Below are 72,089 nucleotides of genomic sequence, written 5' to 3'. Positions count from 1 at the left end.
TCCTTCCCAGTTAGGCGACCACTTCCCAAGCTCACGGTCTTTCATCCCAATTGGTAGGATTAACTTCCACACTAGTTCGCCTTCTTTGAAGCTTTTCTTTTTGACTCTCCTGTTGTACACGTCTTCCACTTTCTTCTTTTGGATTATCATACAATCGAGCGCTTTCTGCCTTTCGTAGTCCAAATCTTATAGTTCCATGGTCATGGCCTGTACGTAATTGTCTGGCTCCAAGTCATTCTGATGCATTACTCGTAAGGAAGGCACAATGACTTCTAATGGTATTACTGCATCATGACCAAATGTTAGAAAAAATGGACTGACTCCGGTCGCTCGTGTCTTAGACGTTCGCATGGCCCACAGTGTCTCTGACAGAACTTTGTGCCATTCTCTAGGATTGTCTTCTAACATCTTTTCCAAGATTTGGATCAAGATTTTGTTGGACGCCTCAGCTTGACCATTCGCTTGTGCATAAAATGGGGTAGAGTGAATCAACTTAATCCCGTATTCTTCTACGAACTCGTTCATATCTTCGCCTGTGAACATGGTCCCCTGATCCGTGGTGATGGATTCTGGGATTCCGAATCTATGAATCAAGTTCTCTTTGATGAACCGTATCACTTGTGTTTGGCCGACTTGTTTCATTGGTGCTGCTTCCACCCATTTGGAAACGTAATCTGTGGCAACTATGATGAAACAATGACCTTTTGATGAAGCTGGGAATAGTTTCCCTATTAGATCAATAGCCCATCCTCTAAATGGCCACGGCTTCACTACTGAGTGTAATTCTTCTGACGGGACTCGTTGGATTTGGCCATACATTTGACACTTTTTGCAACCCTTCGCGTAAGTGATGCAATCGCGCAGGATCGTTGGCCAGAAGTATCCATGGCGATTGATAAGCCATCGCATTCTCCTTCCGGATTGGTGTGCTCCGCATATGCCTTCATGGACTTGCTTCATGACTTCCATTGCTTTCGGGAAGCCGAGACATTTGAGTAGCATTCCATCGTAGCTCTTACGGTATAAATCACCTGCCATCAACATGTAATTTCGAGATTGAATGCTCAATGAATATTTTACTTTTTTGGATGGGTCATTGAGGTAGTCGGTAAAGGGTTTCCTCCAATCTTGAGCTAAGTTGACGTCGATGTCGAATGATTCAAACTGGACACCTCTGTCTACCACGGATGGATGACCTTGTCTTCTAATGATGACGACCTTGTACGCTGTTTCTTTGGAGATCTTCATTCCAGAAGCGATTTGGGCTAATTCATCAGCTTCCCAATTGTCATTTCTTGGAATATGCTCCAAACTAACCTCATCGAACATTTCCAGAAGTTGAATTGCATACGCAAAATAAGGTAGCAAGGATAAACTTGAGCATTTATATTCTCCTGTCATGTGCCGTATGACCAACTGTGAATCGCCGAAAATCTTGACCTCTTTTGCTCCTAGGTCTCTCAAGATTTCTAAGCCGATGATTAGAGCTTCATACTCAGCCTGGTTGTTCGTGCACTCAAAATCCAAGTTTACCGCTAATATTGTCTTAGTTCCGAATGGGGCTGTGATGATTACTCCTGCTCCGTTGGAACTGTCTGTGCTTGAACCATCGAACTTCAACTACCATGGTTCTTTGTGCGTCAGATAAATTGGCAGTTCTGCTTCTTCGGGATATTGGAAGTTGGTTGGGTGGTCAGCCACAAAATCTGCGATTGCTTTTCCTTTTATCGAGGATTACGGGAGGTACACCAAAGTGAACTCGGCCAATGCTAGTGACCATTTTCCTATTCTTCCTGAGAGGATAGGCTGGTTCAGCATGTACTTGATCAAGTCGGTGCTGGCAATCACGTAAACCCTCGCTTTGAGCAAGTAATGCCTCAACTTTGTGCAAGCGAAGTAGAGGGCCAAACATGTCTTCTCGACTGGGCTGTATCTTGTCTTCGCCGATAGCAAGGTTCGACTTAGATAGTAGATGGCTTGTTCATGACGGTTTGCATTGTCTTGGGCAAGCAAGCATCCAATTGACTCGTCGGTCGCTGATATATAGAGCTTGAGTGGAGTATCCTCCCTTGGTGGCATCAACACAGGTGGATTACTCAAGTAAGTTTTGATCTCTTCGAACGCCGCTTGATGCTTGTCGTCCCACTTGAAGCTTTCTTCGTTTTTGAGTCTCAACGGATCTGAGAATGCCCTAGACTTTCCAGCCAAGTTTGATATGAATCGTCTCAAGTAGTTTACTTGGCCCAAGAACCGTTGGAACTCCTTCTTGTTCTTCGGAGGTTGAGCTTCTTTGATTGCTTTCGCCTTATTATCGTCAATCTCGATCCCTCTTTGATGGACCAAAAATCCGAGAAAGTTTCTGTTGGAAATAGGGCTAAGGTATAGCAGCGGAAATATAAAAATTTTAGCCTACTTCCTTTTAACCATAGGATCCGTTAATCGTTATTTCATATAAAGAGGGATAAGAAGATATACCTTTCGATGATCAATCTACCGTTGCAAACGAAGTGCCCACAACTTCAAAGGAGATGTAAACTGTTTACCAATCTGCCCCTATTCGAAATAGACCTTCCAGACCTCCGAACGACGATCCCTTCGGTGGAAACATGGAAGAATGTGTCTAGAAGCTACTATCCAAAAATCGCGACGATCCGACGGTTCAATCTCCGGGAATCCTCGAAATAGTGAACTGGCCTGATGTAGGCGAAGAAAAACGAATTTCTCCCTTTTGATTGTTTTTCTTCTTTCGTGAACACGGTGAGATTAAGTTAGAATCAACCCTTATGAGATGCAACCAAAATAGATTGCCTCTAACAAATCAACACAAGATCAAAGAGAAAAGAGATGGAAGAGATTAATCGATTGACGGAAGCCGTATGAATTCTTGTCCACGAACTTGGGGATGGAATTCACTTTCTCTCTCTAGCTAGTAGATTTCGAAAATCACAAGGGGTGGGGCTAGTGTGTGTGTCGAAATTCACTAGGTAAGGGGTATATATATTATCTTGTCTCTAAACCCTAGTTAGATAGGATTAGGTTACTTAATAGCAATCCAATTCGGAATAGGATTTCTAATTATTATCTTACTATATATCTAATATAATTAGGATAATAATAAGTAACCTAGTTAGATAATAATAGGAGGACATTAATCCAATTAATAACTCCTAACTTGATTATCTCTTAATTAATTTAATTTCACAATCCTAATCCAATTAGGAAGAGTGGAATAAATTAATTCCCTTCCTTTAATACATATAATTTCGACCCCCCCTTATCCATGGGCCTTATTGGGCTCAACTGGGCTTCCATCTATTAATCAGATTCATCTCTCTTTTGTTTTCAAGTCTTATGTGTTATCCATTAGGTCCTTACTACTTCTGGCCGTATGCAACTATTAAATTAATTTCTCCAAGAATTATATTTAATCCTTGCATAACGGAATGATGAACAGAGCATGTTATCGGCATGTCCGTAATCATTCCCCCAGAGTCCGTTAAGAAGACAGGTTGATTCTGCCGTTAACCCTTCCGTATTAGTTACAGTATAATTCGATCCTTTATCAACTACATCCTTGAACTGAATCTTATGACTATGGATGATGTCAAGTCATATATAGCGAGACGTTCGTTTTACTTGTACAGGCCGAGTCAACTCAAATAGATAGGTTAAGTGAAATCTGTATTTCTACTCTTAAGCTATCACCTTGCAAGGATTTAGAGTCGAGTCTTCCACAAGCGATCCTTGGACGTATCTCCCATTCGTCGGGAGTGATAAATGCTCAATCCAATGTATAACTACACTGACATTACATCCTGTGACACCCAACCTTTGCAGTTCACACCCCAGAGTCATCTCTGTTAAGGATCGTGGGACCACGCGATCAAAGTCTCACATTCAGTAATTCAGGATGACCAATTAACATTCCTTTGAGTCTGAGGATTATTTATACCTATTAATACCAATGAGATGAACAGGTGACAAGGACGAATCTACCCATCCTGTTATCTCAAATCGGATCCCCAATCCTAATGAACGACGTTTCATCGGATCTATGTAACTGTCCAGATATCTATATATATGAAGCTTGTGAGATAAGCTTTCTGTCGGACAGAAGACATTGTTACATACAAGTCTCAACAGTGATATATCAATCGTAAACATATCACTTGACTTGGGGTGGTTTTAAGTTTATTAGTTTATTATAAAGTTTTGTCTCACTTCATGCTTGTATGAACACTTTATAATCACTTTAAACAAACTTACGGATTTCCTTTTATTAGACTTTATTTAGTGCTGTAAAAGGGTTTGCCTTTATATAGTTATCAAACATATATCTTATTAAAACAAATGATATAAAGAACAATTCATTTACAATAAGTTTGCATCCTACAACCATTGTCTTTAGGACACTAAACCCCAACAGTTTCCCGCTTTGACCCCGAAGGCGCACTTCAGAGGATTGAGTTTTAAATTGTATTTACGCATCCGCTCGAAACTCTTCCTCAAATGGCCGACGTGTTCTGTCTCTCGCTTGGATTTGACAACGATATCATCTACGTATACTTCCATGGAGGTGCCGAGTAAATCGTGAAAGATGGCATTCATTGCTCTTTGGTATGTGGCGCCGGTATTCTTTAAGTCGAATGGCATGATGACCCATTCAAACGTGCCGATTGACCCTGGGCATTGAAACGCAGTTTTTGCAATGTCTTCTTCGGCTATGGGGATTTGGTTATACCACGCATAGTAATCGCAAAGAGATATTAATTCATTTTTGGACACAGCGTCTACTAGCATATCGGCGATAGGCATCACATAGATGTCTTTTGGCGTAGCTAGATTTAGATCGCGGAAATCTACGCATATGCGTAATTTACCGTTCTTTTTTACTACGGGTACGACGTTCGATAGCCACACCGCGTATTTTGCCGGTCTAATGAACTGGGCTTTGAACAGCTTTTCTATTTCCTCCTTTACCTTACCTTCAACCTCTTTGCTCATTCTTCTTGTTGGTTGCTTGAAGGGTTTGAACTCCGGTTTGATTGGCAACCTATGTTCCACCACGTCTTTGCTTAATCCGGGCATTTCATCGTAATTCCAGGCGAAACAGTCTTTGAACTCTCGTAACAAAACGATGATAGCTTCCTTTAACGTTGGGCATAGCAGGCTGCTAATAAATGTAACCCGAGGTTCTTCTTCTGTCCCTAGGTTCACTTCGTCCAGAGGATCGACTGCCATGGAACCTTCATCTTCTAACTTCAGGTTCGCCCTTTTCAGATCTTGTAATTGGATTTCTTCTCCTTGAGGATCTAGTTCTGCTACTCCTTCGGGTGCTTCGATTTCTGAGACCCTCATGTCGTTCTCCTGGTATAGTTTCTCCGCTAGTTGTTGTGCATTCAGTTTTGATATAGCGGCTGAAGCCACCGCTTCTTTTTCGGATGTTGTCTTGATCATGGAATCTCTTCAATTATGGGTTCATCACGGAATGGCCTTCGGCGGGGCACGATTGTCGTTGGTCTTAGGATGTTCTTAATTTCTTCGCCACATGATTGCTCTTCGTACTTAGATCTCACTCGGATTGGGCCTACAGATTCCTCGTATAGTCTAGCTTCGACCACATCTGAGTAGGCTTCGAATGGCTTCTCGTTTGCCTGGATGACTTCTACCTCGTCTCCCTTCCAAAACAGAAGAAGTTGGTGCAAAGACGACGGGATGCATGAGTTGGAGTGAATCCAATCTCTCCCTAATAGTGCCTGATAACTCGCGGTTGAATTTACCACGAAGAAAGCGGCCATGGCGATATGAGAGCCAACGGTGAGTTCCAATGGTAGGACGCCGTATGTCTTTGCAATTTCTCCCGTGAAGGTTGAAACTGACACCTCTGATGAGATTATATCTTCCTCTGATTTCCCTAAGGCTAGGACCATCTTCATTGGCATGATGTTAACGGCTGATCCATTGTCGATGAGCACCCTGGAAATTGGTTTTCCATCTACATGAGCCTTGACGTATAGAGGTTTGATATGGCGAGTCATCCTTGGAGTGGGTTTGTCAAAGTAAACTCTCTTCATGCCCTCTTCACCTGATTCCTTTGGTGTTGCGTCTCCTTGTTCATTGTACTTAGGCTTGGGGATTTCATTCTTAATGTCGTCGCTTCTAAAGTCCGAAGGTAAGATTAAAGAGGTAGCTGCACAGTCTATCCGTATGATGAAATCTCCAACCCGGATCTGGAGGTTCTTATCTTGGTTTTTCCCTCCTCTTTTTGCATCGTTGGAGTTGACGCTGGATGACTCCTTTTGACTATTTCTCTTTTCTGCCTCTCTTTTCCTTAATCTTCTCTTTGCATTCCTGGAGAGAGGCCTTGGGAATTTCTTGTGGCAATTTAATTGCCATTGATTGATGGGTGACGTGCTCGAGGGTGTGACGAAACGTGGCCGTTGTTGTTGCACGTCTCTTTTCTTTGTGTTTTGTGACTGCTTTGAGCTGTTCTCCGACTTAGATGGCGTTGCTTTTGGTACCCATATTTGTCGAGTTTTCACGTCGCCCTGTTGCTTTCCTCTGCCCCCCCACACTAGTGAAGTGGCATTGACCATGTTAGCTACCAGGAATGGGTCCTCGTCGATCAGCATGCTTTCCTTCTTTTTCGGGAATTGGAGTATCCCGCGGTTGATCCTATCCTGCACGGCATTTCTAAAACCAAAACATGCTTGAGTGTTGTGGCTCCAGTTGTCATGATACTTACAGTAGTCTCGCCCGCGTATTTCCTCTTTGGATGGGATCACATGTCTAGGAGGTAGTGTGATGAATTGTTCCTTTAGCAGGTAGTCGAAGATCTCTTCTGTCTTCGAGACGTCAAACGTATATTGGGTGGTTGGGATCCTCTTGACCACCTCCGGTGCTTTGGGATTCTTTAACAACACAGGACATGTTCGAGATCCGGTGTTCGTTAAGTCAGCGATGGCTACCTCATGCGTTTGTACCTCCCCTTGGTAGCTTCCCACAGAGTTCTTCTTGCGTCGATGATCTTCCCTCATCAACTCCTCATACTCTGAGACCTTGGCCACCAACTCGTAGTAGTTGTGGAAATCTATCCCCTGAAATTTCTTCCGGTTTATCGAATTCCAACCCGCGTTGGGCAATCTTCACGAACTCGACCTCGGGGATGTTGATTCGACAACGATGTCGCATCTTTTTGAATCGGTTGATAAAATTTTCAACCGGTTCACCATGCCGTTGCGTCATTCGGGACAGCTTCGCAACACAGACCTCGGGCTCTGTCTGATAGAACTGGTTGTGGAACAATCTTTCCATTTGTTCCCACCCAGTAATGGATCCGGATGGTAAGGTGGTGTACCAAGAGAAAGCTGGTCCCGTTAGTGAACCTGGGAATAGCCGCAAGCGCAACATGTCGAAGTTCATGTCCATGCTTAAACCACTGCACTGAAAGGTGAAGCGTGCCATGTGCTCCATGGTGGATTGCCCTTCTTCCCCTGAAAATAAAGTGAAATCAGGCACTCTAAAATTGTGGGCAAATGGGTATAACTGATGTAGACACCGAGTCGGAGGACATGTGACGAAAACCTGAAACAAGGCGGTCGAAGCGATTGATTCCGGAAGTTTTGAAAAATATATAAAGAATAACAAGCTGAGGAAAATTAACGGCACAGCGCGGGCACACAACGGCATCCCGCACGCGGACGACGATGGTCGAACGCCCGTTTGACGACTCGAGACGTGCGCACGGCGTCCGTCGGACGCACCGCGAGTGGCACGCTCTCGACGCCCGAGCAATGCCTGGGACCGCTGGCGGTGCGCGCCCTCGTGGGCCGTTGAGCACACGTGCCTGGCAGCATGAGGCGCGTGTTCGGCGGCCGCGACGTGCGAGCGTCTAGCTGCGCGGAACGCGCGCTCGGCGGCCACGGAGTGCACGCGTCCGACGGCGCGGGGCATGCCCCGGGGGTCACCGGGCGGACACCCAACCACGTCGGGCGAATGCCTAATGCGTCGGGCGGACGCCCGACGAGGGTTGGGCGCGGGCGCCCAACCTCGCGTTGGGCGATCGCCCAACATTGTTGGGCGACCGCCCAACTATTGTTGGGCGGCCGCCCAACTCATGTTGGGCGGCCGCCCAACCACAATGGGCGACGCCCAATTTTTTTTGGACGTCGCCCATTGTTCCGGGATCCGTTTCCCTATATAAGGGCACGGATCCCAAGGTGAAGGAGGAGGCCTTTTTGGGGGGAGAGCTTTCTCACACTAGATATTTTTCTAGAGAGAGGAAGTGGATTTTTTGGGAAAAAAACATTTTTTTTTCCTAAAATTGAAAATCTCTAAATTTCCTAAGTTCAATTTTTACTAAATTTTTCATAAAAAACGGGAGCTCGCGGTTCGTGGAATCAATCGGCTTCGACTGTCAGATACCGAATTAAAGGTATTATGCGAGGACTAGACTCTTTATTTTATTTAATTTATTCTCTCCTTCTATTTATTTTTTCTTAGCCTATAGTTTTTATTCCTTTAGTTATTTATTTATTTTGTCACGTTTTATTTAATTAACGTATTTATTTAATTTTCGTTTCGTGTTAAATAAAATTCGGTTTTGTTTTACAATAAAAACCTCGTTTTGGATATCCCAATACGAACCGTGATCCGATAAAAAGGTAGTTCGGGTATCGAAAATGTTGTAATTATAAGTTTTTAATTTAAAAGAGGTTTCCAAATAACGTTTTAAAATAAAAACATCGTTTTAGGAACTTCCGTTTTCGACTATGATCCATCTTTGGTAGTTCGGAAGTCCAAAACGATTGAATTAGATTTAATTTAAAGCTTTTGAATAAATCTGGAAAATATTGGAGTGCTGCTGTAATTTGCCAATTCTGTCACTAAATACTGTTTACCGACGGATTTTCCGTCGGTAAATCTGCCAAAATGTAAAAAATGTCATTTCAGTCCTTTTTTCTTAACTTTTAGACTTTTAATCCTTAGTATATATATATATGATTATGTAATACATTCTTTTCAAATTGTTTTAAAACTTTAACATATATAATTATTTTAGGAGATTGGTATTCCATTTTTATTCTAATTTTTTTGTATATGTACATATTACTTTCTTTTTTATTATTATTCATTTAAATTACATTAAATTCTATTTTAAATGTTATTTACTTGGGCATTTTGGGAGATAATTAGTAGATATTGGGGGATGAACATATAGTCTTTTTGACATTAGGATTATATTAGTTACGTATATATATAGTTTTGGGGTATATTTGGGTTGTCTTAATTATTGTTAAATAAAATTATTTTGAGTAATAAATGCTATTTTCTTATTTATGAATTTCATTCACTATTTTCTTATGTTTAAAGTATAAATATATTATTTTCATTATTCTTTCTTATATATGTATTAGATAGTATATTTTCTTTTACTCTTATTTTATGTCTTTTGGGCTAAAATGTGTAAACATATATCTATATTATTTTCTTTATTTCTTTTGGTCATTTATAAGTCCATGTTTCAAATGGGCTTCACTTGGAAAAATTAATTTTTGGGCCTAAATGTGTTTATTGATGTAATTACAATAGTTAGAGAGTCCATTGAATAAGTGGGGAAAATAAGTCACAAAAAAGAGAGTTTTCAATTAAATTATTTAAGCTAATGAGCTTTCTTAGATCTCTAATGTAGATAAATAGAGTCATTTTGGTTGATATTTCAAATCGTCTTCAAAACATCACGTTTTAAAACCTTAGTCCGTTCCAACGACGGATTAAGCGAACATTGTAATCAAAATCGTTTTCTTCGTTAATAATGGAGATTTTGAATCGCTTTCTTAATGAATTTGTACAAAATAAAATTGACTTGTATGTTTAACCACGTTTTCTTATTAAAAGGCTTTTACTTTAACGTTTTCAATTACTCGAGTCGTTCCAACGGCGATTAAGGTGCGAACCATGTAATAAATATCGTTTTGGGGAAATAAGTTCATGTAGAATAGACACACAATATAACATTTAAATACGGTTGTAAATAAATCACTTCTTTCTTCCCCCTCTCTGTATGTATAAACATAAATGGGTGATTCTTTACTGATGTGGCTTTTCAATATCATATGCTCAAAATGGTTTCCAAAAAGAGAAAGAAAAGGGTTTCAAATGAATTTTAAACTTAAAGAAGTATACGATTAGTCCGTTATCGCCTAACATGCTGAGTAGGAGGCCGGTGGTTCATAACCGGGCGATGTCGGGGTGCCTAGTAGCCTTTCTCCGGAAAGGAGCTAGCCTTCTCGTCTCGTACCTAAGTTTTCCGAACCCACACCGGTCTCCCGCAAGGGATCGGTGTTCATTTTCCCATTCGTGGGTGGCGACTCTTCCATATCTCCGAGCTCCGGCCCTGCCGAGCAGCTTGATTCCACGATTGGTTGCTTTCGGCGCCAATCACCGCTTACGTCGCCATGAGGTTGTCCACCCCCCGGTCCGCCCGGGAGATTAGGCCGCGGCACCTCGTCTAACACTGATCATAGTGTCGTGGATAGGGTTTCTGGAATTTGGGTCGGTATACTTCCCTCACGACTGGCCCATAGATCTCTTGGACGATGTTTCTTATGCGTTGGGGGGCCTCTCCCAAGTTGTTGGCGGTGGTGGGCTCCATGCGTGTATTCATCGTCCGTTGTGGGTGAAAGTTGGTTTGTCTCACATTGCCCCCCACATTACGAGCATAGCTTTCCTCGTAATGTTCGGCATGGTTGCTAGGTCCTGTATGAGATCTAAATTGTTGTTGAGGTGGTGGGACTTGAATAGGTTCTGGGCTGATCCTATCACCGCGCTCAATGAACCTGAGATTCTCTTCTCGAGCTGGTGGTGGTGTATACCTTTCCCCAGCTCCTGATGTCAGTGTTTTCTTCCCACCGTCTCCTGATCCTTGAGACGTCGACCTTTGTGTGAACAGCTCGGCGCACTTTTCCGGGATCTTGCTGATCTCTCCGGTTAAATCAACGATCCTTTCCTCGATAGTCGATCCCTTATTGGAATTGTTCGCCACCTCGTTGTTGGCTTGCATTGCCTTGCATATGTCCTCATGACTTTCCTTCATGGATTGTGAAAATCCGCGTAGGAATTGGTCAATTTGGTTTTCTAGTTTCGTAAAAAAGGGTGTTAGGTCGAATGAGGGTGAGCCTTGAGGTGGTTGTTGGTTTGCACATCCGCTATTGTTCATGGTCTCAGCCGCACCGCCTTCGGGCATACCAGGTTCGTTGCTCTGGTCCCGGGTCTGATTTTGACTCTCTTCGGAGTCCGATGGGATTGGATCTTTTCCGATGTTCTTCCTAGGAGGCATCCTCCGTGAGTACTTATAAGTAAAAATGATGAAACAAAATTAGTAATCTAATATTGAACAAAGAAAGAACAAGAACATAAACAAATGGAATAAAAGCAAAGCATAAAGGATAAGTGGAAAATAAATAAAAAAAAATGTGAATCGGGTTATAAAGAAAAGTTTTAAATTTTTTGGCAAAGCCTAAATAAAAAGTAGTTGGTCCCACTGGGCGTGCCAAAAATTGTTAGCGTTAGCTAATAAATTTTGGTATGGTAAAGTGGAGCGAAAAGAATAAAATAAGTAAAAAAACAGTAATGAAATTTTTGGCAAAGCCTAAATAAAAAGTAGTTCGTTCCACTGGGCGTGCCAAAAATTGTTAGCGATATTTTGCGAATATGCTAATTTCAACCCGACGAAGGCATGTGTTCAGGAAATATGTTATGACGTAAGCATGTATTAGTATGAATCAGTTCGGTATTAAGGATAGTTATATTTCGATACAAAAGACTATATTAACGGTAGCCGTTATTCACATTCTTTAAATAAGTTAGGATAAAACGAGATCATGACGAAACGAAAATGAAGAACATTTCTGTTTCGAACGACCCTGTCGTAACGTGAAAAGTTTCGCACAAGTAGCCCGTCCCTTCTGAATAAAAGACGAGCTTTCACGTTACGCCTCGAGTTGTTCTTAAGAGAAATGGATGTATCCGCAAAGGTGACTAAGAAAATAAAAGAAAAGGAAAAAAATGAACTAAACGAACAAAAATCATTCCGAGTCTACGATATATGTTAAATCCCGCGAGTAGTTAAAGAAAATAAACCAATGTCGTTGAATACGTGCCTCGGACGAGAGTATACCCCGTTTAAAATCTCAAAGCCGAATTAAGCCAAACCATATAATTGCGCCATATGGACGAGACTGCGGGTTTTGACTAACGACTCGATCATTTCGACCATTACCAAAACTGCAAGAACTATGGCCCGATGTACGTGTTTGTCTAAATTCGTGCCTAAAGGAAAGAGAACGGTGATATCCTCGCTTTGAATAAACATGCGATTCAACGAAACGTTGATTTTCTATAACCACACTGAGATGATATATCCCGTGGATTGGGAGGAACAAAGAGTTGTAATTAGCCGAAAGATTATCATGCGCTCAAAATAAGACTCGCCGTCTTTTCACGTAGCAAAATGAGCAAACGGATCCTCGACGCTAAGAACAAACGCGTTACGCGATGAGTCCGTTCCCTAAAATAAAATCCAAAAGTGATTCCATCACTAAATAAACACGTGGTTACGTCTCTCGATAGATCCAAAAGATCCCGTTGTAATCCAAAAATCGAGACATGAACCCACGCGAATAAAAGGGAACGAGTCATTGACAATAACGAACGATTGGACTAGAAGAATAACTCGAACCATGTCCAAAAATCGCGATGCGCTCAAAGGGAGTCAAAACCCGAATTAACGCATCTCGCGAAAGGACAAAAGACGAGTTATTCCGAAAGGACAATCCAACTTGGTCGATTTCTTGGTCACTGAACGTTGATACGTCAAAACGAACTGTATTGTCTGATGAATGATTTATTTTTCCGCAATAATCGACGGCATCACGCGTCCCCTGGACCGCAATGTGAGCCAAAAAACCAAAATCCTAGGAAAGAGACCTGGACCAACGAGTGTGTGGAGGAATAAAGGTGGAAGAGAGATGTTGTGATACATGTAAATAGAACTAACGTTTGTTCTTCTCATCTTATAATCGTAAATAAATAAACGCACACACCACGAATCATGCATATGAAATCATGCATACATACTAATGGATACCGTTCGCATAGACGTCATCATTAAGTGGTTGTGGTTTCGCGAGAGTAATCGGCTTGTCAGACAGTTTGATCAGTCGCGAGTAGACAGTCCCGAATCAGTAGTTGTGGCTTCTGAATCATCTTCATCCGAGTATACTCAGTCTTCCGTCAGTATGTCTGCAACCTACGAGAAGGTGGCTGAATTGGAGAATTCTGTGAACAATATCAACGACCAGCTGGCCGCAATCTTGGCCCAGCTAGCTGAGTTAGCGCTAAAGGACAACAAGAGTGGTAGTAAGCGTGCTGAGAATGAGGTGAACGATGGCCCTCGCTTTGGGAATGAGGAGGATTATCAGGATTATGTCCGAAAACAATTAGAGAAGGAGAAAGCTAAGGAAGAGGAGTGGAGGCAACACATCACACAAGAAGTGCAGGACTTGCGTGGAGGAAGCTCCGGAAGTCAGGATTTCTATAACTTGAAGAATTGCTTGACAGCAACAGCTTTGCCTCTGAAATTCCGGCTCCCTGACATGAAAAAGTTCAATGGAACTGGGGATCCCACCGCTCACATGAATCAGTACGTTGCAGTAATGAAGCACACGATCCTGACCGAGGATCAAGTCTTGGGGCTGTTTAACACTTACCTAGAGGGGGCTGCCCTCACATGGTTCCATGCGTTACCAATGGTGACAAAGAAGGATTGGAAGGAGTTGGCGAAGTCATTCATCGCTCAATATAGCTTTAACACCATGCTGGAAGTCACTTTGAAAGAGTTAGAGAGCACTAAGCAGCAGACTGGGGAATCCCTTTCAGACTTCGTGAAGAGATGGAGGGCTAAGGCCGCGGTCATGAAACAGAAGCCGCTTGAGCAAGATCAGATCCGAATGGTGATTGGCAATACGTTGCCATATATTAAGAATGAGTTGAGATATAGGCCGTTCACAGATTTCAATCAGATGTATAGTTGTGCCTTGACTGTCGAAGGCGATGGGGAGCCGAAGAAAGCTTATACCAAGTGGACGAAGTCTGGATATAGTGCCGGAGGGCCTAGCGCGAGTACGGAATCTGCGACAGTGAAAGTGGTTGATCTTAATGCTATCGAAAAGAGGCGGTTCGCCAAGTTCGATCAGACCTATGCGAAAGTTTTTGAACATCTGCAGAAGAAGGGGTTGTTGAAAGCCCTTACCCCGTATAACAAAGCTCAACCTACTCAGCAGATTCAAGCTAGAGGGTACTGTGAGTTCCACAGCAGTTATGGACATACAATTGAGAATTGCGAGAGGCTGAAACACGAAATCCAAGATTTGATTGAGGGGAAGAAGATAGCTGATCCTTCGTCAGCAAACCCTTCCGTTAGGCGCAATCCATTGCCTAATCATAGGGTAAGCGTGATCGGAGTTGGTTTGACGGAAACTGTAGTGATGGAATCTTTTGAGGACGAAGTAGAGGAGTTGTTGGACTCCGTCGAAAGAAGCAATGTGGGAAATGGTTTGTATGTGTCCTTCTTGGGTAAGGAACAAGAGGACGAACCAATGGAGGAAGGATCAGATGGTGGAGCACCATATGACGAGGATAGTGCCGAAGAGACCGGTGAAGGGTCGTCTCGGACTATCGTGCCAAATTTGGGTTTGTTCAGTGGAGGAAGGGACCCCGAAGTGCACTTGCGTGAGTATATGCACGACATGTTTATTGAATCCTTCGGGGTAGATGAAATTGCTCAGTGGTTCCACCATTCGCTGGTAGGTGAGCCTTTGCAATGGTTCCATTCATTGCCCGACTCTTGCAAGCACGATTGGGATCGGTTGTCGGATTTGTTTCTTGAAAAGTATCAGAGAGCTGAGGATAGAACCGCGGAGCACTTTGCAATGCAGATTGGACCCATCAAGCGTCCATTGCCAAGGGTGAGCAGGTATAACGGCAATAAGGACCCTATGGAGCACCTTCACTTCTATTTGTCGGCTATGACAGCCTTGGGTTTCAAAGAGGAAGAGATCACTAGCTTGTTTTGTAATTCATTGATGGGTGAACTGCTGATGTGGTACATGTCGCTGCCGATGTATGTTAAGACCGATTGGGCAGCTATGACGAAGAGATTTATCAAGGAATATACGGTATGGATGCTAGCAGAGCAAACTCCTGATTCCCCGTCTTACCAAACACCTGATGCGGTGTTAGCAATGCCTAGGTATGGTGGATACCGGGACCCTATATAGCATGCGAGGATATTCCGCGATCATATGTATAACGCTGGATTCCCACAGTGTGAGTTGCATGAACATTTTCCGGAAACCTTGATGGGAGAAGCCTTATTGTGGCATCAGGGTCTGTCAGAGGAAGAGATGTGCCATTGGATACCGCTCCGAAATGCCTTTGTGGCGAGATATGAAATGTACATTCCATGGATGGGATCCCTGGATGATCTGGACAGGATTAGGCAATTCCCCGAGGAACATTTTGTGGATTATGCTAGAAGGTGGAGGCACCGTTATGAGCAGTGTAATGAGACAATGAGCAATAAGGTGCAGCTTATGTGCATACAACGAGGCGCTATTCCGTTGGCCGCAAGGAGGATGAGCCGGGTGTCCCTCCATGACTATGACGAGTTGATAGGTTGGGCCTTGTATGGATCGGCGGATCCCTTTTTCCTGAATCCAAGTGTTCCTCACGTCATGGATTTGATGGTCGTAGACATTTGGGCGAGTTCCTCGGACGAGGAGGATGCCAATCGGAAGATCCCTATCAACATTTGGGACGAGTCAGATGATGAGCCGGAAATTGCGGTAATGACGAGATCAGGTCGTGTGGCCGAAGGAAAGGCACCAATGGTAGAGACTGAGATTGGAGAAGGGTCGGCTCCTAAGCCCGACGACCAAGTTCTTGAACAGTTGAAGAAGACGCAAGCTAAGTCTACGGTCTGGGAAGTTTTATGCCATTCTAGGTACCATCGGGAAAATCTGATGAAAGAGTTGCAGAATTTGGTTATTTCCACCGATACCGAGCCGACAGCGCTAGTAGGGGCAATTATGGCTCGAAAGAGGACTGAGATCACATTTACCGACGAGGATCTCCCAGAAGAGGGGAAGGCTCACAACAAGCCATTGTATATCCGAGCGGAAATTAACGGGAAGAAGACTAGCTGTGTGATGGTCGATGATGGATCGGCCATTAATGTTTGTCCGTTGAAACTCTTGTCGAAGTTGGGAGTGGAGAGAGGAGATTTGACAGCTTCTGAAACAGTGATCAGAGCATACGATGACAGCCGTAGGCATATTGAAGGAGTTTTCAAGGCCAAATTGAAAGTAGGGCCGCATGAAGAAGAGACTGAGTTCACAGTATTGGACATCCCGGTAACTTTTGCTGTGTTGTTGGGACGCCCTTGGTTCCACAAGCTGGGAGGTGTGCCCTCCACGCTCCACCAAATGATCAAGTTCCCTTTCGGGGAGGAGATAGTAACAATTAGAGCTGAGAAATTGAGCTCGGTGGCAGCATTGGGAATTGAGCCTCAACTCTTCTCCGGATTCCAAGTCTCTGGGATTTACGAGTCGAGCATGACCACCGATGTGGTGAAGATGATGAAAGGAGGTTTCATCCCGGGAATGGGCTTAGGAGCACACCATCAAGGGTTGTCGGAGTTTCCGGATTTTAAAAGTCAGAAAACCCGGAGGGGTTTGGGATATGAGAAGGGGAGTCCATCCAACATGAATGCGGAAGGGAAAATAGGCTTGAGGAAGCATTTTGTAAGCGAGGGGCATGGAAAGCCATATTCGGGAACCTCCGAGTCGTGGACTAGCACGGAGGGAAAGATTCTGCCAGGGTTTGAAATCTTCAATGATGTCGCCGACTGGGGCAAAGGAAAGGCAAGCTGCTTTATCGAGGAGATCATGATGCTGGATTCAAATGCCGAGGAGCAGGTCATTACCATTGAAGCGACTACAGGAGCTGAAATTGAGCCTAGTACCTCGAGAGTATATGAGAAGTCTGAAGATATTGAGGATGAAAATTGTATTACTGCTTTGTTTGAGTCCGATGATGTAATCACCCACGCTATCAATGAAATGAATTCTGATTTTGCTTACTTGCTTGATGTTGATCATGATCATTCCATGCATTCTCATTCATATAACATGCCTACATTTGAAATCAATACAATAGAAATGTCAACTTTCAATCTTGGTACGGGTGAAAATCCTAAACTTATACAAATTGCTCAAGAATTAACTATTGAAGAGAGAAAAGAATTTGAGAGAATAATTAAAAAATACGAAATTGTATTCGCGTGGACATACGAAGACATGCCTGGAATCGATCAATCGATCGTAACTCACCGCATTCCAACATATCTCGAGGCGAGGCCCGTAAAGCAGAAGCTCCGACGTATGAGACCCGAATGGGCAGATAAGATCAGAGAGGAGGTGAAGAAGCAGTTAGAAGCAGGATTCATCGAAGTAATCGACTATCCCCCTTGGGTCGCAAATGTAGTGCCCATCGCGAAAAAGGATGGCAAAGTGAGGATGTGCGTGGATTACAGAGATCTTAACAAGGCATGCCCCAAGGATGAGTTCGCCTTGCCTCATATCGATGTATTGATCGACAGTGCAGCATCAAGCGTCTTACACACAAATGTGGATGGTTTCATGGGCTACATGCAAGTTCAGATGGCCGAAAAGCACAAAGCGAAAACCTCGTTCACAATAGAGTGGGGAACATACTGTTATAGAGTGATGCCATTTGGTTTGAAAAATGCCGGGGCAACCTACCAGCGAATGGCCACAGCCCTGTTCCATGACATGATACACAAGGAGGTAGAAGTCTACGTGGATGACATGATGGTCAAATCAGAGACAAGATAAGGGCATTTTGCCGCACTCGAGAAGTTTTTGGCCCGAATTGCAGAATTCAAGCTAAGGTTAAACCCGAAGAAGTGCTTTTTCGGCGTTTCGTCGGGGAAAATCTTAGGCTATGTAATCGGAAATAAGGGAATCGAGGTGGATCCCGATAAAGTGAAGGCTATAAAGGAAATGCCAGCGCCGAGAAATGAGAAGGAAGTGAGGGGGTTTCTGGGGCAAGTTCAGTATATCAGTCGGTTCATAGCGAGACTCACCGCAATCTGCGAGCCAATCTTTAAGTTGCTAAGGAAAGACCAACCCGTCGTTTGGAATGATAAGTGTCAACAAGCGTTGGAGAGCGTCAGGAACTATTTGTCTAATCCGCCAGTGCTGAGACCGCCTAAACTGGGAAAGCCGCTTCTCCTCTATGTAGCGATTGAGGAGCGATCTATTGGAGCAATGTTGGCCCAAGAGGGAGACACCGGTGTGGAGCACGCGGTGTATTATTTGAGTAAGAAATTCCTAGAGTATGAGCTCAAATACAACATGATCGAAAAGACATGTGTGGCAGTAGTGTGGTTGATGAAGAAACTGCGGCACTATTTCCAATCGTATAAAGTGATCATTATTTCTCGGATGGACCCCGTGAAGTATCTGTACCGAACTCCATCCTTAACGGGGAAGTTAGCCAGATGGTTGTTGCTTTTGTCCGAGTTTGACATTGAATATGTGACGAAGAAGGTTATCAAAGGAAGGGCCATGGCAGAGTTTCTGGCTAACCAACCCCTGAATGCAGAAGAGGAAGAAGTAAGCTATGATTTCCCCGATGAACATTTGAACGCAATCGAAGTCATACCATGGAAAATGTTCTTCGACGGAGCAGTTAATTCGAGTGGAGCCGAAGTAGGAGTACTACTTATCTCACCGGAAGGAGAAAGAATCCCGATGGCGAAGAAGTTATCCTTCCCTCTTACTAATAATATGGCCGAATATGAAGCGTGCATTTATGGTTTGGAGTCATTAGCAGCACTGGGAGCATCATATGTCGAAATTTGGGGTGACTCCAAGTTGATCATCGAACAGGCACAAGGAAACTGGGAAGTGAGAGAAGAAAGGCTACGTCCATATCTAGATCAACTAGAAGGGTTGGCACAAAGATTCCAAGAATGTCGCTTCTATCACATTCCTCGAGCTCAGAATCAGGCCGCAGATGCCTTGGCCACTTTGGTGTCAGTTTGGGACAACCCCCGGAACCTGGCTTCGAAACCATTGGTATTGAGAAGATCTCACAAACCGTGCTATGAAGACGTAATGCTGTTAGGGGCAGATGAAAAACCGTGGTATTTCGATATCGTGAACTTCATGAAAAATGGAACATATCCGGCAGAGTCAGAACCTAGGGATCAAGCTGTGATTAGAAGGCTAGCTCGTCAGTTCGTCATCCACAACGACTTGCTTTACAAAAGGCACATTGACGGATTACAACTAAGATGCTTGGATGCGTGTGAAGCCCGCGAAGCGATGGAATCAGTACATTCGGGAATTTGTGGAGCCCATATGGGAGGAGCAGTACTCGGTAAGAAAATTATTAGGCAAGGCTTCTATTGGCTCACCGTGGAAAGGGATTGTAACGAGTATGCGAAGAAATGTCACGATTGTCAAATACACGGCGATTGCAGTCATCTTCCGGCCATGGAACTACATGTGCTAGCACCTATTTGGCCATTCGCTGCCTGGGGCATTAACATCGTCGGCGAAGTAAGGCCTAATGCTTCAAATGGACATAAGTTTATTGCAGTCGCCATCGATTATTTCACCAAGTGGGTAGAAGCAGAGTCGTTTAGCAAACTGGGATCCAAGCAGATGAGAAAGTTCATTGAAAAACACTTGATCACCAGGTTCGGAGTGCCTCATCACATGATCACGGATAACGGAGTCCAGTTTCAGGGGGAAGTAAGGAATCTTTTTCGAGAATATGGCATTGAACATCACAAGTCTTCTCCGTACCGTCCACAGGCTAATGGGGCAGTAGAAGCAGCTAATAAGAACCTTAAAAGGATCCTCGTAAAGACGGTAGAATCATATCGGAACTGGCATGAGCACCTCCCTCTCGCGTTGTGGGCTTATCGCACGACAGTCAGAACCTCAACTGGGGCAACGCCATTCTCCTTGGTATACGGAACAGAAGCAGTCCTGCCGATTGAGATTGAAAAGCGATCGTTGAGAATCGCAGTGGAAGCAGAAATTCCCGAGGCGGAATGGGTGAAGAGGCGATGCGAGCAGTTGGCTTTAGTTGATGAGAAAAGGATGGAAGCCATTTACCATGTACAGTTATATCAAAGAAGGATGGCTCGGGCTTTCAATAAAAAAGTCAAGACCAGTCCTATCAAAGAAGGAGATTTGGTGCTGAAACAGATCCGTGTGACGCACACCGACCCGAGGGGCAAGTTCAGGCCTAACTGGGAAGGACCATTCGTCGTAAAGAAGATACTAAGCAAAGGAACGGTGAAGTTAACCACAATGGACGGCATAGAATTCTCCGAACCTACCAATCTGGATAGGCTTAAGAAATACTTTTCGTAAAAAAAAAAGGAGAAAAATAAAGAAAAATTCCCGATAGGTCGAAAACCCGGAAAGGGCGACCTATGCAACAATAAGGGAAATCCCAATGGGTGAAAACCCGAAAGGGCACTCATTTGAAAATTCCGGGATAGTAAAAGGAGAGAAGAAAAATCGCCGGGATCCGAAAACCGAAAGGCGGGTCCTGGTAACAATAGTTATAACTTGAGCAATTTCAAAAACAATGTATAAGAGACTAAGTATTTCTGTTGTTTGTAAATAAATAAAGGCATGAATATATTTGACGAGAATGATTGGAATCATCATAATCTACTGAATGCATGGTAATATGAATCACGAGTTATACATTTCCTATCCTACTTTTCACAAAAAGCCTACCTACTATCCACCCCACTCCCTATACATCAGCTATACATCGGAGAAACCCTAATAAAAGCTACAAAGCAACAATGAACGCTACGAGCCTAATACAGAGGGAAGTCCCAATAGTTCTCAAAATCTCTCAGGTGAGATGCCCGCTCCGCAGATAGTGTCTCCTCGGCAGCACGCGCTCTCTCATCAGAAACTCGCGCTCTCTCATCAGAAACCCGTGCTCTCTCATCAGCAGCTCGTGCTCTCTCCTCTGCAGCAAGGCGTCTGATCGACTCATCACGCGCCCTCTCCTCGACGGCAAGGCGACCCTCAGTCTCCCATCGCATCACCCCCGACCAGTGGTCTTTCCTCTCTTGATGCACATGACCAACTCAGGCATCAGCTTCCCGCACTAGCTCACTCTGTCTCCGCTCATGGGCATGAAGATCACTCTAAAAAAAAAAAAAAGAAAAAAAGAAAAAAAACAGATAAGAGGCAGCATAGGCAAAAACATAAATCATACATACATGCATACATTTCACTACACTAAAGTACAGCAATGATACATACCAGGTGGTCGGTGCAGCGCAAGCTGAGGCAATCTCGTAGGAAGCCGGATAGATCCACGTAGTCTGTACAGGTCTCCCTAGTGGTCAGTGAAGCGTCCGAGGGATCAAACGGGACCCTCGAGGAGAAGATAGGAGGGGCCGCCTCAAATCCCGCATAAGGTGTCCCAGACTGGTCATAGCGGATCGTAGCATAATCCCTCCCGTAGCCTGGTATAGGCACGCCTATGGACGATCTCTCTGGTCGGGCTGCGCTGGAGGACTCGCCGATGAAGTAGGGCTGCTCGCGCGCTGGTGTCTGAGTCTGAGTGCCATCAAAAAAATCAGATAAGTGGGCACTCCTCCAAGATCCCTCCTGCAAAAAAAAAACACACAATAAAACCTCCGAGCATATCGTAAATAAAATGAAGGGGGAACGGAATCACTTACCGGAACCTCCTCCTGACCGAAGACTGCCGCGATAGCCTCTCTCGAAAACACGTCCGTCAACGGATCTACCTCCATCACTGTCGCTGGGGCATCCCTCGCGCTCAGTAAAGTAGACAAGTAAGGCTCGCGGCCCCCGGCGTGAATCCACACCGCTCTACCAACATACCTACGGGGCAGGTCCCGACGAATGACTGATAAAGGCAGGGTCCGTACCGCGAACATAGAGATGGGGATCTCACCCGGCGTCCAATGAGCGTCTCTAACCCCGGTAATGCCTCGATCCCCTAGATACCACGCCCGCACGCAGGGGCCGGTGAGCACACACTGCTGCTCCTGGATCATCGACATGTATGCATACTCAGGGCCGAAGTCGAGGTCATCCCACCTGAACTGAATCTAAAGCAAAATACACAAAGAGAAAGTCAGAAAGGCTCAAACCAAAATCTGGCACGATGGGGCAAAATCTACCTGACTCAAGATCAGCGAGTCGATCCGATCCAGAAGCCGTGACACTGTCCGACTTCTCTCAGCGCTCAAGTCGAAGTCCCTCCATCGAGTCATAAATGGCGGCCTCGGCACTCTCGGTCGAGACCGGCTAGGAAGGATGTGTCTCTCGTATGCCCACACCTGCGGTAAAAACAAGGACTAGGAGTGTGAAAAATGCGAAAAAGATAAGACGGATAAGTCAAGAAGGCGTCACGTACCAGCAGGGCAAAGGTATAACCGCCGAAGTCCTTGCGCTTCCGGCAAGTCAGATCCAAGAACTTGTAAAGAAAGGCTAAGCCTGCCTCTGCCCAATCATAAGAAGCCGCTGCATCCAGATCGCTAAGTGCCTGAATGAGACCTGCGTGTACCTTCCCGCCCTTCGTGCGGAAAATCGTCTCACTCAGAGCGTATACTAAGAAGCTACGAACCGCCAAGTCGGTAGCGTCAGTCTCGCAGAAATCCCGTCTACTCAAGAGGCTCGCGGTAGAGACAAACTTCGCCGGAGTAGACTTGGCGCACAGACGAACTCCCGGTCTAATCAAGGTAGCAAGCCTAGTAGGGTCGACCCGTGGTCGCATCATACCAAAGTGGAAAGGGACGGGAGTGTTGCTCCCTCGCAATCCTGTCAACAGCGAAAAATCTCGAGGCAAGATGGTCATCTCCCCAAAGGAAAGGTGGAAGGTGTGGGTCGAGTCAACCCATCGCTCGCATAAGGCCCGTAGGCCAAAAGGATCGCATACCCCGTTGGTGCGGGGCAGCACTGCAATAAAGGGCTCGAAGCCCAACTCCTGCACATGGGCTCTCGCCACGGCACCTAGCCTATCATACCATGAGAGAACCTCGGCGGTGGTCCCCGAAATCTCAATAAACTAAAAAGGAATAAGATAAGAAAATTTAAATACAGCTCCTAAAGCATGCAATTGAAAAGAACGCGTTAAGACTAGGTATTCTTCCATTTTCTAACCTAGAGACATCCGGTCAGTTAGGACCAATTTTCTGCAAAAATCTCTCATGTAGGGTCCTTCACGTAAGGTTGAGTCAATTCTTTGATCCACTCTCGTCTGCGGCGACAAGGAGCATAGATTAGGTTCTACTATTCACGTGCATTAGCTAAGTTTTTACTATTCACGTTTTCACTATTCACGTTTTTACTATTCATGTGCATTAGCTAAGTTTTTACTATTCACGTCGTTTTCACTATTCATGTGCATTAGCTAAGTTTTTACTATTCACGTTGTCACTATTCACGTTTTACTATTCACGTGCACTATTCACGTTTTTTCTATTCACGTGCACTATTTCATGTTTTTACTATTCACATCGTTTTTACTGTCAACATGCATAAATTCGTAGTGTACTATTCACATGCATATAGCGCGCATTCTTACAAAAACAAACAGGTGTTACGTGTAAATAAAGGAATTCACGTTTTCTAGCTAAAGTCCTCTAAGGCAGTCTAAGAGTTAGCATGCAAATCATGTTCGTATAGGAATGCTAAAGCCTAGAGTTCAAATCAAATAAAAGTGAGAAACCACTTACCTCGTTGCAGCGTGTCCTGCTCAAGTGTGTTGTAGGGTCGTGGAAGGTATCCACTCTATCCAGGTTTACGTAAACCTCGTCCATGCCTCTGGTGCCATCCCATTCGTCTTAATCCATCCCGAGAATAATCCAAATTGAAGTCTAGTGAGAGAAAGAGGAGAGAGAAGGTGTGGGGTTGAAATGAAACCCCACCACCTTATATAGGAAAAGGGAATGGCATTCCCGTAAATAGTAAAAAAAGTACGATTTGACATAAAGGTAAAAAGTAAATAATTAATTACCCGGTACACAGACCTCCGATTTGCAGTCCGTTTCAGCCTGCATTTCTCCCAGACAGTGACTAACATTGTCAAAACATCAATTCCAGACAACAGCTAATTTTTACAGAACAGTGACACCAGTCAAAATACAGACGACAGTCAACAGAAAAACAATCAGTAGTCTATTTCATTTCGGACTCAGACGTGTACCCATCGAATCGTCGAGATGATAGCTCTAGTGAGAAAATACAGACAACCGTGTGGTAAGAAAATCCAGAAACAGAACCCGCTTTTTTGCCATTTGACTCACGGTCGCAGACCGAAGTTGCTTTTTAGCCATTTGACTCACGATCGCAGACCGGAGTTGCTTTTGAGCCATTTGACTCTCGGTCGCAGACCGGAGTTACTTTTGAGCCATTTGACTCACGGTCGCAGACCAGAGTTGCTTTTGAGCCATTTGACTCACGGTCGCAGACCGGAGTTGCTTTTGAGCCATCTGACTCACGGTCGCAGACCAGAGTTGCTTTTGAGCCATCTGACTCACGGTCGCAGACCGGAGTTGCTTTTGAGCCATCTGACTCACGGTCGCAGATCGGAGTTGCTTTTGAGCCATCTGACTCATGGTCGCAGACCGGAGTTGCTTTTGAGCCATATTTACCTAAGATCGTAGACTAGGGTAGCGGTTTAGCCATTATCCCCACAGTCGTAAATCAGGGTAGCTGTTACCCATTATCCCCGTAATCTTGAAATAGGGTAGCTGTTTAGCCATTATCCCCGCAGTCATAAACTAGGGTAGCTATTTAGCCATTATCCCCACGATCGTGAACTAAGGTGCAGCCCGAAGCAGAGTCTGATGCAGTCAGAGAGCAACGCCAGAGCGCGCAGCGCAAAGGTCAGGTATGTTTCCTCCTACTCGTTACGTTCTTTTACTTTTATATGTTTTACATTGCATGTGTTACGTTAGCAAAAACGTTTTCGAACCACACACATCACTGTCAAAATAGAAAAGTAGGGGCAACTGTAGACACCGAGTCGGAGGACCTGTGACGAAAACCTGTAACAAGGCGGTCGAAGCGATTGATTCCGGAAGTTTTGAAAAATATATAAAGAATAACAAGCTGAGGAAAATTAACGGCACAGCGCGGGCACACAACGGCATCCCGCACACGGACGATGATGGTCGAACGCCCGCTTGACGGCTCGAGACGTACGCGCGGCGTCCGTCGGACGCACCGCGAGTGGCACGCTCTCGACGCTCGAGCAATGCCTGGGACTGCTGGCGGTGCGCGCCCTCGTGGGCCGTTGAGCACACGTGCCTGGCAGCACGAGGCGCGCGTTCGGCGGCCGCGATGTGCGAGCATCTAGCTGCACGGAACGCGCGCTCGGCGGCCACGGAGTGCACGCGTCCGACGGCGCGGGGCATGCCCCGGGGGTCGCCGAGCGGACACCCAACCACATCGGGCGAACGCCCAACGCGTCGGGCAGACGCCCGACGAGGGTTGGGCGCGGGCGCCCAACCTCGCGTTGGGCGCTCGCCCAACGCCGTTGGGCGATCGCCCAACGAAACTTGGGCGACCGCCCAACCACAATTGGGCGTCGCCCATTGTTCCGGGATCTGTTTCCCTATATAAGGGCACAGATCCAAAGGTGAAGGAGGAGGCCTTTTTGGGGGGAGAGCTTTCTCACACTAGATATTTTTCTAGAGAGAGGAAGTGGATTTTTTGGGAAAAAAACATTTTTTTTTCCTAAAATTGAAAATCTCTAAATTTCCTAAGTTCAATTTTTACTAAATTTTTCATAAAAAACGGGAGCTCGCGGTTCGTGGAATCAATCGGCTTCGACTGTCAGATACCGAATTAAAGGTATTATGCGAGGACTAGACTCTTTATTTTATTTAATTTATTCTCTCCTTCTATTTATTTTTTTTAGCCTATAGTTTTTATTCCTTTAGTTATTTATTTATTTTGTCACGTTTTATTTAATTAACGTATTTATTTAATTTTCGTTTCGTGTTAAATAAAATTCGGTTTTGTTTTACAATAAAAATCTCGTTTTGGATATCCCAATACGAACCGTGATCCGATAAAAAGGTAGTTCGGGTATCGAAAATGTTGTAATTATAAGTTTTTAATTTAAAAGAGATTTCCAAATAACGTTTTAAAATAAAAACATCGTTTTAGGAACTTCCGTTTTCGACTATGATCCATCTTTGGTAGTTCGGAAGTCCAAAACGATTGAATTAGATTTAATTTAAAGCTTTTGAATAAATCTAGAAAATATTGGAGTGCTGCTGTAATTTGCCAATTCTGTCACTAAATGCTGTTTACTGATGGATTTTCCGTCGGTAAATCTGCCAAAATGTAAAAAATGCCATTTCAGTCCTTTTTTCTTAACTTTTAGACTTTTAATCCTTAGTATATATATATATGATTATGTAATACATTCTTTTCAAATTGTTTTAAAACTTTAACATATATAATTATTTTAGGAGATTGGTATTCCATTTTTATTCTAATTTTTTGTATATGTACATATTACTTTCTTTTTTATTATTATTCATTTAAATTACATTAAATTCTATTTTAAATGTTATTTACTTGGGCATTTTGGGAGATAATTAGTAGATATTGGGGGATGAACATATAGTCTTTTTGACATTAGGATTATATTAGTTACGTATATATATAGTTTTGGGGTATATTTGGGTTGTCTTAATTATTGTTAAATAAAATTATTTTGAGTAATAAATGCTATTTTCTTATTTATGAATTTCATTCACTATTTTCTTATGTTTAAAGTATAAATATATTATTTTCATTATTCTTTCTTATATATGTATTAGATAGTATATTTTCTTTTACTCTTATTTTATGTCTTTTGGGCTAAAATGTGTAAACATATATCTATATTATTTTCTTTATTTCTTTTGGTCATTTATAAGTCCATGTTTCAAATGGGCTTCACTTGGAAAAATTAATTTTTGGGCCTAAATGTGTTTATTGATGTAATTACATTAGTTAGAGAGTCCATTGAATAAGTGGGGAAAATAAGTCACAAAAAAGAGAGTTTTCAATTAAATTATTTAAGCTAATGAGCTTTCTTAGATCTCTAATGTAGATAAATAGAGTCATTTTGGTTGATATTTCAAATCGTCTTTAAAACATCACGTTTTAAAACCTTAGTCCGTTCCAACGACGGATTAAGCGAACATTGTAATCAAAATTGTTTTCTTCGTTAATAATGGAGATTTTGAATCGCTTTCTTAATGAATTTGTACAAAATAAAATTGACTTGTATGTTTAACCACGTTTTCTTATTAAAAGGCTTTTACTTTAACGTTTTCAATTACTCGAGTCATTCCAACGGCGATTCGGGTAAGCTTCATCAAACGAGGTTTTAAAACGCACCTAAATCGTTCCAACGGCGATTAAGGTGCGAACCATGTAATAAACATCGTTTTGGGGAAATAAGTTAATGTAGAATAGACACACAATATAACATTTAAATACGGTTGTAAATAAATCACTTCTTTCTTCCCCCTCTCTGTATGTATAAACATAAATGGGTGATTCTTTACTGATGTGGCTTTTCAATATCATATGCTCAAAATGGTTTCCAAAAAGAGAAAGAAAAGGGTTTCAAATGAATTTTAAACTTAAAGAAGTATACGATTAGTCCGTTATCGCCTAACATGCTGAGTAGGAGGCCGGTGGTTCATAACCGGGCGATATCGGGGTGCCTAGTAGCCTTTCTCCGGAAAGGAGCTAGCCTTCTCGGCTCGTACCTAAGTTTCCCGAACCCACACCGGTCTCCCGCAAGGGATCGGTGTTCATTTTCCCATTCGTGGGTGGCGACTCTTCTATATCTCCGAGCTCCGGCCCTGCCGAGCAGCTTGATTCCACGATTGGTTGCTTTCGGCGCCAATCACCGCTTACGTCGCCATGAGGTTGTCCACCCCCCGGTCCGCCCGGGAGATTAGGCCGCGGCACCTCGTCTAACACTGATCATAGTGTCGTGGATAGGGTTTCTGGAATTTGGGTCGGTATACTTCCCTCACGACTGGCCCATAGATCTCTTGGACGATGTTTCTTATGCGTTGGGCCTCTCCTAAGTTGTTGGCGATGGTGGGCTCCATGCGTGTATTCATCGTCCGTTGTGGGTGAAAGTTGGTTTGTCTCACATTGCCCCCCACATTACGAGCATAGCTTTCCTCGCAATGTTCGGCATGGTTGCTAGGTCCTGTATGAGATCTAAATTGTTGTTGAGGTGGTGGGACTTGAATAGGTTCTGGGCTGATCCTATCACCGCGCTCAATGAACCTGAGATTCTCTTCTCGAGCTGGTGGTGGTGTATACCTTTCCCCAGCTCCTGATGTCAGTGTTTTCTTCCCACCGTCTCCTGGTCCTTGAGACGTCGACCTTTGTGTGAACAACTCGGCGCACTTTTCCGGGATCTTGCTGATCTCTCCGGTTAAATCAACGATCCTTAACTCGATAGTCGATCCCTTATTGGAATTGTTCGCCACCTCGTTGTTGGCTTGCATTGCCTTGCATATGTCCTCATGACTTTCCTTCATGGATTGTGAAAATCCGCGTAGGAATTGGTCAATTTGGTTTTCTAGTTTCGTAAAAAAGGGTGTTAGGTCGAATAAGGGTGAGCCTTGAGGTGGTTGTTGGTTTGCACCTCCGCTATTGTTCATGGTCTCAGCCGCACCGCCTTCGGGCATACCAGGTTCGTTGCTCTGGTCCCGGGTCTGATTTTGACTCTCTTCAGAGTCCGATGGGATTGGATCTTTTCCGATGTTCTTCCTAGGAGACATCCTCCGTGAGTACTTATAAGTAAAAATGATGAAACAAAATTAGTAATCTAATATTGAACAAAGAAAGAACAAGAACATAAACAAATGGAATAAAAGCAAAGCATAAAGGATAAGTGGAAAATAAATAAAAAAAAATGTGAATCGGGTTATAAAGAAAAGTTTTAAATTTTTTGGCAAAGCCTAAATAAAAAGTAGTTGGTCCCACTAGGCGTGCCAAAAATTGTTAGCGTTAGCTAATAAATTTTGGTATGGTAAAGTGGAGCGAAAAGAATAAAATAAGTAAAAAAACAGTAATGAAATTTTTGGCAAAGCCTAAATAAAAAGTAGTTCGTTCCACTGGGCGTGCCAAAAATTGTTAGCGATATTTTGTGAATATGCTAATTTCAACATTGTCACGTGTGGTTAGGGTGCGGGCGTGCCAGAGAAATTATTTCTCAAATATTAAAGTGGGTTAACTTTATGGATTTGCGTACCAAAACTTGAATTCTAAACGAAACGATTGGCGAGGGACACAAGGATTGAAAAAGTCCCTTTTGGGTCTCTAGCGCCGTTATAGAAACTTTGCTAGATAAATTGTTTTATTTAAGCTAATGTGGGTAAATTGAAGACGAGAATATAAAGGAATTTAAAGTGCGAAATTGACACAAGATTTGGTGAAAAATCGATATTTTATTGATCGAATAATTGTTTGAAACATGAAATTGGAAATGAATTACAATTGAAAAACTTCTATACTAAACATATAGCTGATTCAATTGAAATGGAATAGCAAATCAAATACAAGGAATTGAAATGCAATTAAAATAAATTGGAATTCAACAACAAACTCGGAGCCACAATAGCTATCTCGGATTGATGTTGAATTTTGGCGTCGGCGTGAGATCCTTGGAGAGCTGCAATCGGTCGGGCCCGTACGGTACGTGCTTGGTGCAAAGGCAAAATGTTGGTAGGCAAATGGGGCAGATTTAGACCTTAATTTTGGGAGCTTGGTTTGAGTGCTTAAGAATGAGGAATTGGGCTTGCAAGTAGTGTAAATTGAAGTTCAGAATGTCAGGAACAACTTTGTATAAGGGACCGGAAGTTAGAACGGACTTTAAGTGGACGTAATTTAGGATTGAAAATGACTGGACGAATCTGGAAAAATCTGGGCAGAGTAACTAAAAGAATTTGGGCTGGAAAGATCAACGTGTAACTATAGTTTCTGGGCACGGAATTGGGAAATGAAATACATTAGATTGAAATTCAAAACGTCAGGAACAACTTTATCGAAGGGATCGAAGGCAAAAAATGATTTAAAATGAACGGAATCGGGCTTTGAAAACGATTGCACGAATCTGGAAAATTGATTTGGAAATGAAATTCTAATTTAAAATTGAGCAGAGTAACAGCTTAGGAATGCTAAATTGAATTGAGAAACTTGAAAGAAAGACTATTGGAACTTGAAATGGAGCTAAAAAGAGCTTAAAAAATGGATCGAAGCTAAGAAAAAGCGAAGAACGAAAAGGAAAAGCTTGAAGAACTTGAAAAACTAGAAGCTAAGAACTTAAGAACTAGAACTAGAAACTAGAGAGGATTGAAAGGGACCTTAGGAAGGAGATTGTGTTTGTGTTGAGTGTGAAAAATAAGGAAGGGGAGGGGGTCTATTTATAGTTTTTTAGAGTGGCATTTTGGTAAATAATCAGTGGCATTTTGGTAAATAATCAGTGGTATTTTGGTAAATAGTCACCAACTAACTTAACCAAACTCACCTAACTCTAATTAACTAACTTAACCTCCTTAAACTGCCGTTAACTGCCTCTGGACGAGACGACACGCCCCGCGTATGCTCTGCTACGCCCTGCGTGTTGGCGGACATAGGGCCTAGTGCGCTTCATTGATGGTCTTCACGCGTGGCGTCTCTGGTGTCGCGTCCCGCGTGTTAGATTACGCCCCGTGTCTTGTAGATACGCCCCGTGTCTTCGGGTCTCTGATCTTGGCATGCTCCGTGAATGCCTCTTACGCACGGCGTATTGGCAAATACGTCCCGCGTGAGAGGTTACGCCCCGCGTCTTGGTGGGTACGCCTCGCGTGTTTGCGTTTTGACATTGATTTCTCCGGACGCCTTGTTTACGCGCTGCGTATTGAAGACACGCCCCGCGTCTGCCGGATTTTCCCACGGGTCGAAGCTTAGTTTATACGTGTATTATTTCTAGAAAATATAAACTATATCTTAAAAACATAACCTAAGCTTTTCTATACATAAAAATAATTATTTTATTTTTCTGGGCTAACAATATGTTACACGTATCTTAAAGAAGTAAAACGAGCAAGATCGGGGCATATATGCGATTATAATATTAAACGAAATCTAGCTGATTTTGAAATTGTACATTAATATTTAAAAATTGGTTATTGATCACTTAAATTATAACACGCATATATATATATAAAAAAATTGAGCAAGTTAAATTTAGCAATTTTTCTTTTACGAACGCACATGTAAAATGGCCTCCCAACCAAATAATCTTGTATTCGCCACTGAATACAGTTATGTGGAAAAAAAAATTGCAAACAATATACTTTATTTATGTTGAAATTTGTAAAACTGAGAAATACATTAAAAAAAGCTGGAATAATAGGAAAAAGTGTAAAAAATAGGACAACATGAAAAAAAAACATAATATTACCACAGACTCCATTGCAATGGGCCTAAGATAGTGTAATCAACTGTGATATTTATGTAAAAATTATTATTTTTAATATATTTTAAAAATTAAAGTTTATAAATTAAAAGTCTATAATGTATTTATTAAGATTTAAAATTACGAATTGGGGTCGATTTAAATTTTTTTTTATGAATTGAAGTCTAAATTTTTTTAATTTGAATATTAAACCATATTTTATTTTTTTATATATGAAAAATAATAACATATTGAACAATAATTTTAATGATATGATTTAATTGTAATTTTGTAACCAATTGTGATATTCATGTAAAAGCCTTAAAAATTATTTAGGTTTTAAAGGGTCCCAATAATTAATATTTTAAACTTAAAAGATGTCCAATTAATTTTTTTAATACAGATTGAAGGTTAATTTAAAAATTAAACTCATATTTGGTAACATTTTCTCCTTAAATTATTTCCATAAGTGACATTTAACCCATTTTGGATAAAAAAAATTAATTATTTTAAAGAGAGTTTAGGTTGTTTGAGAGGATTTGAGAATTCTAAAAATTATCTAAAGGGTATTTCGGTCTTTTCACGGGGCTAGGAATGGGAATTTGAGGTTGGGCGTAGTACTTCACTGGGTAAATCACATCGATGATCACTAATATTTGAGATTGGCTTCAAAAAGTTCACTTAACCTCATTTTGTTTTATTGTAGTAAGTTATTTCCAATGTGTTGACATGTAATTTTATTGTAGTAAAATCTGATGTAAAATTAAGATGGTGTTTGTTCCAGCTTTTGAAGGAGCGTTGAACATTTCACTCCAAATCGCATGAAATGTAGTGTTTGGTTAAATTTATATAACCGCAACATTTAACATTTTCTCTTAAAATTGCAGCTTTTGGAGCTTTTCACGAAAAACTCCTATTTGGAACTTTTCATAAACGACTATTTATAGTTATTTGTTATTGACAAAATTATACTTCTTTTTTCCATAAAAGATGTTTCTTCTTTAACATTATTTATATTTCTACAATATAATTATCGGAAGAACAAAAGAAGAGAGGAAGATCAAAGGTTTGGAAAAGAGCAACCGTTCGCGTAACTAGAAAAGAGAAGGGGAAGATGAAACAGTAAATTTATTTTGGAAAAGTCACACAAACATAGTCTAGATATATAGTTAGTTCCCTAAATGAGTTAAATATATAAATGGGTCTCCATTTGGACAAATTATTAGAAGCATCTGGTTCTCCATGTCAAATGGAGGACATTCTATATATATATACTTTGACATGTGTAATATGAACTCACACATATTATAAAAGGTCTCACTATTTTATTTATTACGTGGGGTCACATTATACGTATCCAAATGTGAATTGGAGGTCCTCCGAGTGAAATGGAAGACCCGATGCTTAATATAAGAACTCATTCATCTGACCCAATTTTATAATTTTCCTATTATAATATTCAACCTTTAAAATTTATTACTTTTTTTTTTGTTAAGGTGCAAAAATACACCTAACATTTTGAGTCATGAGCAATTTTACCCCCTAACGTCTAAAATGGTGCAATTTTACCCCTGACTTTTGTAGCGAAGAGCAATTTTACCCCTAACGTTGATAAATTGGGTCAATTTCAGAAATAATTTATCAAACTATCTTCTTGGTCATAAATCTTATCATCTACACTTCACATGTGCGTCATTTTATCAGTAACAATTCATAAACATATGTTGGGATGTGAAAAAAATAATAAAAAATATATTGTCTTTTGTACGAATTAGACAAAAAAAATTAAAAATTTACCGAATTTATAAATATTAATTTCCAATTCTATTATTAAATTATAAAAAATATGAAATTCTTTTTTTAGAATGAATTGATATGCAATCGATGCAAAATAATGAATAAAAATAACTGTGTTTTATAATAGTGTCTGAAATTGATCTAAATTACCAATGTTAGGGATAAAATTTCTCTTGCCTACAAACTTTAGGGGTAAAATTATACCATTTTAGACGTTAGGGGTAAAATTGCTCCTGACCGAAAACGTTAGGGGTATTTTTTGTTATAAATAATGTAATGGATGACCATTATACCCCTGCTATTTCTATATATATGCTACACTCAATAGTAATGAGATACACACATTTACAATACGTTATCAGCACGAAACCCTAGCCGTCTGAGCAGGAAACCCTAGCCGTCTGAGCACGCCTCCCATCAATCGTAGACGATCCTAGCCACTATCGTTTCTATTCAATTTGTTGCGCCATCGGTTCAGGTACGCTCCAGCTGCGAGTCTGTGTTTTCTTCATGGTCGTCTGTGTCAATTTGGTATCCATTTTCTTTCTGTTTTGCGATGACCTTATCTTCTTCTTTCTCTTAATTTTGTGATTGTGATCTGATTTGACTTGATATCGAATTGATAGGATTCGTTGTATATTATGGGTTGAATAAGTGTGAGCATTAGACTTGATATATAATTGATAGGATTCGTTGTATATTATGCTTACCTCTGTTTCAGTCAATACCAATTAAATTTCTTTTATTAAATTAATCAAATTCATAAAAATGTGAGAACTAAATATAAAACGATTTATCTATCACATCTTAGTGATAATTTCCAGCACCATAGCTGCTACTAATAAATGGTGAAAGAAATTCATAAATACAGGGTACTCAACCTTAACCCTAGATTAGGACAGTATTATTCTTTTCTTATTTCCATCCCCCCTTTTCATGTTTTTCTTCAACTCAAATCTTTTCAGGATATTAGTGATTGTTGCTTCCACATGGTATTTAACCAATTTTTCCATTACAATCTCATGATCAACCTTCATGGAGGTTGTATTCAGTTCTCTCTCAAAGAGATGGAACATGGATAGCAATATAATGAACATTTTTTATAGGAGTTTTTAACGAGTTAAGCTGATAAAAGTGTTTAGGTGTTCATGATCCGACTGCTTCATTTTGAGTAAACTTGAGCTCAAACTGCACTTTCATAGAGCTCAAACTTCACAGTTGAAACAAATTTCTTCAAGCAAAGATTGACAAACTTAATGATGCCTGAACCTTTTTGATAACAACTTAAAGTCTTGATAAAAGTATAGACAATTTATCTAATGTATAGAAGAAGGCAGTTCTAGCTAAAAATTGATGATTTGTGTCACTTGAGAATTCCCGTTTGACACCACTGGCCCGTCGCTGCATTTAGCTATATATATCTTCTATGGTCTAGAAAAGGGAAATACAAATATTTTAGAAATTTTAAGGGATACAACAAGATCAGGCATTTGCTTAACATAGTTTATACATGGGTTTGGGAGAAATTGAGTTTGCTCTTACTGCTGTTTGTTTTTCTCCTTCTTGTTGCCATTACTTATTGCTGATATTACTTTCCGTATGCCTGATTTGGTTTTATCTCTATCTGGAAATGATTAGTTAGTTTGACTGGTGTAAACCATTTGTATGTGTTGTTAATTTTTCGTTTTGCCACTTTAAGAAGTTGCAATGAGATGTTTGCCTGAATATGTCATTAATTAAAAGGTAGGGGATTCCTAAAGTTCTCTTCTGGGGGTTAAAGTCCTAATTAGGCCCTAATAAGTTTCTATCTTTATAACTGGGCCGTGTTTAATAGGGGGGTACACGTATCATTAGAACCAAGCAGGGGAATTTTGGTGAATTCTAACAATCTCAGAAATTTTTCCAGTTCAAAGTAAGTTCATTCTTAGTTTTGAGTTGATCACTTTTTATGACTTGAGCACTTAAGGACGATGATTAACGATATGGATACTGTTTGCTAAACTGTAAATTGACATACAAGATTGAATTTTGGTTCTTGCTTCAAAATGATGATTGTCGAGATGCAGTAAATTTTATGCTGTTTAAAAGGATTGCTTATTTAATTATGCTGTTTAACAAATCATATATTTTAAATTGTTGCTACATTTGGTAAATATAGCGATTTGTTTTAGTATCAATCTGTACGACAATAACAATGACATGGTCACAAAGAGACAGATTGAACTCAATTCAATTTGACAGTACAAAGTACAATGGGTGGATACTTTGTAGCTGCAATTAAAGATTCAAAATATATGTTTATGAAATATTTGTGTGGTGCAATGGTGATTTGGTTTTTAGATGGATGGAAGAGCAAGTAACCACTGATATAAAATGTTACTGATGAACTTTGACCTTCCAAATCTTTTGGATTGAAATATTCCTCATTCGTGATTCCTTAGAAACTCACTTGTGTCACTTGAAATGGATGAAAGTGAAATATGGAATTCATTTGTGAATGAATTTCTTTTATGTTTGGTTTTCGTAATTAAAATATGGAATGCAAATAGGGATATTTTTGTGTTTCTAAAAGGTTATCTTTTAAGTTTCCTAAAATTCACTTGCAGATTACACATATTTGGTGGAATTGGATCAAAGCATCTCCAATTCTGTGCTAAAATTTAATTTTGATTTCTTCATATGGCCTTAGGATATCTCGGTTGATATGTGATTAGTATGTCCTAATTGATAAATTTTTTTTATTTTTTTATATATATAGTGAACTATGTCGAACCTTACGAAACTTGAATTTGATGCCCTTGATATTACTGGAGACAACTATTTATCTTGGGTGTTAGATGCTGAAATTCACCTAGATGCAAAAGAACTTGGTGATACAATCAAAGCAGGAAATGAAGCAACCAATCAAAACAAGGCAAAAGCTATGATATTTCTTCGTCATCACCTCCATGCAGATCTTAAAATTGAGTACTTGACTGTGAAAGATCCACAAGTCCTTTGGAATAATCTAAAGGATAGGTATGACCACCAAAAAAATGTGATATTACCTAAAGCTCGTCATGAATGGTCTAATTTAAGACTACAAGACTTTAAGTCAGTAAGTGAATATAACTCAACCATGTTCAGAATTACTTCACAATTGCTATTATGTGGAGACAAAATCACTGATGCAGAAATGTTAGAGAGAACATACTCTACTTTTCATGCAAATAATGTTGTCTTGCAGACACAATATCAAAGGGATTTAAGAAATATTCTGAGCTTATATCTTGTCTCCTTGTGGCTGAGCAAAATAATGAATTATTGATGAAAAATCATGCATTGCGTCCAACTGGTTCTGCTCCATTCCCTGAAGCGAATGTGACATCATATAATATGAAAGAAAATGCTCATAATAGTAGTGGTCGAGGACGTGGCCGTGGACGTGGTTACGGACATGGACGTGGACGTGGATATGGTCGAGGTCGAGGTGGTTATTTTAAGAACTCACAATCCCACCAGAAGTGGGACAATACAGATGGTCACAGACATGGAGAAGATAACAATGCAGGAGTGACCAATATATGTTACCGCTGTGGAGGAAAAGGCCATTGGTCTCGCACATGTCGTACACCAAAGCGTTTTGTTGAACTTTATCAACAATCGCTGAAGCAAAACAACAAAAAAGAAACAAATCTTGTGTATGAAGATGGCGCAGATGACTTTGATTGTAGAAATACAACCCTGAAGGCTGATGATTTCATTCCCCCCTCTGGCAATGATATAAATTAGACATAGAAATAGTAGACATTATTTTCATTATTTTTGGATGTTACTAGGATTTCTTTATTATTATGTTTTTATGGATTTTATTTTGAATTTTAGATGCATGAGATATTATTGAACTTGATTTGTTAAAGTTATTTATGTGACTATTAATTTATTTATTTTTGAAGAACATGGACAGTGAAGAATTATGTCTAGCAGACAGTGCAACTACTCATACCATACTGAGAAGTAGGAAATATTTCTCTCATTTGACAATGAAAGAAACTTATGTTAATACTATATCGGGTAGTTCAAAAATTATTGAAGGCTCCGGAAGAGCAAATATATTATTATCTATGGGAACAAAATTTGACATTATGGATGCATTATACTCTCCCAAGTCTCAAAGAAATTTATTGAGTTTTAAAGATATCCGCCAGAATGGATATCATATTGAGACAATAAGTGAAGGAAATGTAGAATACCTTCAAATCACGAGTATTACCCAAGGCACTAAACATGTTGTTGAGAAATTACCTGCATTCTCCACTGGATTGTACTACACTAATATTAGTACAATTGAATCATATGCTATAGTAAACCAGAAGTTTACTGATAATGTTACTGTTTGGCATGACCAATTAGGCCATCCAGGTTCAATAATGATGCGAAAAATAATCAAAAATTCATGTGGACATTCATTGAAGAACCATCAGATTCTCCCTAATGATTTTACATGCTTGCTTGCTCACAAGGAAAATTAATAATTAGGCCTTCACCAGCTGTTTGGCTCTTTCGTGGGAAAAATGCGGGCGTGCCAGATAATTATAGTATTATCAAACTATGGGATGAAATGGAGTGCGCTTTCTAACTTCTAATTATCAAAACGATTGTAAGAATTAAAGAGACCGAAAATTCCTAAAGATTCGATTATCAAAACGATACCGATCTTAGAGAAAATGATTGAACAACAAATAAAAATAAAATTGTACTAGAAAAGATGAATGAACTTGAACTTGAATGAAAATTGAATTTAAGGGAATAACTAAGAATTGTAAAATGCTGAAGTCTAGAGGTAATTTGCTAGAGTTTTGGCTTGTGTCTGTTGAGTTTTTGAGTTGTTGAATTGGGCCTTTTCCATCGTGATTTCTTCCTTTAATAGACGTTGGAGGTAACTTCCTGCTTCTTTCCACTAATCCACGTTCTCCACCATATTGAGTAACCGCTCCACTTTGAGTTCCATGATGAAATTAATTTTCACGCTTTCCATTTTTCCTGCTTTTCAATTGGCTCAAAAATACACGTTAAAGTATTAATTGGCCTTCTGATGTCTCTTTGATCCTTGAGGTTCATTCTAGAAAATAGTTTTCCCCCAGTATTCCCTATTGGAAAATCTATTTAGACGTAAGTTAGGCCAATTAATATATTAAAAATAATTAAAAGCCAAAAATTACATTATGGTGCAAACAATTGCCCCCACAAGTATGGATTTGAGAGACGAAAATTTATATTTGGTCCTCCAATAAAAATCTTTTAGACTTCAGAAAATTTTAAAAAATAAAAATAAAAATGCAAATAAAAAAAAATACATATGAAATTTAAATGAAAAAAAAAATAGAATTTTAGTTGACGTTGAAACAATTAACAAAATACAATAAAATTAAGTAAAACCAAAAGAAAGATCAAACTAATTGTCATATAAAACAAATAGAAATTCTAATCCTAAATCCAATTTCAGAAAACGTAAAACTGTGACTAGTTTTAAAAACTAAAATAATAAAGTTATATAGGCAAAAGATTATAAAAACAATGGGGATCAAGTTAAGGATGAGAACAACTCTATTCCAAATCAAAGACAGTTAACCATTCCTATCTCTTTAAAATAAAATATTGATAGGGATCTCTAGAGTTGAAATCCTCTAGAGTTGGTGGAGTTGTAATCATCTCAACCATTAATTGTAAAATGAATGGATGAGATTTGATTTGATAAGGATCCTCTAGAATTGAAATCCTCTAGAGTTGGTGGAGTTGTAATCATCTCAACCATTAATTGTAAAATGAATGGATGAGATTTGATTGATCAATAAATGACTAATTGATTTGATTAGCGGTGGAAAACCTAACTCGAATCCTAATTAAAAAATAACTCTTTTGACTAGCTAAATAAATAGCCTATGTAACCCTAACTTTAATTTTTGTTGACAGCAAATCAAATTAGACTTACCTTTCCTTCTCTTTTCTTAGTTCTGCCGCTGACATGCAGTTCCAGAGAATTTGTTTTTGAATGACCACTTTCAACTTGAGAAGCTGTAACAGCAGGTGTACACTGAATCATTGGATGAGTTGTGACATGAAGGATAAATGGCCTTAAACACATATTCTTGAGTTTCCGATTAAACAAACTGTTCTGTGCTTGGTGCCTTTGAGAGCTTCAACAGAAGTTTGAGCCGCCCGCTGTGGAACTTCAAAGTTCAGTCTTAGACACTGCTAGCCTTCTGCACGTTTCTGTCCTAGTTTTGAATTTGAGTCTTGACATCTTCAAAAGAAATTTGATCTGCCTACTATCCACGCCGATATCAAGTGTCACTACAAAGAAATCTTCAAAGAATTGCGATGGAGGTAAGGATTAGATCCCGAAAACTTGTAGAAGAACCGAAGTTGTAGACGGTTTCATCGAGCTGGAGCCGAATGAGGATGAATGGCCATGGTTAAAGCTTCAAATGTTCAACTACAACAGAGATTTTGAACCTATACAAACTTGCTGTAAAAATTCTTAGCGCACAGCCAACTTCGTAGTGTTCATAGACGATCCAGATTACCCAAAACCAGAGAATGGTGTTTGGATTTCAATTTGCAGCTTTGCCTCTCTACCCGTGATCTTCTCAACTGCAGCAATAAGCACTATTCTTCAAATTGATACGTCTTTTGCTATCATCCTCTGCTCATCCCGCTGATTTGTGATTTATGGCGTTGATTGTTTTCTTTCATAGCTCTGACTCTCTACATCAGCAAGAATAGAGTCCGGGATCTTAAAGATTAAATTTATTGTTCTACCAATTGACGGTGTCAAACAAATTGCAATTTCTCGGGTTCAGAAAGCTGGTTTGCTGTCCATGCTCATCCAATTTCATTCGCGACAAAACAGTGGGGATAAAAAAAAAATATATTCCCATCCATGTTTTTTTTTGTTTTTTTTTCTTTCTGTACAACCATCTCGAATTACCCAGACAATAATATTTCTTTTCCTTGTTGAATTGCAGGTTCTTCCCTCTCGCAGTAGTAGCAAACTCTTGATTTTTGTCGAAGTCGTCCTTGGGGCTGCTGTGTATATTATTACATATACATGTATAGTCCCTATTGTGACGGGAAAGCTTGTTAGTATCCAAAATTAGAGAGAACAGATCAATTATTGATCGGGTTCCTTTAATCACGGTGCTACCAAGTTGTACGTGCATCACCAACTCTTGTTGATAAAGTTTCCATCATTCGGCTTGCTTGTATACGTTGGATTGGAGTATTGAACAAATCTGACGATGGGTTTACCGGTGCCAAGAAGCAGAAGCCTAATCAATCAATTCAATGGAGAAAGAGAACTTGTCAATGAAGCTGTTGTGGACATCGGTGCACTACCAATCCTCATTCTGACGATGGGTTAGTCGGTGCCAAGAAGCAGAAGCCTAATCAATCAATTCAATGGAGAAAATCAACATGGTTCCATCAAGGGAAAGGTAAATTCTCCTCAGAGAGATTTCTTTGTTAGATAGACTTGATAAACATTGCTTGATGAATAAATTGCGGCCTTGAGGCCTGCTATTATTTTATTGCAAACAGAATAGCGGCTATAAGCCAGCTTTACAATTTTCAAATAAAAATTGCTTTGCGTTACATCAAATACAGATTGTCTATATCTTATGGCTGATGCTCCCTCAGTTCCCAAAGGGTGGGATAGAATTTCTTGAGGTACTTTCCATTGATGAATCTCTTATGTGGCTCCCCTTGCAAGCTGGTTAACCAATAAGAGTTTCCTTTTAGAACTTGGAAGACTTTGAATGGTCCTTCCCAATTTGGAGACCATTTTCCATATGCTCTATCTTTAGTCCCAACTGGTAATATGAGTTTCCAAACCATGTCTCCTTCTTCAAAGGTCTTTTTCTTCACTCTCTTATTGTATGCTTTGGTTACTTTCTTTTTCTGGGCAATCATTCGATCAAGTGTTTGCATTCTAGCTTCATCAGATCCTTCAAGTTCCATCATCATAGCCTCTGTGTATTCTGCTGGAGTGGGTTCATTTTGTCTGGCTACTCTGAGGGACGGCACTATTACCTCCATAGGAAGCACGACATCATGTCCATATGTTAATGAGAAAGGACTGACGCCTGTGGCACTCCTTTTTGATGTTCTGTATGCCCATAAAGTTTCTGAAAGTAAGACGTGCCATTCCCTAGGGTTATCTTCGATCATCTTTTCAAGGATGTTGATGAGAACTTTGTTGGAGGCCTCAGCTTGACCATTAGCTTGTGGATAATGAGGAGTAGAGTGCAACAACTTGATTCCATACTCTTCCATGAAGTCCTTCATGTCATCTCCGGTGAACATGGTTCCTTGGTCTGTGGTAATTGACTGAGGGATCCCGTACCTGTGAATGATGTTCTCCTTGATGAACTTCACAACATCTCTCTGGTCCACTTTCTTCATTGGTAAGGCTTCCACCCATTTTGTGAAGTAGTCTGTTGCCACGATCATAAAGTTGTGCCCTTTTGATGATGCAGGATAAATTTTTCCTATCAAATCAATTGCCCATCCTCTGAAGGGCCATGGCTTGACGATTGCGTACATCTCATCTGCAGGAACTCTTTGAATCTGCCCATATCTTTGGCATTGGCGGCATCCTTTTGCATAAGACATACAATCCTTCAGCATAGATGGCCAGAAGTACCCATGTCTCCTGATGAGCCACTTCATCTTGATGCCTGCCTGATGAGCTCCACATACTCCTTCATGGACTTGTTTCATAACTTCCATGCTGTCTGGAAATCCTAAGCATTTCAGCAAAAGTCCATCTACATTTTTGTGGTACAAGTCACCTTCCATCAACAAGAAGTTCAATGATCTAATCTTGAGGAAATAAGGTACTCGTCTTCCTGGGTTCGACAAATACTCCTTGATGGGACTCCTCCAGTCACTAGCTAGATTGACATCTGTATTGAATGTCTCCACTTGAATTCCCCTCTCCATGATGGAAGGATGTCTGAGCTTCTTGATCATTATCAACTTATGGGTGAGTTCTTCTGACATTTTTAAACCAGAGGCTATTTGAGCTAGCTCATTAGCCTCCCAGTTCATCTCTCTTGGAACATGAAGAAAGGAGAAATCATTGAATTCCTGCAGTAGTTGAACAGCGGCTGTATAATATGGAGCCAAGCTGAGACTAGTGCATTTGTATTCTCCTGATAGTTGCCTCAGCACAAGTTGGGAATCTCCTTGAATCAAGACCTCATCTGCTCCTAACTCCCTCAAGATCTCCAGGCCAATGACTGCAGCTTCATATTCAACCTGATTGTTCGTACATTTGAAATCCAGGTTGAAAGACAGTGTTGTTTTGGTTCCCACGGGGGATATAATGACTACTCCTGCTCCTGCAGATGTCTCGGTGCTAGATCCATCAAATTTCAAAATCCAGCGGAATTTTTCAACACTGAAGATTGGTAGATCTTGATCTATTTCATCCTTCACATCAAGACATGGGTGATCTGCAAGGAAATCTGCAAGTGCTTGCCCCTTCACTGATTTTTGAGGATAGTACACTAGAGTAAACTCTGCCAAAGCGAGCGACCACTTTCCAATCCTCCCAGTTATGAGCGGCTTATTCAACATGTACTTGATCAAGTCAGTCTGAGATACCACCAACACCCTTGCCCCAATCATATAATGCCGCAGTTTGGTACAAGCAAAATACAATGTAAGGCATAGTTTCTCAATTGGTGAATATTTTACCTCAGTTGCATTCAAGAATCTACTCAAATAATATATTGCCTGCTCATATCCTTTGGAATTGTTTTGTGCTAACAAGCATCCAATAGAATCATGAGCGGCAGATAGATAAAGTTTCAGAGGTACACCTGGCCTTGGCGGCCTAAGTACAGGAGGTTGGCATAGATACTCTTTGATACTCTGAAAGGCTTACTGATGGTGTTCCTCCCAATTAAATTCATCTTCCTTCTTTAACCGCAGCAAATCAGAAAATGTCTTAGACTTTCCAGCCAAGTTGGAAATGAACCTCCTGAGATAATTCACTTGCCCCAAGAACCGCTGAAGCTCCTTTTTTGTTTGAGGGGATTTGGACTCCATGATCGCCTTGGCTTTGTTCTGATCTATCTCCACGCCTCTTTGGTGCACCAGGAACCCGAGGAATTTTCCAGCTTTCACCCCAAAAGCACACTTGAGGGGATTGAGTTTTAGTTGATGTTCCCTCATCCTTTGAAAACCACATCTCAAGTGATCTATGTGCTCCATTTCTTTTTTGGACTTTATGACGATGTCATCAATGTAAACCTCAAGATTTTTTCCAATCATATCATGGAAAATAGCATTCATGGCTCTTTGGTAGGTAGCACCTGCATTCTTCAAGCCAAAAGGCATGACCAGCCACTCAAATGTCCCAATAGCACCTGGACATCGAAAGGCGGTCTTTGAAGTATCTTCTTTAGCAATGGCGATTTGATTATATCCTGCCACACAATCTAAAAAAAATAAAAGTTCATTGTTAGCTACTGCATCCACCAACATGTCTGCCATGGGCATCACATACACATCCTTCGGAGTTGCTGTATTGAGGTCTCTGAAATCCACACAAACTCGTAGTTTGCCATTCTTATTTACCACCGGTACGACGTTAGATAACCATTGAGTATACCTGATGGGTCTTATGAACCCAGCTTTCAGTAACTTTTCAACTTCTTCCTTCACCTTCAATTCTACCTCTTTGGACATTCTTCTGGGAGGTTGTTTATAAGGTTTGAATTCTGGCTTCATTGGCAGACGATGCTCCACCAACTTTCTACTAAGTCCAGGCATCTCATGATACTCACATGCAAAGTAATCCTTGTACTCTTGCAACAATGCCATAAGTCTCTCTTTGATGTGTGGATCTAAAAGACTACTGATGTATGTACATCTTGGGTTCTCAGAAGTTCCCAAGTTCACCTCCTCCAATGGATCTCTGGCTAATGATCTGTCATCCTCTAGCGGCGAAGGAGCTGGTTTCAATTCATCTATCTGGATGATGTTTTCGCTTTCTTCTTCCAGAGGCTCTTCTTCATAGATTACTTCAGCACCTAGAGCCTCCAGACATTCTTCCTTCTCTAATTCCTCCAACACCTGCTGCACTTGGGCTTTTTGTATGGCAGTGGCAGCTACTGCCATTTCTTTCTCATTATGCTTACTAATCATCGATTTCTTCGATGATCGGTTCTCCCAATGCTCCCCAAGCTTTAGATGGAACGATGGCTGATGGTTGGAAAATAGCTTTCCCTTTGTTTTGACATTGCTTCTTCCAGGTGATACTTTTGGGTCCTCCTCTATTGCTTTCACCTCTGAACTCTATTGGACCCACAGCTCCATCATAGTACCTTGCCTCTATGGAATCAGCTTGAGTTGTAAATGGTTTCCCATCTGCCCAGACAATTTCTACTTCATTTCCTTTCCAAAAAAGCAAGAACTGATGGAGTGAGGACGGCACACACCAATTGGCATGAATCCAGTCTCTCCCTAGCAAGATTTGATAGCTTGCTGTTGAATCAATAACGAAGAATGCTGCCATAGATGTGTTGCTTCCCACAGTAATATCTACTGGCAGAACTCCTAAGGTTTTGGCGGTTTCCCCTGTGAAAGCTGACACCATAACCTCTGTGGCAATTAGATCTTCTATTGACTTCCCCAAGGTCTTCATCATCCTAAATGGCATGATATTCACTGCAGAGCCATTATCGATCAGCACTTTTGATACTGGCTTGCCATTTAGATGTGCCTTGATGTATAGAGGCCTGATGTGTTTGGTCATGCTATCTGCAGGTTTCTCAAAAACCACTCTTTTTGGTTCTCCTGGGCCACTCGATTGAATTGTGACCCCACTGGTGAATGAATCTCTCTTCTTAGGAATAGGTGAACTATTCTCCTCTTCAGCATGATGATCCCTTGAATTTCCTAGGAAATCAGCTGGCAATGTCACTGATGCTGTTGCACACCTGATAGGTATCACCATGTCACCTATTCGCACATTTTGAATGATTTCCTCTGGCTCCTCCTCTGGAACTATTGACTCTGGATCGCCAGCTTGTACTTCTTCTTTTTCCACCGGTTCCCTTAATTCATCTTTCACATCATGGTGTCTTTCAACAGCTGCCCTCTTACGTTGCATCCTTCTCTTCTGTGTTCTTGTAAGAGGTTGGGGGAACTTTTTATGGCGTACCACGCGCCACTTACCAGAAGTTTCTGCTTGAGGCACCACAAAACGAGGTCTCCTCTGGTTAGGGGAATACTTCTCATGGTGAAATTGACTTCTTAGAGGTTTTTGATCCCTCACGGTCTAAACTCTTCTTTCATAATGATTCCCTCCAATGCTCTTCACTTCTACTCGAATTTTTGACTTCTGCCCCCCTTGCTCGCTGGTGTTAGCTTGAACTTCATCGGGACCTCTAAGATACTCCTTAGGGATCCAAGTATGGTAACTTCTGCCTTTCTCCTTCTTGGACTCTCTAAGTTTCAAACGAAGGTCTTCCTTCTTCCTATTGAGGACATCTCGCATATCTACTGCCACCATGTTCATAGTCACCACCGGTGGAAAAGGATCTTCATCAACCAACATTGCTTCTTTCTTCTCCGGGAACTTAAGAATTCCCTTGTTGATCCTTTCCTGAACTGCGTTCTTGAAGCCCCAACAGTTGTTGGTTGCATGATTCCAGGAATCATGATACTTGCAATACGTCTTCCCTTTGGTTTCCTCTTTTGCTGGCAATTTATGACCTGCAGGCAAAGTAATAAACTTTTCCTTTAAGAGAAAGTCAAATAGAGCATCACTCTTAGACACATCAAAGCTGAATTGCGGAGGTTTGTCGTTGAAAGATTTCTTCGCTGCATCATGTCCTCCGGTGGATGGGAGTAAGGGGCAAACATGAGTCCCCGTGCTTTTGAGATCTGCCACTGCAACCTCATGGTATATTTCTTGGCAATAAGTTCCCATGGCACTCTTCTTTCTATGACTCTCTTCCCTCAACAGATCTTCGTACTCTGTCACCTTGGCAGCTAACTCATAAAAGTCTCTGAACTCCATCCCTTGGAACTTCTTCCTCAGCTCGATGTCAAGTCCCCTCTGGGCCATCTTCACGTACTCCACCTCTGGGAGATAGACATTGCATCTGTTCCTCATCTTCTTGAAACGAGAAATGAATTGGTCTGCTCTTTCACCTCCCTTTTGAGTAAGCCTAGAAAGCTCTGCAACACATACTTCTGGCTCTGCTCGGAAGAATTGAGTGTGAAACTGCCTCTCCATATCTTGCCAACCATGGATGGAGTCTCTAGGGAGAGTAGCATACCAAGTGAAGGTTGGTCCCGTCAGAGAATTTGGGAAGAGCCTCAACTTGAGATGGTTGAAGTTAGGGTAGTTGGCAAGTTCTCCACACTGGATCGTGAACCTTGCTACGTGCTCCAAAGTTGACAAGCTATCTTCCCCAGAGAATAGGGAGAAGTCAGGTACTCTGTATCCCCTTGGGTAAGGATTCTCCATGTTAATCACATGAGGGTAAGGCTTGTGGAACTCAGGGCGGCCAACTTGACGGAGGCCAGGCCCGTACAGCTCTTAGACAACTTCTCTCACTGCCTCCATATTGAATGCTGGAACATGTTGAGGTATGCCATTCTGATGGTGGCCATAAGGCATATGAGAAAATCCAGTGTTCCTTCCATTGCCTCTATAGTTGCCCCCCATGTCCCCAGTGATATGGTGGCCTCCTGCCTCCTCATGATACGAAGCTGTGTGGGAGGTAGGATTAGTGTTTCCAGAATATTGAGAAACATGTGACTTACCACTATTTTCTCGGCCTGCTGAACTAGCGGCCTTCTGTAAGACAACATCGTCTCTCAAGGGTGGAATTTGATACTTCTCAGCGCCGGAAAACCCACGTCCCCCATTGGAATCTGGGGAACCTCGAGGACCATGGTTTTCTCCATTCTTGATTACCCCTGGTTCTGACAGCTTCTGGAGTATTTTATCCATCTTCAGATCTATGTCACTCCGCAGAGCTTCCATATTCTTCTCGATGGAACTGAAACGCCTCTCCAAGAATGGTGAATTTTGGATCTATGTAGAGATCCATGATTCTCCTCTGGGGCTAGTAACCTTTTCCCCTTCGATTTGTCCCACCATCTGTGGAACATTGCCTGTTACCATGACCTCATCTTCTTCAGAACTTGCAACTACAGGATCTTTGTTGCTCTTATCACTTTTCTTCGGCGACATTGTGATTGAGTCCCACTGGGCATGCCAATTTTTGTTTGGCTCTTTCGTGGGAAAAATGCGGGCGTGCCAGATAATTATAGTATTATCAAACTATGGGATGAAATTGAGTGCGCTTTCTAACTTCTAATTATCAAAACGATTGTAAGAATTAAAGAGACCGAAAATTCCTAAAGATTCGATTATCAAAACGATACCGACCTTACAGAAAATGATTGAACAACAAATAAAAATAAAATTGTACTGGAAAAGATGAATGAACTTGAACTTGAATGAAAATTGAATTTAAGGGAATAACTAAGAATTGTAAAATGCTGAAGTCTAGAGGTAATTTGCTAGAGTTTTGGCTTGTGTCTGTTGAGTTTTTGAGTTGTTGAATTGGGCCTTTTCCATCGTGATTTCTTCCTTTAATAGACGTTGGAGGTAACTTCCTGCTTCTTTCCACTAATCCACGTTCTCCACCATATTGAGTAACCGCTCCACTTTGAGTTCCATGATGAAATTAATTTTCACGCTTTCCATTTTTCCTGCTTTTCAATTGGCTCAAAAATACACGTTAAAGTATTAATTGGCCTTCTGATGTCTCTTTGATCCTTGAGGTTCATTCTAGAAAATAGTTTTCCCCTAGTATTCCCTATTGGAAAATCTATTTAGACGTAAGTTAGGCCAATTAATATATTAAAAATAATTAAAAGCCAAAAATTACATTATGGTGCAAACACCAGCCAAAGTTATACATGAATCAATCAATTTTCTGGAATGCTTACAAGGAGATATTTGTGGGCCAATTCACCCACCGTGTGGATCATTTAGATATTTTATGGTTTTAATCGATGCCTCGACTAGATGGTCACATGTCTCCCTATTATCAACTCGCAACCTGGTGTTTGCGAGATTACTTGCTCAATTAATTAGATTAAGAGCACATTTTCCAGATTTTCCTTTGAAGGCAATTCGCCTCGATAATGCTGGTGAATTCACTTCACAAGCTTTTAATGATTATTGTATGTCCATTGGGATAAATGTTGAACATCATGTAGCTCATGTTCATACACAAAATGGTCTAGCTGAATCGCTAATTAAACGTTTGCAGTTGATTGCTAGACCATTACTTATGCAGTCCAAACTTCCAATATCAGCTTGGGGACATGCTATATTACATGCAGCAGCATTAATTCGCATCAGGCCAACAAGTAATCAACAATTCTCCCCATCACAATTGGTTCTCGGTCATGAACCAAATATTTCTCATTTGAAAGTTTTTAGATGTGCGGTATATGTTCCAATTGCTCCACCACAACGCACTAAGATGGGTCCTCAAAGGAGGATGGGAATATATGTGGGATTTGAATCCCCATCAATCATTAAGTATCTAGAGCCAGCTACTGGAAATCTATTTAAGGCTCGATTTGCTGACTGTCATTTTAATGAGTCAGTTTTTCCAACATTAGGGGGAGAAAAGAAACAGTTGGAAAAACAAATTAGTTGGAATGAATTATCTCTGTCTCATTTTGATCCTCGTACTAAAGAATGTGAAATAGAAGTTCAAAAGATAATTCATTTACAAAACTTAGCGAATCAATTGCCAGACGCATTTTCTGACCCAAAGAGAGTGACCAAATCACATATTCCAGCTGTAAATGCTCCAAATATAATTGAAGTCCCTGAAGGACAACATCCAATTGCTAATGAGTCTCACACACGCATGAAGCGTGGTAGACCTATCGGTTCCAAAGATAAGAATCCTCGAAAAAGAAAAGGAGCAGAAATTGACAATGGCCTTTCCGAGGAACCAAAGAACAATGAAGGATCTCCTGAAGAGACTATAAACATGACAAAGAAAGAAATTCAGGTACTAGAGAATGAAGAGATCTCTATTAATTATGTCATGTCTGGAATAAAATGGAATCGAAATAAAATCGACGTCGATGAAATTTTTGCATGCAATGTAGCAATTGATGTTATGAATAAAAATGAGGATCATGAACTAAAATCCATTGAGGAGTGTACACAAAGTAATGATTGGCCAAAATGGAAAGAAGCAATTGAGACAGAATTGAAATCTCTTGCAAAGAGAGAAGTATTTGGACATGTAGTCCTTACACCTAAAGGTGTAAAACCAGTGGGACATAAATGGGTCTTTGTGAGAAAAATGAATGAAAATGGTGAAATTGTGAGATATAAAGCACGCTTAGTTGCACAAGGATTCTCACAAAGACCTGGAATTGATTATGAAGAAACATATTCTCATGTGGTGGATGCAACTACTTTTAGGTTTCTCATGAGTCTGGCAATGAGAGAAGGACTTGATTTACGTTTAATGGACGTAGTCACAGCCTACTTATATGGTCCACTGGATAATGAAATTTATATGAAAGTCCCGGAAGGATTTAAACTGCCAGAAGCAGCAAGATCTAGTTCCCGAAAACATTACTGCATAAAGTTAAATAGATCTCTTTATGGATTGAAACAATCAGGTCGTATGTGGTATAATCGCCTTAGTGAATATTTGATAAGAGAAGGCTATAAGAATGACCTTATCAGTCCGTGCATTTTTATTAAGAGATTTGGGTCTGGATTTGTCATAATTGCAGTGTATGTTGATGATTTAAATATCATCGGAACTCCTGAAGAGATTTCACATACAGTGGAATATTTGAAAAAAGAATTTGAGATGAAAGATCTTGGAAAGACAAAATTTTGCTTGGGATTGTAAATTGAACATCTGAAAGATGGAATACTTCTGCATCAAACAACATACACAGAAAAGGTGCTTAAGAGATTCTATTTTGATCAAGCACACCCGTTGAGTAGCCCAATGGTTGTAAGATCACTTGATGTAGATAAGGACCCATTCCGTCCTCGGGAAAGCAATGAAGAAGTTCTTGGTCCAGAAGTACCATACTTAAGTGCAATTGGGGCATTGATGTACCTTGCTAGTCATACAAGACCCGACATATCATTTTCTGTGAATTTGTTAGCAAGGTTTAGCTCATGTCCAACCCGAAGGCATTGGAATGGGATTAAACATGTATTCTGTTACCTTCAAGGTACGAAAGATATGGGCTTATTCTTTTCTAACCAGTCCAAAGAGGACTTGATTGGTTTTGCTGATGCAGGATATTTATCTGATCCTCATACCGCTCGATCACAAACAGGATATGTGTTTACATGTGGTGATACTGCAATTTCTTGGCGTTCTATGAAGCAAACCATAGCAGCTACTTCTTCTAATCATTCAGAAATTTTAGCTATCCATGAAGCTAGTCGTGAATGTGTATGGTTACGGTCTGTAACTCAACATATTCGAGAAGATTGTGGTCTATCTACTAGAAAAGAAGCTCCAACAATTTTATATGAAGATAATGCTGCATGTATTGCACAACTGAAGGAAGGATACATTAAAGGAGATAGAACGAAACATATCTTACCAAAATTCTTCTTCACCCATGATCTACAAAAGAATGGTAATGTGAAAGTTCAACAGATTCGTTCAAGTGACAATTTGGCGGATTTATTCACCAAGGCGCTTCCAACTGCTACTTTCAAGAAGTTAGTTTATCGCATTGGATTGCGTCGTTGTAAAGATTTTTAGCTATGTATTCATGAGGGGGAGTAAATGCGTGCTGCACTCTTTTCCTTGACCATGGTTTTTCCCACTGGGTTTTCCTGGTAAGGTTTTTAATGAGGTAGCATCCCCAAACGCATTTACTTATTGTTGTATAATGGACATCCAAAGGGGAGTGTTATAAATAATGTAATGGATGACCATTATACCCCTGCTATTTCTATATATATATGCTACACTCAATAGTAATGAGATACACATTTACAACATTTTTAACTTTTTTTTTTTTTACAGAAGAGAGAGAAAGAGTATACACCTGATTGGAAGCTTGACTGGGTTTGTTGGGTAAAATGGCTATTTAGTTGTGCAGTGCTCACTCGTGAAATATATTCTATCACGATTCTTTTCTGAAATTCTTTGGGCAACATTATGAATCGGTCGACTCGCCTTGTCACCGGATTGATTATGACTGGGTCACTTGGCTTTTGCATTGATGAAATTCATGCCGGATATATGAATCGGCCAACTCGCTTTGTCACCGGAGTGAATTCGCCGGACTTACACCGGTTCGTAGCTGGCACTATCGGATTCGGTTCCTTCGACCCTCAAAAGACCCTCACCTGCAACGACATTCAGTTCTCATCTCCGAGATTCTCCCAAATCGGCTCATTTGCAACCAATTCCATCAATACCCTTAGGCACGAACTTAACACTCCGGCCATGGACCCGTATCACCCGGAATCATCGGGCCCGCCTCCTGTTTCCGAAGATTTTTTTCACATCGAAAACCCTAATCCGAATATGGAACCTTTAAGTGAGGGCATTGTTGATGTCGCTGCTGAGCTGAGAGAGGAACACGGTGAAGTTGCAGTTAGTGGTGGTGAGCCGGAAAGGAGGGAGCTACCGGAGGAACTTTCTAAAAACGTGGTGGTTCTGACGTGCGAGTCAACTGTTAAGGGTGGATCGTGCGACGTGTATTTGATTGGCACCTGTCATGGTTCGGAGGTGAATTGATCTTTCTTTGTTTATTTCGGATTTGAATGCTGAGAAAACCAAAGGAAATATGGTGTGTTGAAATTACAAAATAGATCTTTTCTGGATAGTATAATTTCAATATGTGTGCAGGAATAATCTAACACAATTTTTGAAACCTATTGCAGGAATCATGTAAACAAGTTCAAGCTGTAATACAATTCTTGAAACCTCAGGTGATTTCATTTTGACTCTCTGTAAACAACTTATTCTACTTATCTCATATAAACAACTTTTTCAGTTCTTACTGTCTCTTGGCTGTAGGTTGTCTATCTTGAGTTATGTTGTCAACGGGTGAATTTGCTTACTTCTCAAAATGTAGAGGTCTGTTTCATTTCTTACTTTTTTTGTTTGTTTGTGTACTAAAATGCATAAATTTCTGAAGAACTTTTACACTCACTTTCGCTGTCAAAGATGGCTTGGTGTCTTTATTAAATGTAGTCATTTAAACATTGTACTGCAACTCACCTTTTATGTCTGGCGAAACGTCAAAAAACAACCAAGATATTTTTTAACATTTACTTTTAGGTTTCACTTTCTTATATGTGCAATTTTAATTGAGAAGGTGCCGACTATGGGAGACATGATTGAGAGTTGGAAGAAGAAGCATCTTAACCTATTTGGAATACTTCTTGTCTGGTGCCAAGCCAAGGCACACATGATTATCTTTATTGCCATTTCAGTTTTTTCTTACTCTGCAGAATCATTGTTTATATTCGTCAATGAAACTAGCATTTAATACATTTGATATATTCTGAAAGTATCTGCTGCATGATATTTGACATTTATAGTATCAGGTTGGGGTTAATCGTTCTGAATTTCGTGTGGCTGTTGAAGAAGCAAGTGCATATGGTGGCGAAGTTTTCTTAGGTGATTGGCATCAAGCAGTAAGATGCTATTGTTGATTTTTAGCTAGAACTGCCTTCTTCTATACATTAGATAAATTGTCAAGATTTTTAAGTTGTTATCAAAAAGGTTCAGGCGTCATTAAGTTTGTCAATCTTTGCTTGAAGAAATGTGTTTCAACTGTGAAGTTTGAGCTCTATGAAAGTGCAGTTTTAGCTCAAGTTTACTCAAAATGAAGCAATCCGATCATGAACACCTAAACACTTTTATCAGCTTAACTCATTATATTGCTATCCATGTTCCATCTCTTTGAGAGAGAACTGAATACAACCTCCATGAAGGTTCATCACGAGATTGTAATGAAAAATTGGTTAAATACTCTGCGGAAGCAACAATCACTAATATCCACTAATATCCTGAATAGATTTGAGTTGAAGAAAAACATGAAAAGTTGGGATGGAAATAAGTAAAGTATAATACTTTCTTAATCTAGGGTTAAGGTTGACTACCCTGTATCTATGAATTTCTTTCACCATTTATTGGTAGCAACTGTGGTGCTGGAACTTTTCACAAAGATGTGATAGATAAATCGTTTTAACTCTAGTTCTCACATTTTTATGAATTTGATTAATTTAATAAAAAAAATTTAATTGGTGTTGACTGAAACAGATTACACTTTGGAGGACATGGGCGAAAATGCCTCTTTGGCATAAGATAAAGTTCTTCTACTGTTTCCTTTTGCACGCGGTTTTTCAACCAAGCCCCGACGACCTTAGCAAAATGGTGAACTTTCTTATTGCTTGCCGTATTACCTATTATGCTTGTTAGTGTGAGTATAAATTCCATATTGTTGCTTAATTTTAGTTGAAACCAATTTTGTTTTGCCAATTTTCAGCCAAACAAAATGGATGCTTTTGACAAGTTCAATAAGGAGTTCCCCACTATGATGGAGACCCTTGTGCATGAGCGAGACCAGTCAGTATTGCATTGCCAACATTTTCATTTGTTATTAGTGTTTAGTTCAAATATAACCTTTTGTTTTGCCATTAATTATAGTGGGTGCTTTGCGTATTTCTTTCATTTGTGATTTGTGTTTAGTTCAAACATAGCTGTGTAACTGCCTACATAGCGTGTTTAGTTCAGGGGGTATGATGACAGAGCAGGAGGCTATGAGAGTACTCTTTCCGTCCAATCCTACATAAGTATCTAGCATGCAAGACATAATGACATTTGATAAAAAAAAAACCTCTATATTTTTATGTCGGTTAAGGAGCTTGTTCTGTTCCAGATTACTTGTGGTCATTAAATCAATGAAGATGATTTGGTCGTTATGTTGGGTTCAAATAGTAAGCAGAAAAATGGTGTTATTAAGCATGATACTTCATTGTATGAAACATACACATGGGTTTTCTGGTGATATGCCAAATGGGGGCTGCACCCACTCAAAATTGCAAACCATATTTTTGCTGTAGTTTGCAACTTTGTAACTGCAACAATCCTACTAAACCGATTTCAAACTCCATTATTCATTTGGTGTTTATCTCACTTGTAGGGTCATGTCTTTCTATCTACTGAAAGTTGCTAGTAAACATAGTTCAGTGGTTGCAGTTGTTGGGAAGGGGCATTTGGAGGGAATTAAGAAGCGCTGGAAACAGCCTGTTGAGGTTGGTGAACAATTGCTTTCTGAGTTTTTTCTTTTAAGTAATAAGTTGGGAATATTATGAATTTGGTATGTCTTTAATTAAGAGAAAAGTTGCATTTCTATTGTAAGAGAAAAGTTGGTGCATGTGTTGAGATACTCCGGTAAGTAGTTTGTTACTGGCACTATTAATTAATAACACTACCAATTTTGAATAATTCTAGAATTTGAAAGAGTTTATTTTTATGTTTAGAAAAATGTAGATAATTCAAGTGAGAGAAAGTATCTAGATTTTGTGCTACTAATATTTAGAATCTAGAAAGTTTACTAGATTTTTAGGTAAAATGTATGGTTATTATTTAGTTGTTTAAATATGTGGTTAAAAGTGAATAATATAAATAGGCCTTTGGCCATTAGGTTTGTGTGCGTAAGAAACACAAAACTCAAGAGTTAGTCCTCCATTTCCAACAGGAAAAGCATCTGAGGGAGCTTATGGAAATGCCATCGGAGAAAACTGGTGTTTCAGTTGTCACGTCACTCAGTGTTGCTGTGGCTGCCGCGACAATTGCCTCCCGCATTTATTTTAGATGCAAGAAATAGGTAAGGAATACTTGCTATTTCTAGTCATATACACAGCAAAAGCAATCATTTGTTTTTTCATCAGTTAAACCTTTGAACAGATAATAATAAACTTCCCTTACAAATCCCTTTAAGTTTCAAAAAAAAAATATCATTATTTCTTTTAAACATGTTCTTCCAAATGGACTTAGAGAGTTAAACATGTTATTTAAATAAGTCCGGGGAGCTTCGTAAATTGAGGGAACTGATTAGCCTCGTAATTACATGAAACTCGACTTTTCACAAAGTTGATGGGTTTTTTATTTTTTTGTAAAATAACAAATAATAATAAAATCTGCTAATCTCTCTTTCCCTACTTTCCTCTCCTTTAGATTTAGCAGCTCACGTTCTGTTGTTTTACTTTGATGACTTGTAGGGGGCTTCCAAGGTTGGGTTTCTGCCACTTCTGGCCTGGAAAAAGAAATTGGGAATTTAGTTTGAAAAGAGAATGAGTTCTAGTTTGTAGAAATGATTGGTCATTGTATTAGGGTGCTATCTCTGTTTTCTTTATTTTAGACGGATGACTTGTGGTTTCGGTTTGCTGTTTTCGGAGTTTTTGGACAATCTTTTTCTTACTGTGACTACGTAATTTGTTAAATGCGAAGTGGAAGCTTCATAATGGTTTATGGTTTGGAAAGATACGTAGAGTTCCCTTCAATCCAAAATTACTTTTATTAATACATTTTACAAAAAAGAAGGATTAAAATCTCAGTGACATTTATAGGTGATTCTGTTGGAGAATTCTTACATACTTTTAGAAGCAAAATGTATGTCTGTTGCAACAATCTGTTGTTGCAACAATCTGTAGGTGACTTTCTGTCGGTGAACATAATTTATGTAGGGAGAAATTACAAAATTGGGTCAAATGGGAAACTTTATATATTTTAACCCATTTACTCAATCTACTACATATCTAGATTGTTTTTGTGCAACTTTCCCATAATACCCCTAATCTTTCATCTTCTCCCTTCTCCTTGGTGGTTGCGCGAACAGTTGGTTGCTCTTCTATTAACGATTCTTAGACTTTTCATCTTCCTATCTTTTTTTTAATTGCATGAAATTTGCACCATTTCTTCAAATCACTATTTATTTCTCTTCTTCATCTTCCTAATCGTAGAAAATGAAGGCATGGTTCTTCATCTGCTTGTTCCTGTTCGTTCCTTGATTTCTTTCTTCTTGTTACCATCAAAGAAATGATTATTCTACGTTATTTCCATCATTTTTCTCAATTTATCATATTGTTATTGTCGCTTTTAAGGGTGAAAGAAGTGAAAAATGTAAGTGTCTATTGTTTTCTCTGTGTTTTTCCAGAAAATTACTTCGCGTAGTCGATGATTTCGCGAAGATATGCGATGAGAAAGAGCCTGAAACGTGAAGATCTACTTAGTGAATCAATTATTTCACGAAGTCTGCGAGTAGAAAAGTTCACGATTTCACTCGCAGACTTCGCGAAAATATCGATATGCGACGTAGATCGTCACGTTTCAAATTTCGCAGACTTCACAAAAGCATCGCTTCGCTAAGTAAAATCACCATCTTCCCTGCACATTTACATTCGCATGTTTCGCTAATCCTCATTTCCTGAAAGCCAAAATCGTCATTTTTCCTACCTAACACGATTAATTTTTTCTGAATGTGGTTGAATATGTAACATCCCTTTCTGGAAGGCGACGCACTGGGCTGCAGGGGAGATGACTTTCCTTCCTGTATAGGGATTAACTTATCTCAAGATTGACACATTCACTTTAAAATGATTCGATAGGAGAAATTGTGCCAATCTTGGCGTGCACAATGGAAAACGTCCATCCCAAAAAGTCTAGACTTCCATTTATCATCCCAAAAAGTCTGGACGTCCTCTAAAGAGAGAAATTTCCATCCAAATTCATTACGTTCACTTTGAAGTGATTTGTTAGGAGTTTATTGTGACAATATTGTAAATTTTGATAATGTTATGATTTTAATGTTGTTATTGTGACAATCCTGTTGTAAATTTTGATAATGTTATGATTTTAATGTTAGAATCCGTTGTTGTTTGACATTTTTTGTTATATACAACTTCCAGACTCCGCATATGCTAATTAAAATCATCAATTAAACTAAACATTAACATCGCAGGCTATAAATATGCTAATTAAAATCATCAACTAAACCAAACATTAGTTTCGCAAACTTCGCATATGCTAGAATCTGCGAAGTCAGACGGAAGGGAGACCACTAGGCCGTAAAATTACAAACACATTGATGGTATTTTGGGACAGTCACAAAAAAAAAACAGTCTAAATATATAACAGTCTAGATATATAGTAAATTGAGTAAATTGGTTAAATATATAAATGAATCTTTGATTTAATCCAATTTTGTAATTTTCCCTTTAGGTAGAGACATTCTCCTGTTACCCTTACTCAGGTACAAATTTGTTTTGTGAGAAATCTGCAATTCACCATTATCTGCTATAGAATATATTTTTTTTCTCAACTACACCTCTCCATTCCTTAGATAAGGGGCACACGTGCGTAAAATTATAGTCTCTAAAATTTAGACTACTTGTTTTTTTTATAGAAATTTAGACTACCTTTAATTAAATATAAATAGTAGTTTAAATTAAAAAAAATTAAATATAATGTACAGTAAAACCTTCATAAATTAATACTCGATAAATTAATAACCTTTTTAAAATAATAAATTTTCTGGTCCCAATTTAGACCATATCACTAATTTTATACTCGATAAATTAATATTTCTATATATTAATAAAATTTTATGGTCCCGACGTTATTAATTTATAGAGGTTTAACTGTAGTAAGATTTTTCACCGTTTCACTATATTGAGATGCGTGATTTAGACATTTAATCATTTAAAATTAATACTTTTTCAATTTATTTATTTCTTTTTATATTTTTTTAATATAAAATTCTATTAAATATGAATCTCAATTTAGTACAAAACATATACAAGATTTAAAATAGGGATGGTTGGACTCAGTTCATCTATTATTTTTATGGACTTGGGCTTTTAAATCAATATTAAACAGCAGTTTGAGAGCGTTTATTTCATGTTTTCAAAACTATTTTTAATTTCAAACTCTAAATACTTAGTGGATTACTAAACTCAGCCATGAATTTCCACCTCTAGCTCCGTAAAAAGACCAAACTACCATTTATCCAAAATTTAAAAAAACACAAAACCTCTCAAATTCCATACACACTCTTTGATTAAATCCGGACTAATTTGTGAACCAAAACATGGAGTGTAACAACAACCGTAAAGGAAAAGCGAAAATAATAAGATTTACCATTTTTATTTTTTTATTTAAGCTTAAAAATTGAATCTGTGGGTGATTTTTTAAAAACCCCGGAATCGCAGTCGGGCGTATGAACATCACGTCCGACCTACGGTTCCGGCGTATGAATATCACGTCCGACATGTGGTTCGGGCGTGATGTTCATACGCCGGCACCATAGGTCGGGTGTGATATTCATACGCCCGACCTATGGTTCGGGCGTGATGTTAATACGCCCGAGGGGTTTTTGAATTTTTTTAAAAAAAAAAAATTATATTTACGTTTTAATTAAATTGTTAAATGTTTATATTAATTTGGGGTTTAATTTATATGTGGAATTTTGATATTAATTTGATTATAATTTATATGTTAAATTTTTAGATTAATTTAGTGTAATTTATATCTTTATTTTGTTAATTTTAGTTAAATTTTTATTTTGTTAATTCAGGTATTTACGGGTTAAATTCAATAGCGGACTAATTTTTTTACGGGTTTAATTCAACAACGGACTATTTTTTTTACATAATAGGTATTTAGGGGTTTAATTCAATAGCGGACTAGCTATTTTTTTTGCTCTTCCGACACGCGGGCGTGTGGCTATCACGCCTCACCATGTGTTCGGGCGTGATAACCCCAGTCTCACCGATGAGGCGTGGGGCTATCACGCCCGACCACACGGTGACGCGTGATAGCCACACGCCCGAGTGTCGAGAGAGAAAAAAAATAGCTTTTTCCTCCCTAAAATCCATGAAAGGGTATTTTCATCTTTTCACGGGGCTAGGGGTGAGAATTTGGGGCTGGGTTTAACAACACCATTTTTTTATCATAAAAAGAACATATGCTCCAAAGAACGTGCCTAGATTGGGATAAGGAAGTAAAACTACCTTGGGGTTTTTTCACCCAATACGATTTTGGGGATTTGAGTTATTTTCGAAGGAAATATTGTAATTTCACGTTGCAGCTTTCTCAAAAGATATTTGAGAAAAGACTGGTCATTTACATCTCAAGTTATGCACGCGAGTCGCTAATGATAAATCTATTATCGTTCATGTCGCGCATCCAAATGACAAATATAATATAACATTTAAACCCTCGTGTTTTTTTTTGGTAGAAACAGGAAAAGAAAAACAACAAAAAAACCCTAGACTGGGATCAGCCTAGGAAAGCTAACCCCGATTCTATCCTCTAAGAGGAGAGACTTCAGAAAGATAGGAGGATCGGAAAGCGTAGTAACCCCTAACGTCCCTTCATGACCAGCAGCCGCCAATCTATCAGCGATCCGATTTTGCTCTCTAAAGATGTGGCTAAACTCAAAGAAATCAAAGGCGGAGCCAAAACTTCTGATAGCTTTGATAAGATTCTGACTATTAAGACAAGTAGCATGATTGTTAGAAATCATACTAATCGCCTCTTTATTATCAGACTCAACAGTAAGCTTTATAAAACCCAGATTTCTGGCAAGCTTAACTCCAGTAAGAATACCCCAAATCTCTGCTGAGAAGGAGGAACCCAACCCTAGGTTATGGGTGAACCCAGACAGCCAAGCACCCTCCGCATCTCTGAGAACACCCCCAACTGCTACTTTACCACTGTTGAGGCAGGAGTCATCTGTGTTTAACTTAACCAACCCTTCCTTAGGCCTACACCAACCAACAAGGTGAACCTCTCTATTCTGGGTGGAACTGGCAAGGGGTCAACTTTTAAGCTGTCAGTGATAGTATGGAGCTTTTTTAAGAAGAAGTCTGGAAGGTTTTGAATAAACACAGACTTCTCACCAAAGATCTCCTCATTTCTCCACTTCTAGAGATGATGGCAAATAATAGCAAAGAGGATGTCTCCATTCTCAATGTTAGATAGTAACTTACCTTTAGCTCCGTCTGAGAACCAGTCCTTCTCAGAGTGGGAGAGGAAGGAAATGAGAATGTGCTGCGGGAGAACTTTCTGCTAGACCTCCTTACTTTTAGGGCAGTCCCTGAGGGCATGACAAACAGTTTCAATTTGGCCTCTGCATCTACTGCAAGTTCCAGACTCAGCAAGATGCCTTCTATGTCTATCAGAATTCGTCAACAATCTGTCCTTAACCCCAAGCTACAGGAAGCTCCGCATACGGTACGGGACTCTCAATGCCCAAATGGACTTCCAGATATCCGAGAGGGGGTCGACTCCACTAAGGTAAAAAGCTTCAAAAGCAGACTTGCAAGAGTAAGCACCATTATTAGTCAGATTCCAGCGATGCTTATCCTGGTCCTCCTCAAGGATACTAACCTTAACACCCCTGATTCTGAGAAGGGTCTCCAGGCTCAAGAAGGACTCAAATTTAGACCACATCCATTCCCCCTCAGAATCAATCACATCCGCAATCCTCCAGCTATGGAAGTTACAGGGCGGGGGGGAGGTACAAAGATCAATAAGAGGACTATCTCCAATCCAGGTGTCATACCAGAAGCTAATGGACTTCCCATTGCCCACTTCCAGACCGACTCCTAAGCAGAACTCTGCAAAAACGTCACTGAGCCCTTTCCAAAGGAAGGAACAATTGGCCACTCTCGCTTTTGGGTCCCCAAAGATTTTGTCCTTTCTATATTTGCCATAAAGCAGACGGACCCATAGAGAAGAGGGGTTTTGCTACATTCTCCAGAGGAGTTTCATAGGTAAAACCTTATTGTTGTCTTTAGCATGTCTAATGCCAAGACCCCCCTGTTTTTCGGCTGGCAAACTATTGGTCCCGTGTAATTAGTTCCAAGGGGGGGGGGGGGGGGGGTTAGGAACTAATGTAACTTTTTTTTCGCTTTTAATTATGCTGACTTAAAGTTATTTTAGGAGTTTGATAACTTAGCGTGTTGGTCAGCACGACTGATTCTTAAGTAACATAGTGTTAGTACTATGCTGACTAATACTGCTTTACTTGTGAGTTGAGAATTGACACTTGATTAGTCAGCTTCTAACTCAGCACTCAATATTTACTCAATTTAGGTTTTGACAGTTTATAAGCTGAGTAAATTCTACAGGCAGCACATGCATATATATATATATATATATATATATATATATATATATATATATATATATATATATATATATATATATATATATATATATATATATATATATATATATATATTGAGAGAGAGTTTAGAGTTTAGAAGGTATTTTTGCACCTTAGAGTTTGATTGGATGGAGGGTTTGGGAGGGTTAGTAAGGGAAGGGTTTGCTTGTTTGGAGGATATAAATTTAGAAGGGTAAGGGTTTTGAAGGGTGTGGGAAGGGTTTGGAAGGGTTTGATTTATATATATTTGTTTCAATTTTCAAACCCACCAATTTGGAGGGTTTAGGAGGGTTACAAATTTCATTTTCCATTATTACCCTTGTTAAAATTAACTAATACCAAGACACATTATTTATCCCATTGTTTTTTTTGTTGGTGCATTACCACAAAAAGAAAAGCCAATTTGTGATTGTCAAACAAACCCATACCAATACCAATATATTTTTTCACAATTCATTTATATTAAAAGTTAACTTCATTAACAATTTATTATAATTTAATAGATATAAAAATTAAATAGTTATTATTTTTATTAATATTATTAACATATAAATATAATAAAATAATAAAATATATATTTTATAATTTAATTTTTTTTGATAGACGTAATTTAATTTAAATTATACTATAACTTATTAGATTTTTTAAATTTATTAGATTTTTAAATAAATAATATATGAAATTGGATAATTGTTATTTAGATATGTAATTAAAAACAATTGTAAGTAATATGATTTAATTATATGAGAAGTAACTAATATATATAATTAATTGAATGAAACATTTTAGTCACTTTATAATTTTTCATTCTCTTACAAACCCTTCATTCCAAACAAGAGAAAGGTACAAACCTTTATAAACCCTTACCATCCAACCAAATAAGGATAAGGTTAGTACTTTCCTTCCCTTCCCTTCCCTTCCCTTTATTTACTCCCCTAAACTCCTCGTCCAATCAAGGCCTTAATGTTTTTTTAGAAGAGAGAGGGTATACACCTGACCTGATTGGCAGCTTGAGTGGGTTTGTTGGGTAAAATGGCTATTTAGTTGTGCAGTGCTCACTCGTGAAATATACTCTATCAGTATTCTTTTCTGAAATTCTCTGGGCAACATTATGAATCGGTCGACTCGCCTCGTCACCGGAATGATTATGACAGGGTCACTTGGCTTTTGCATTGATGAAATTCGTGCCGAATATATGAATCGGCCAACTCGCCTTGTCACCGGAGTGAATTCGCCGGACTTACACCGGTTCGTAGCTGGCACTATCGGATTCGGTTCCTTCGACCCTCAAAAGACCCTCACCTCCAACGACATTCAGTTCTCGTCTCCGAGATTCTCCCAAATCGGCTCATTTGCAACCAATTCCATCGATACCCTTAGGCACGAACTTAACACTCCGGCCATGGACCCGTATCACCCGGAATCATCGGGCCCGCCTCCTGTTTCCGAAGATTTTTTTCACATCGAAAACCCTAATCCGAATATGGAACCTTTAAGTGAGGGCATTGTTGATGTCGCTGCTGAGCTGAGAGAGGAACACGGTGAAGTTGCAGTTAGTGGTGGTGAGCCGGAAAGGAGGGAGCTACCGGAGGAACTTTCTAAAAACGTGGTGGTTCTGACGTGCGAGTCAACTGTTGAGGGTGGATCGTGCGACGTGTATTTGATTGGCACCTGTCATGGTTCGCAGGTGAGGGTGGATCTTTATTTCTTTGTTTAATTCGGATTTGAATTTCGGTTTGAATGCTGAGAAAAACAAACGCTTTATGTATGTGTTGATTGCCCTGGTCTTATAGACTGAAGTAATCCAGGAAATGATTGTTAAATTCCCAATACAATTCTTGAAACCTATTGCAGGAATCATGTGAAGAAGTTAAAGCTGTGATACAATTCTTGAAACCTCAGGTGATTTCATGTTGAGACTCTGTATAATTGATTTAGTGGATGTAATATTACTTTTTCAATTCTTACTGTCTCTTGGCTATAGGTTGTCTTTCTTGGGTTATGTCCTAAGCGGCGGGATGTGCTTACTTCTCAAAATTTAGAGGTCTGTATCATTTCTTACTTTTTTGTTTGTTTCTGTACTAACATGCATAATTTTTCACTCACTTTTCAAATTCTTATATGTGCAATTTTAATTGAGCAGGTGCCGACTATGGGAGACATGATTTTCTTTATTGCCATTTCAGTTTTTTCTTACTCTGCAGTTTGATATATTTGATATATTCTCAAAGTATCTAATGCATGATATTTGACATTTATAGGCTGTTCAGAAGTATAGGCATTCTGCATTTCGTGCGGGTTTTGAAGGAGCAAGAGCATATGGTGGTCTTAGGTGATCGGGATCAAATAGTAAGATGCTATTGTTGATTTTTTGCTAGAACTGCCTTCTTCTGCACATTAGAAGCAAGAGCATAAGATGTGATAGATAAATCGTTTTATATTTAGTTCTCACATTTTTATGAATTTGATCAATTTAATAAAAAAAATTTAACTGGTGTTGACTGAAACAGGTTACACTTGGGAGGCTATGGGCGAGAATGCCTCTTTGGGTTAAGTTAAAGACCATCTGCCTTATGCTTTTTCAATCAAGAAGGGCTTTTTGGCACAAGTGCTTGCTCGAGATCCTTGTGCATGAGCGAGACCAGTCAGTATTGCATTCCCAACATTTTCATTTGTTATTAGTGTTTAGTTCAAGTATAGCCTTTTGTTTTGCAACTTCCCATCTCTTTCCTTTTGGATCTGAAAAATAAGGTATAAGAATGAGGCAATTAGAAGTAGGCTGCTAGATTTGCCATTAATTATAGTGCCTGCTTTGCCTATTTGTTTCGCTTGTGATTTGTGTTTAGTTCAAACAAAGCTGTGTAACTTCCTACCTCTCACAAATTATACCTGACAAGTGAGATATGATAACTGAGCAGGAGGCTATGAGAATACTTTTTCCGTCCAATCCTGCATAAGTTTATACATGCAAGACATAACGACATTTGATAAAAAATAAAAATAAAAAAACCTCTATATTTTGATGTCTGTGAAGGAGCTTGTTCTGTTCCAGATTACTTGTGGTAGTTAAATAAATGAAGATGATTCGGTCTTTATGTTGGGTTCATATAGTAAGCAAAGAAATGGTGTTATTACGTATGACACTTCATTGCATGAAACAAACATAGGGTTTTCTGGTGATATGCCAGTACCCACTCAAAATTGCAAACCATATTTTTGCTGTAGTTTGCAACTTTTTAACTGCAACAATCCTGCTAAACCCATTTCAAACTCCATTATTCATTTGGTGTTTGTCTCACTTGTAGGATCATGTCTTTCAATCTACTGAAAGTTGCTCGTGAACATAGTTCAGTGGTTGCAGTTGTTGGGAAGGGGCATTTGCAGGGAATTAAGAAGTGCTGGAAACAGCCTATTGAGGTTGGTGAACAATTGCTTTCTAAGTTTTTTCTTTTAAGTAATAGGTTGGGAATATTATGAAATTGGTATGTCTTTATAGATCCTTAATTAAACTATTAGATAGATGTGTTGTGCCAGTCTTCTTTGCAAAATGATTAAGCTCTTATACTTTTATTTATTTATTTAATCATGTCCCTTGGGAACATGCAAGTTAATTTGATCCCTAAGGATCCAGATGAGAAGGATATTGTAGCATTAATAACACTACCAATTTTGAATAATTCTAGAATTTGAAAGAGTTTATTTTTATGTTTAGAAAAGAAGAAGAAAAATGTAGATAATTCAAGTGAGCGAAATTATCTAGATTTTGTGCCACTAATATCTAGAATCTAGAAACTTTACTAGATTTTTAGGTAAAACGTATGGTTATTATTTAGTTGTTTAAATACATGATTTTTTCATTTAGGAGTAGTGTAAATAGGTCTTTGGCCATTAGGTTTGTGTGCGTAAGAAATAAAAAAACTCAAGAGTTGAGATTAAATACTTTGGGTGAGTGTGAGTTATTCCTCCACTTTCAACAGGAAAAGCATCTGAGGGAGCTTCTGGAAATGCCAGTGGCATCAGGCTCCATGTTACCCGGTGTTGCTGTGGCTGCTGCTGCGATTGTCTCCTGCATTTATTTTATATGCAAGAAATAGGTATAACCAATGCTTGCTATTTCTAGTCATATACACAGCAAGAGCAATAATTTGTTTTTTTCATTTGTAGTCATATACAAATCCCTTTAAGATTCAAAAAAAATTATTATTATTTCTTTTAAACATGTTCTTCCATATGGACTTAGGGAGTTAATCATGTTATTTAAATAAGTTCGGGGAGCTTTGTAAATTCATGGAACTGATTAGCTTCGTAATTACATGAAACTCGACTTTTCACAAAGTTGATCTTTTTTGTTTTTTTTTTTTTGTAAAATAACAAATAATAATAAAATCTGCTGATCTCTCTTTCCCTAATTTCCTTTAGATTTAGCAGCTCATGTTCTGTTGTTTTACTTTGATGACTTGTAGGGGGCTTCCAGGGTTGGGTTTCTGCCACTTCTGGCCTGGAAAAAGAAATTGGGAATGACCTTTAGTTTGTAGAAGTGTGATTTATGCTCATGTTCTGTTGTTTTACTTTGAAGACAGTTTGCCCCGCTACTGTACTGTACACCGAGGAGGCAGTTGAAGCCCTCAAAGCGTGGTTGTGCCTGCAAATACACTATGGATTTAACTGTGATTCTTGCTATGCTATTTTAATTCCTCAGTTTTTACTTGTTTCATAGAGATAATTGGTCATTGTATTAGGGTGTTATCTCTGTTTTACATGGTTGACTCGTGGTTTCGGTTTGCTGTTATTAGGAGTTTTTGGACAATCTTTTTGTTAGATGACTACTTAATTGCTGATAATTGCACTCAGAAGGCTCCAAAGAACTTTAGGCATATGATAGTTAAGTTATGCACAGAATGTTCAGGGTATTGACAAGGTCAGTTTGTACATTCTGAATCACCGAAACATCGACTACTTTAGTGCAAACAGATTTAAAGAATAAGCAGAATCGAATTATAGCAATTTTAACAGGTTTTGTACAAACATGTCCTTTTATTCATGAGTTTTTACTATTTCGCCCCAAAGATAACATGCATATGTTATCATGATTGATTGTTATATACGAGGAGCCAATGTCACAAAATAATAGACTGTGTAGCAAACACAAACATTTTTAATAAGTCAAGGGTCAATATCACAAAATAATAGGTCACGACCAGTGTTTTGAAAACCGGACTGGACCGGCCGGTCGAACCGGTCGAACCGCGAACCAGTCAAGTGTCCGGTCCGGTTTTAGCTATACAGGTTCAACTATATTAAACCACATCAAACCGGGGTTGAACCGTGAATCGGTGTTGAACCAGTGAACCGGATTGACCCTGATTTTTTTCCATTTTTTGAAAAAAATAATGAATTAAGGAAAAAATTTAAAAATTAGGTAGAGAACAACCTCTTTAATAATTGGTGTTAATTAATTTAATTTTAATTTTAATATTATGTTAAACTATGAGTTTGATTCTAGATGTGTGAATTTTTAATTAATGTGTTAAATTAAGGATTGGTTACCAATGTGTGAACTTTTATATTATCTGTATGATTTTTAATTTTTAATTAATATGTTAACTTAAGAATTGTTTATTATATGTATGAAATTTTTAATTTTATGTTCAATGAAACATCATTTTATTTTTTATATATATATTTATTTATTTTTTTATCCGGTTGAACCTATTGAACTTTGAACCAGTTGTCTCACCGGTTCAATGTCCGGTCCGGTTTTCAAAACATTGGTCACGACAGAAACAAAAATATTTTTTTATATATATCTGGAGCTATGTTGCACAGAAACTCTTCTTTACTAGCGCTTCCGCGTTCATTTCCGTTTCCGTTTCTTTTCAGTTTTCGATATTGTTTCTTAGGTATATTTTTATGGAAATAACATTTGCTGGTGTTAGTTTATGTTTCTGTGCAATATAGATCAAGCGTTAAATAGTGATTCAAGTTAAATATATCTTATGATGCATGGAAGGAAATTGATATGGAAAACGGAAAATATTGTTTCTAAAATTTGGGGATAAGGTGTAAAAATACTGAGATTGATTCAGCTTCTAATAATTGCACTCAGAAGGCTCCAAAGAACTTTAGGCATATGATAGTTAAGTTATGCACAGAATGTTCAGGGTATTGATAAGGTCAGTTTGTACATTCTGAATCACCGAAACATCGACTACTTTAGTGCAAATGGATTTAAAGAATAAGCAGAATCGAAGTATAGCAATTTTAACAGGTTTTGTACGAACATGTCCTTTTATTCGCGAGTTTTTACTATTTCGCCCCAAAGATAACATGCAGATGTTATCATGATTGATTTTATGAGGAGCCAATGTCACAAAATAATAGACTGGGTAGCAAACACAAACATTGTTAATAAGGGTCAATATCACAAAATAATAGGTCACGACAGAAGCAAAAATATATATTTTTATATATCCGGAGCTATGTTGCACATAAACTCTTTTTTTCTAGCGCTTCTGCGTTCATTTCCATTTCCGTTTCTTTTCAGTTTTTGATATTGTTTCTTAGGTATATTTTTATAGAAATAACATTTGTTGGTGTTAGTTTATGTTTCTGTGCAATATAGATCAAGGGTTAAATAGTGATTCAAGTCAAATATATCCTATGATGCATGGAAGGAAATTGATATGGAAACCGGAAAATATTATTTCTAAAATTTGGGGATAAGGTGAGCAATTTTATCCCTAACGTTTAAAACGGCGCAATTTACCCATAACATTGTCGAGTTGGGTCGATTTGAGAAATAATTCATCAAATTTTTTTCTTGGTAATGAATATTGTCATTTAAACTTCACATGTGAGACATTTTATCACTCATTAGTAACATATCATAAACATATAATTAAACGTTAATTTTTAAAATACTATCTTTTGTTTGAGCTGGACAAAAAAAAATTCAAAATATTTCATCGAATTTATAAATATTAGTCTCCAGTTCTGTTATTAAATCATAGAAAATATGAAATCTTTTTTAAAAATAAATTGATATGCAATTGGTGTTCAATAATAAGTAACAAAATATATGTGTTTTATAATAATATCTGAAATTGACTCAATTTGACAATGTTAGGGGTAAAATTGCTCTTAACTACCAACGTTTGGACAAAATTGCACTATTTTAAACGTTTGGAATATTTTTACACCTTATCCCTACAATATGTAAATAAGCTTTTTAATCGGAGAGTTTTACAATTTACTCTAAAAATAAAAGATTATTTAAAAGTTTAAAAGTTTATTATGCAATTAATATTTTAAATGAAAGGACATCAAATTCACGTGGTGTACCAAAGTTACTAACATACTGTAATTTGTTAAAAGAGCGGGAAAAGTTGTTAGAGACCGAATCTAAGAGGCTTTTATCTATGCTCAATCCAGAGTCAGCCTAGTTTTATAATTTACTCTAAAAATAAAAGATTATTTAAAAGTTTAAAAGTTTATTATGCAATTAATATTTTAAAGGGACAATTACAAAACTAGTACCTTTTAAGGGGTTAGTTTTCATTTCTAACACACTTTCAAAATCACACCAAAACTAACACATTTCATTAACTAATTTCCAACTTTACCCTCATCTAACCTTTTAATAACGTTGTCTTCCCCCCATTTTTCTCTTTTCGTCCCGCTCTCTCTCTCTCTGTCTCTCTCTCTCTCTAAAGAACGAGATCAATTTACAGGCAACGATCAACAATCAATCCAACCCACAGTGCGTGCTTCAAGATTTGATACACAATCATGTAAGTTTTGAATTTATTTACAATATTTTAAAGCTTCGTCCTATTCATTGTTGATGTATCGGTTTGTTTCTTTGAAACCCAATGTATATCGTTGTTGTCGTCTATTCATGCTATTACTGTTCGTGCGAAACCCTAAAATGAGTGACATTGTTGTAAGAAGATGCATTTGATTTGGAACTTGAATCTGCGATTTTCTCGATAGTGTCGATTATTGTCGATATGAACGTCGATACAAGATTCATATCGACATACAGAGTAACACAAAGCGCATAAAACATAACCATAATTTGTATATTATATATTAAAAAGGAAAGAAATACATAAAACATTAAAAACGAGAAAAAACAGAGTAACAAACACATAAACAAAAAAAAAAGAAACAAACACAGAACAACTAATATAAGAACGTAAACATTAAAAACAAAATAACAAAAACACAATTATTGGTACTCAGGACCCATTAACACCTCAGCGTAGTCCTTCTTGGATTTCTCCAAGTCCCGCTTGAGGCGCCTTACTGTCCTCCTCAGCCGCCTGTTTTGGGTCATGAGTGACTCCAGAAGGTCAGAGGTCTCTTCTGCAGCCCAAGACATGGTGTGCGACATGCCCCTCATGAACCTGACGATTTCGTCCGTGTCTCCATCACGGAAAGAGAGGATGAAAGAAGCCATAAGTTCTTCGAACTCAAGCAGTGGATGAGGAGGTGGTGGTGGCGATTGTGGTGATCCCGGTGGTGTCGCTGCCATTGTTTTTGGATAAACTTGAGAACTGAAGAGTTTACTATAATGAATAATAAAGTATGAACAGGTAATGAGTCTATTTATAGATGAAGGAACTGTAATATGCATGGGGAATCTCAACAGACTATAGAGTGATATTCGAATAAGAGTGACATTCGAAGAAGAGTGAAAGTCAAATTAATCATTACCTGCATTTAATGCTCACTAATAGAGTATTCTAGAAAAACGTCTATTCAAATTCCATCGCTATATGCCGATATATGAGCCATATCGACATTCATACAGACAATACTTCGCCGATACTTAGTAATAGTTGTCGAAATCTATGTTGTATCGGCCTACATCGACGTAGTTAATGCTTAGAGTGATAGTCAACGTGATCATTACATGCATTTAAGTCAAAGTGATCTATTCATATTCAGTCGATACAAGCCGATATATGAGCCGTATCGACGTTGTGCGCCGATATGTGTCTATATGCAAGTTCTATCGACATATATCGGCATATCTCATAGTTTGAAGTGTGAATACCAATAATATATAATTTTATTTAACTTACTTCGTTTAGTTACAGTAATATACAAGTTACATATGTGTTTATGGTAATGCAGAAATATGGCCACCCCGAATATTTGTCTGTGTATGGTTTCGTGGGATGGAGAATGGAAAAAAGAGGGACCCATGGACACAATGATATACGTAGGTGGTCAATCTAAGGTGCTCCATTTTTCAACCCCAAGTGATTACCAAACCTTGAGAGATAGAATTCACGCTTCCCTGAATGTTGATGCAACCTGTTTTGACATACAAATGGCAATGCACACAACATACGGTCCAAATAAACTTTTTGGACGTTTAGCACAAATTGTGGATGACAGTGATGTAGCTGGTTTCGTTGAGTTTTGTAGATGGAATAAACCCGATGTGATGCCATTATATGTGACTATGACTTCTCGAACAAGTGTTGCGGAAGTAAGGCGACCAATGGTTGCTGAAGTAAGGCGTCAAAATGTTGTGGAAGTAAAACGTCCAATTGTTGCAGAAGTAAGACGACCAACTGTTGGTGAATTATGTCCACAAAATGTCGCTGAAGCAGAGGCAACAAGAATAAGTTATTGTGTACCTAACATAGAAATTGAGACTCGTGGTCCAGCAAAACATGTCATGAATCCATATACCCAATCTCCTCTTGGGCTAGACGATATTACATTGGATCACAATTGTGGGTATGATAATGTAGTGCACGGGGATGATCAAGGCTATGGTAACAGATGTGATAACGATGACCATGGCTACGATAACGACTACAATGGTTTTGACAATGATGATCACGTATATGATAACGATCATCACCAAAGATCCGTTTCAGAACCATCGATTGATAATGTTCAACCAAGTTTGCATGAGATTGATGATCCCATATCTCCCACGTTAATGCAGATATGATTCCATATCGACCTTGCATACAAGAAGATGTGACCAATAATATACATTTAAAAGTTAACAACAAGAAGATGTCACCAATAATATACATTTATAAGTTACCAACAAACGTTTACATGTTAAAATATATTACAAGCCAAGCAAATTAGGCATTGGAATAAGATCATTCTGGTCCAACAATCTTTGGTTGAAGAGTTCCAAGCACACCCGCAGCCTATAGAAACGTCCATCAAACCCAGAGAATCCATAATCGGAACATAGTGGCCCTTTTTCAACATAATGCTGAGCAAACAAGCATAGGAAGACACCACAATCATTGGATTTGCGCAGCTGTTGTGGGCACCCGCGAGCCCTCTCCCACTTTATCAATCGATTGTCGTTATCAGGCCGC

At 39.3% G+C, this 72,089-nt stretch overlaps 2 protein-coding genes across 2 annotated transcripts; both read left to right on the top strand.

The window, feature by feature from the left end:
• The first annotated feature begins 51,614 nt into the window (after positions 1-51,614).
• On the top strand, positions 51,615-56,065 carry LOC136223480 (uncharacterized). Its single transcript, XM_066011505.1, has 9 exons — positions 51,615-52,268; positions 52,424-52,471; positions 52,560-52,619; positions 53,093-53,182; positions 53,811-53,924; positions 54,037-54,116; positions 54,694-54,805; positions 55,252-55,380; positions 55,775-56,065. Exons 1-8 carry the CDS (start codon positions 51,693-51,695, stop codon positions 55,378-55,380), a joined length of 1,209 nt encoding a protein of 402 aa, XP_065867577.1. The 5' UTR covers positions 51,615-51,692; the 3' UTR covers positions 55,775-56,065.
• Positions 56,066-62,698: 6,633 nt separating this feature from the next.
• Positions 62,699-66,423, top strand: LOC136223960 (uncharacterized). The gene is made up of 8 exons (XM_066012139.1): positions 62,699-63,412; positions 63,580-63,627; positions 63,710-63,769; positions 63,987-64,074; positions 64,236-64,369; positions 65,031-65,142; positions 65,703-65,819; positions 66,189-66,423. Exons 1-4 carry the CDS (start codon positions 62,837-62,839, stop codon positions 64,059-64,061), a joined length of 759 nt encoding a protein of 252 aa, XP_065868211.1. The 5' UTR covers positions 62,699-62,836; the 3' UTR covers positions 64,062-64,074; positions 64,236-64,369; positions 65,031-65,142; positions 65,703-65,819; positions 66,189-66,423.
• Positions 66,424-72,089: the final 5,666 nt, after the last annotated feature.

The sequence above is a fragment of the Euphorbia lathyris genome, chromosome 3 (assembly GCF_963576675.1).
Source record: "Euphorbia lathyris chromosome 3, ddEupLath1.1, whole genome shotgun sequence".
NCBI lineage: Eukaryota > Viridiplantae > Streptophyta > Magnoliopsida > Malpighiales > Euphorbiaceae > Euphorbia > Euphorbia lathyris.
This window is presented reverse-complemented; position numbering and strand designations above follow the sequence as displayed.

Excerpts from the sequence above, each read along its gene's own strand:
- LOC136223480 (XM_066011505.1), top strand. The coding sequence starts at position 51,693 with ATGAATCGGTCGACTCGCCTTGTCACCGGATTGATTATGACTGGGTCA. Across the intron at positions 53,183-53,810 it reads TAGGTGATTGGCATCAAGCA|ATTACACTTTGGAGGACATG; the intron begins GTAAGATGCTAT and ends TGACTGAAACAG. Across the intron at positions 54,117-54,693 it reads CTTGTGCATGAGCGAGACCA|GGTCATGTCTTTCTATCTAC; the intron begins GTCAGTATTGCA and ends TCTCACTTGTAG.
- LOC136223960 (XM_066012139.1), top strand. The coding sequence starts at position 62,837 with ATGAATCGGTCGACTCGCCTCGTCACCGGAATGATTATGACAGGGTCA. Across the intron at positions 63,628-63,709 it reads TACAATTCTTGAAACCTCAG|GTTGTCTTTCTTGGGTTATG; the intron begins GTGATTTCATGT and ends TCTTGGCTATAG. Across the intron at positions 63,770-63,986 it reads TTACTTCTCAAAATTTAGAG|GCTGTTCAGAAGTATAGGCA; the intron begins GTCTGTATCATT and ends TGACATTTATAG.